This window comes from Rhipicephalus microplus, chromosome 8, assembly GCF_043290135.1.
Source record: "Rhipicephalus microplus isolate Deutch F79 chromosome 8, USDA_Rmic, whole genome shotgun sequence".
NCBI lineage: Eukaryota > Metazoa > Arthropoda > Arachnida > Ixodida > Ixodidae > Rhipicephalus > Rhipicephalus microplus.
The window spans coordinates 60466587-60538675 of record NC_134707.1 but is presented as its reverse complement, the minus strand read 5'-3'; the positions used below and the strand labels follow the sequence as shown (position 1 = coordinate 60538675).

Sequence of the window (72089 nt, the reverse complement as noted above, 5' to 3'; positions counted from 1 at the left end):
CCTGTCGACAGGTTTGGTACCACTAGTATTGGTGGCCGAAGGGGTGAGCTTGGGGCATGAGGAGGCCTTGCTGTGTTGTGCAGATCTGCTTCGAGCTTTGTAATGCGCAAAGTCATATGCTCTTCCAGTGCCGCCACGCTTGATTGTAGCCTACCCATCTGCTCGCTAAGATTGGCTACTACTTTGCTGAGCGTGTCAAACACCTCTTTTATATCTGACATGGTCGTTAGGTTGGCTTCCACGTGTTCTGCCATGACTGCCCTCTTTTTCGCGGTTCTCGAGTCCCCCACGTTTTCAGCCACAGGGACATTAACTGGCTGAGGCATTGGCTGTGAAGATTGCGCGCTGGTTAGCTTAGTGAGAAGAATTTTTATTTCCTTTAACTCAGCTGATAGCCTCTCATTCGATTTTGTAAGTCTCGCGTTTTCTTGCTCTAGCTGTGCAATTCTATCATGCTCTGGCAGCTTACCTGTCATCACCTTTGCCCCGCCGTTGCGCACTCGCTCAGCCCAGCTGCCTTTCGAAGTAACTGCAGGCGTCCTCCCCGGGTGTGAAGCCGTGATCTCGAACTGAACGCCAGGCAGCTGGCCATTCGGGTGCCGCCCAGGCTGATCCCGACCACAGCGTTCGATGCAGACTTCACCTCCTCGCACAAAATGTCCTGAAGTAGGGAATAAAATAAGTCTTTAACGTCTACCGAAAACGGACAAGCACTACGAGGGCACTCATCCCCTAGAAAGTCTAAAACGTCCTGCGGATTTCTCACGAGGAACGTATCTTCAATGGTCAAGGCATTTGCAGATGTCGTCCGACAGGTTTCTGCCTAGAGTCATACTCCGAAACAGACAACTCCTTGTGGGTCTTGGCCATGAAGAAGACAGAGAGGCTGGCACTTTTGCACGTCCTCCCGGATAGGGCCAAACTAATGAGTTCCTCGCTGTTTCATACAGCCTCACGGCTTCTCGTTTGGTTTTGCCAGAGCTACTTTCCGCAGTTCTCTGAAGTTCCCTTATAGAGCCGCTGCAACCTTTTGTTCGTTCAGTGGTTCGGGAACCAGGGCGAATCCTCCTGCCTCGTCAGACTGGAGTAAATTGATGTCCGCTTTTTTAGGAGCAGACACGACATGCCGAATTCCTGAAGTTCGTTCTCTCGCGGGTTCCTGGGGCAGACGCTTGACTCCTTGTTAGATGCAGCTCTCCGTTTCATCAGCCCCAGTTCTCCAAAAGGCTTGTCCGGCAAGACTGACCAACTCAGTTTTATTAAGCCTCGGGTGGACGCAGTTCTTAGGACCGAGTTCCAGAAGGCCATCTTTGGGTATCCTCTTATTTCCAAGGAGGAAAACGTTCTACCCCTAAGCGGGTGCTTTCGGTTTTTCTCCTTGGTAGCCTTATCCCCGCTGAACGCCAATGGAACTCGGCTGTCTGCGAGGAACTGCACAGATCCTATAGAAACACTTTCTTGGCTTTGTCCATTTGTCTCACGCATGCGCACAACGGGACAAGGAAGACTTCGCTCGCTTTAGCAGCAATCGCTTTGAGCGCGAAATCCTTGAATCAAAGAGGTTACCGCAGTCATTGATGTGGCTGGTAGTAGCCTTCGCGTACACTGGTGCGCTGCTTGCGTTGACTGCGCTTCGCACTCAGCTAGGAGGCCACGCAGAAAGGAACGCGTGGTTCAGATCTGCTCCGCCAGATGCCGCAATGGTCCCGACAGATCGCAAACTTTCACTGCGTCTCGTACATTTCATTTTGATTTAACAGGACACTGTTGGTACGAGCCAAAGTCATGGCCACGTGGCGCGCCACATCCCGATCGAAATATTCGCCTCGCTCGAAGCCGTTAGGATCACCGCCAAGAGTGTTGCCGACGACTTCGTGTACTTCTCTGGAGTACCCTTCTCTCAGCAAGAAGCGGTCCAAAAGTACGTCCTGCGCCGCACACTCGGCGTTGGCGACGTGATATTGCAGAATCCAGGAACCGATCGCCCTCTCGGACTTGAATACAGGTATGAATCGCGCAAACGCACTCCAGATGCAACTTTATGTCCCACATTACAGCGATACTCGTGCGAATTGTGTAGATGGCGTCCGGAACGGACATTTCGGTGATATTCAAGATGAAAAGAAAACTGCCACCGTCCAAGCAGCACAGTTAGTTCGCTTGGACGCTGGATATATAGCGTTGAGCAGAGCGTGTCCAAATCTACCACAGCCATCAGAAATAACGGAAAAGTACGTAAGAGAAAGTTCGACTTCTGAGTAGGATTACGATTAGAATTAGGATATTGTAGGTAGCCGGCGGATCTAGCCTTCCAAAAATTGCAGGCAATTGTCTTATCCAATTCTTCGCTAATTGTAACTAATGTCACTGCTTTTTAACTAAGAAAGGGCAGGAATTGAAGCGGTAGCGCGTAGCTCGACGTAAGCCGCACTCTTATAGCCGTTGTTGTAGCCGACGTAAATATTATATACTCAGTAGCAAAATTTGTTATAAGAATAAGATCATAACTCGGGTCACGCTCGGCACCGTAGTTGTCCGCCGCCGCCGTCCTAACGAATTCGCACGAAATAAGAATAATTAATACCAATGACACAGTGGTGCTCGAACCCGGGTCCACTGAGTGCCAGCCCAATATTCTACCTCTGAACCACGCTGTTTTTTTATCCTTTATATCATGACTGTTCACATTTTACATATTTACATATTGGTCCAAATTCAAGTGCGTCACAAAATACACCCGCAGAATTCATTGAGGTACCGTCAGCTCTTGGCTGACTATTAATCAATACTTGGGCATTCGTAACAATCGCTCAAAGCACCCAATCCAGTCTGGCACATCCTCTTGGCTTTTCAGCATTTCAAAATAATGGCACACAGATTTGCAAAAATATTGTCGCACAGCTAGCACTTCTACATCCGCGTTTTCAAAGGCACATCGGGTTTTCCATATACTGTGCAGGTTCAGAAGCATGATAAGATCATAAGGTACACCTGCCTCGTTTTCAACCGAAAGAAAACGGATGCCATGTGGACTTAACGGTAATTCTTTTTTCAAGGTTGTTTGCAGTATGTCCCAGAAAAATACCCCGCTCCAGCAATCTATAAACACGTGTTCAATTGTTTCCGGTTTATTACACAAATGGCAATTTGTGCTCCGTGGCACGAATATTCCCTTACCCTGCAACCACGTTATAACTGGTAAGGTACCAGTATGTAATTTAAAGAAAAAAGTTTTGACCCCTGGCGCTACAAGCATTCTTTTAACACGTTTCAGAATATCCTGTCCTGGGCCTGCATGATATAGCTGACGGTACAATGGTACAAGCAGTAAATCATCGACAAGGTCATTATACAATTTTTGACGTGGTACTTCAGCCAGATACTCTAACGAAAATCGCACTGACAAAAAGCGGAAAGACGAAACAACTTCCATTAAATACCCTTGTATTGGTCCTTGCATATTTGATGATGATACGAGAAATCCCGGCAGCTCTCTAGAGAACCTTAGTTGTATAACAGTTCTCAAAAAGGGGTCATCTACATCACGCAGAAAAAGGAAACGATTGACAAGTTGTCTTATGTACAAATGAACTAATCCGAGCCCGCCATCTCTAACTTTTCTGAACAGGTTTGTGCGGCTTGATCTTTCCTATAGAGAGCTCCATATGAAAATTGCAAATACTCTGTGTATTTCTTGTACACTTATTCTACTGCAGTGCAAAACCTGCATTACGTATTACAGCTTGCTCACCAGAAACAAGTTGCACGTTGTGGCCCGTGCGAATATCGAAATGCCCCAACCTTTCCATTTTTCTACATCATTGCGCAATGCCTGTGTTTCTTTTTTCCAATACGGTTCACTGTCATGATAGAACTCCAGCGGCACTCCTAAATACTTCACTGGTGTTTCCTGCCATTTAATGTTTAGAAATACTCTTGGCGTGAAGTCCCATTCCACATGCCAGAAGCCAAGGCACCTATCCCAGTTCACGGCACTACCACTCGCCTGGCAAAACGTTTTGACGGTATTTACAGCATGCATTATACACTCATAATTTGTACAAAAAACTGCAATGTCGTCTGCGTATGCAAGGAGGCTAACCTCAGCTTCATGCAATTTAATGCCGCTTATTGCAGGGTTATTAATTACACTTAAACAGAAAGGTTCAATAAAAATAGCAAAAAGCAGGGGCGATAGTGGACACCCCTGTCTCACTGACCACAGCACAGGTATACGCTCACCCGCAGTTTTATTTAATACCAATCTCGTCGTGCATCCAGTGTAAGCCATGCGCACTCCGTCGTAAATCAAACTCCCTACGTTAATGTGCTCAATCAAGTAATGAAAGGAGCGAGTCGTGCGGCACGCGATCAAATGCCTTTTCGAGGCCAATTTGAAGCACGGCAACATTGAGATGCATAGCGTCACAACTTTCTAGGATTGATCGTGCTATGTTTATGTTGGTCATTATTTTCCTTCCCTTTATGCCACAAGTTTGGCGGGGCTCAATCAGTTTTGTGATAACTGTCTGGAGTCTTCTGGCCAATATTTTCATCAATATTTTATAGTCAACATTACTTATGCTAATTGGTCTATATGCAGTAACACTTCTTAACTTCGCGGGATCTTCTGTTTCAGGTATTAAGACCGTGTGGGCTGACAAAAACGATGGTGGAAGTTGTTTACACTTCAAAACCTCGTTAAATACCTCCCTCAAAATAGGTGAAACTACGTGTCTGAATTCCTTGTACACTGCAGCACTCAGGCCATCTGGTCCTGGAGACTTACCATTGTTTAACTTATCAATTGCTTTTTCAACTTCTCGCTCTGTTATAGGCAATTCTAAAATTTCCTTTCTTTCATCATCAAGTCTTGGCATTAATGAAATGAAATCGCTATTGAAACGTTCTGCGTGTACACTGGTTGGTGTGAATAACTCTTTGTAATATTCGAAAAAAGCACCGGATATTGCTTCTTTCGTATGGCACCTTGTTCCTTTATATTCTATTTCTCTTATTTCATTTTTACAGGCATGTCTCTTCTCAGCTCCAAGAGCTCGTTTTGTTGGCATTTCTCCCGCTACCAAGTTTTCCGCTCGAGCTCGGATCAATGCTCCACGATAACGTTCTTGGTCTATCAACTCAAGCTTCTGTTTAGTTATGTTTATCTCCTCTGAAAATGTTCCGGCATGAGTACATTCATCCGCTACTAACTGTTGCAAGTTTTCACGCAAGCGCACTTCAAGGTCTTTTTCAGCATGTCTCAGGATACTGGCTCTCTCAAGTGCTTTCAGTTTAATGGTCTGTTTAAATATTTCCCACTTATGTCCCCAGGATTCAAGTGTTCTATTTGCTAAGTCTTCTATACCCTCTAGAAAAATCCGAATAAACTCTTCATCCTTTAGTAGCTTTACATTAAATTTCCAGAGGTCCCAAGAGAAATGCTTGTTATTCCTTTTACGTTTACCCACTGAGAATGAAACCAAACAATGATCACTGAACGTAACAGGTGTAACTCTGTAATCATGGCACGAAGGAATGATTTCGGAGGACACGTATACTCTGTCAAGTCTAGCATGGCTTGAACGCTGAAAGTGGGTAAACGTAACCCCTTTTCCACTGCAAAGACATTCACCCACGTCCTCTAGCTGAGCTTTCGCCACCATATCGAGTAGAACGACAGTGCTTGAATCTCTGTATGGCCTCGAACTTGATTTATCTATACTCGAACAAACGCAGTTGAAATCCCCGGCCAAAATTAGTTTACGTTCACATTTCAAATACACATCAAGTTTTTCAAAAAACTCCTTTTGATCTTGAATCACAGTGGATGCGTACACACAGATTACTCTCCATTTTTCACTTGGTAAGGATAAATCACATATAATGAAACGACCCACCTCGCAGGTAGTTAGAGACTCCACTTTTGCATTGAGGCTCCGCCGAATTTAACAAGAGGCAACCTGCAGATGTACCCACCGCGTGATAAACGCACACATCAAACAGTCTCGTGAAAGGCTGCACCATTCGCTCAGCGTGCTCTTCACTCTCTACTTTAGTTTCCTGTACAGTGACGATGTCTATATCTTGTTCTATAATCAGGCAGTAAAGCTGGTTTTGCCGCCGTTTGGCAGAAAGCCCACGTACATTTAGCGTCGCCAATTTAATCGTCGCCATCGTGATGAGAGAAAGCCGGGCGAAAGACGCTTACCTTACCAACACCTAAACCACTGTCCGGCCGACGCTCAAGGCGTCGTCCCGTCGCCGCCGCGTGAAAGTGACGATGAACGCAGGCGGCCAGCACCCCGAGACTTTTTGGAGCCAGCCACTCGCCACTGCCCTTGATCTTCCTGGGTCAGACGCTGCTGGGACACCGCGTCTCCCTCATTCAGGCGCCGCTTTACTGGCGTAGTTTCAACTGTATCCATGTCCGAAGTAGCGTCGGACCCGATGACTGGTTCAGCCTTGTGCTGGGTTTCCATTTGAGTCGAACGCCGTTGCGTTGGAGTGCCCATAACCGTATTTTCATCTGTGTCTTGCTTAGGTGTCTCCATCTTTCACTCGCTGGTCGCCACTGCATGAGACGCCTCCACTCCTGCCTTCGACGCCGCGGCCCTCTCTGCTTCCTGTTCATCCATGAGCAATTCACTGTGGTCGGCATTTGTTGCTCGACTAGCTGCACTGGCATAGGAACGAGCACAGTCCGGCTGCTCATGCCCGAAAGCGCGACAACCAGCGCACCTGGGCACCCTGCAGTCGCGACGAATGTGTCTCGTGTTCCGGCAACGCAGGCACAGCGGCACTCTTCCTGGCACGACCACCAGTGCCATGCCGCTCCCGAGACGCAGCTGGTGGGGTATGCGATCCGTAGTAACGCCTTCTTTATTAGCCGAACGAATCTTGCGGTTGACTCAACTCCTTCGAAATCTTCGTCTCTCCACTTGTCGCTGAAAACTTCTTTCACTTCACCGCACTCCCGGAATGCACGCCGTACAGTCTCTGCGTTGACGTCAAAAACTACCCAATGCAACTTGAGACGCACCTCTTGCCTTTCTGGGTCGACGACGACGCAGGGCCGGTCTTTCACGGAGAGTAGGCCAGCGTCCAGAAGTGTCTTCTTGGCTTCATCTGTCTTCATGTTAAGAAGCCAGACGTGCGACATCTGATACGCTCCTATGCCGCTTACCTCTTGAATGATGCCTAGTTCCTTGAGCGGCTTACGGAAGTCATTAATCCCGTACGGACGCGCTGCGATGTCGCAGTGCAGAACCAACGCGCGTCTGAGTCCTTCTCCTGTGGGCAGTGGTGGCAGAATTAAACGGTAGTCCTTGGGAAGTGATGTGCACGAAAAACCGCGGCCAGCGTCGGCCGCTGTAACAGCTCTTGACGAGCCTGCCATCCTGCGTCCACACGCGTCGGCGACCAGAAGCAGAATCGAACCACGCTAGTGCTTGGGACTTGTTCGCAAACTTGCCTTAGAGAGGCTTGATGTCGGGAAAGGGATCGCGTTAATACGACTTATAAAACGTTCTAAAACAGCGAAAGAACAAGCAGTCGTCGCACAGTGTGAATAGCGTAACGAGTGGGTCGTCCTATGCTCCAACCCATTACAACAGCTTGTTGTTGTTCGCCTATTAACTGTGGCGCATACCCACTTCAGGCATAATTTTTCATCGTCGTCAGCCACTGCATCAACAATTGGCACAAAATTCCTTGCTAGTGTTTAGCAGATACCACAATTCTCAAAAGAATGACAAACGATAGCATTGCGTGTGCCGGCCTGCTACACTACTACTAAGTGGTTCTTAAGAGAGAAATGAAGAGAAAAGTGAGCCCCGTAACTGTCTGCTTCAGCGAGCGACACCTCAACAGTAGCTCACAAGGGATGGGGGTGACGAGGGATTGAAAGGGTCGAAGTAAAGGTGTAGAAAAGAGGAAGAGGCGTAAGGTGGTAAGTCTAAGAGAGCGACGGCAAATGGAGGGAATAGGAGAGATAGGAAAGATGGAAACGCGGTCACAGAAGTCAGAGGACGGGGCACCACTTGCAAGAGCTCTTGTCGGCGTCAGTAGATGGCGTAGAGCAAGTCCAGTCGGTCAAAGCAACACTGTCGTCGAAGGTCGTCGGCGTCAGGAGATGACGTAGGGCGAGCCCAGTCGGCCAGAGCTATGCTGACGCCGGAGATCGCGAGGGCACAACCGGTCGGCACGGAATCCAGCAAGCGAGTGCCACCCAAACACTATCATTATTATTAATGCCGTAGTGGATACTCAGCAAGCAGTAACGGCTGCAAGTGTGCTTGCAGCCGTTACTTAATGAGTGTTTAGAAAATGCTCTGAAAGGCCGCTCTTCTAGCTTTCGCTGTGAATGTGCTGCGCCTTCCGCGCAAGCCTGGCGTTTTTTGTGTGTGTGTGCTTTTTTTACAAGATTCATGCATAGTCTCCCCACGGGAAGTAAATGCTCGACTGGATATGCTTTGAAGAGCGTCCCTCGTTGCACGTGCCAGTGGAGAAAAAAGAATGAACGTTACGAGAGTGGTTCTGTGGTTAAACTTGAACCTAGCTTCGCAAACAGAATAGGTAGTAGTCTTTTCCTGATTACTACCTAGTTACGACATGATAGAAAATAATCTTCAATAGATACCGATTCTTCGCAGAACAGACAATGGCAGGAAAGCTATCCCGCACTTGGAGTGCTTTTGTCGTCTTCTCCTCCTCGTCTCCTTGTGGCACGTATTAGTGCGTCGCGGCACCGTCAAATAACGGATAATCGAGCGCCATTAAACAAGAGCGGTGTACGTTGTCATATTATACCTACATAAAAAAAGGACGTCATCCATTGTCACTCGATCAAAACAGCTTGACAGCGAAGCTAGAACGATGGTGAGTTTCGCTTCGGTACAAAAAGCATCATCACCACCGCCATTTCATTTCACTAAAATAAAAGCACAATTATCATCATCATCTCGAGAATCGGCACTCTTAGTTCACGCGACCTGCACCACGGACGACAGCGGCACGGCGAAGACACAACTACTGCAAAAAATAATAATAAACAAACAAAATGAAAGAAAGCACACGGACGGAGGGACCCAGTCCAAGTACCACCATTTCGCATCTTTCCATCCCATATTCATCATATACAAGTACCGCCATCCAGCGTGTATTTCAAGGACTAAACGAGAAGTGGTTTCTACGACGACGACGACGACACGGAACATACGACCGACGGCGTAAGGAGTTTCGCCTCTAAAAAAAAATCGTGGTCGGTGATTCGTGGATACACAAAATTAAAAGATAATTGAGCATGCTGAAACCTACCGTGCAATCCTTTGGCAGACACTTGGTTCTGCACTGCGACATCGCAGCGCGTCCGTGCGGGATTAATGACTTCCGAATGCCGCTCAAGGAACTAGGCATCATTCAAAAGGTAAGCGGCATAGGAGCGTATCAGATGTCGCACGTCTGGCTTCTTAACATGAAGACAGATGAAGCCAAGAAGACACTTCTGGACGCTGGCCTACTCTCCGTGAAAGACCGGCCCTGCGTCGTCGTCGACCCAGAAAGGCAAGAGGTTCGTCTCAAGTTGCATTGGGTAGCCTTTGACGTCAACGCAGAGACTGTACGGCGTGTATTCCGGGAGTGCGGTGAAGTGAAAGAAGTTATCAGCGACAAGTGGAGAGACGAAGACTTCGAAGGAGTTGAGTCAACCACAAGATTCGTTCGGCTATTAAAGAAGGCGTTACTACGGATCGCATACCCCACCAGCTGCGTCTCGGGAGCGGCATGGCACTGGTGGTCGTGCCAGGAAGAGTGCCGCTGTGCCTGCGTTGCCGGAACACGGGACACATTCGTCGCGACTGCAGGGTGCCCACCCAGGTGCGCTGGTTGTCGCGCTTTCGGGCATGAGCAGGCGGACTGTACTCGTTCCTATGCCAGTGCAGCAAGTCGAGCAACAAATGCCGACCACAGTGAATTGCTCATGGATGAAGAGGAAGCAGAGAGGGCCGCGGCGTCGAAGGCAGGGGTGGAGGCGTCTCATGCAGTGGCGACCAGCGAGAGAAAGATGGAGACACCTAAGGAAGACACAGATGAAAATACTGTTATGGGCACTCCAACGCAATGGCGTTCGACTCAAATGGAAACCCAGCACAAGGCTGAACCAGTCATCGGGTCTGACGCTACTTCGGACATGGATACAGTTGAAACTACGCCAGTAAAGCGGCGCCTGGATGAGGGAGACGCGGTGTCCCAGCAGCGTCTGACCCAGGAAGATCAAGGGCAGTGGCGAGTGGCTGGCTCCAAAAAGTCTCGGGGTGCTGGCCGCCTGCGTTCGTCGTCGCTTTCACGCGGCGGCGACGGGACGACGCCTTGAGCGTCGGCCGGACAGTGGTTTAGGTGTTGGTAAGGTAAGCGTCTTTCGCTCGGCTTTCTCTCATCACGATGGCGACGATTAAATTGGCGACGCTAAATGTACGTGGGCTTTCTGCCAAACGGCGGCAAAACCAGCTTTACTGCCTGATTATAGAACAAGATATAGACATCGTCGCTGTACAGGAAACTAAAGTAGAGAGTGAAGAGCACGCTGAGCGAATGATGCAGCCTTTCACGAGACTGTTTGATGTGTGCGTTTGTCACGCGGTGGGTACATCTGCAGGTGTCCTCTTGTTAAATTCGGCGGAGCCTCAATGCAAAAGTGGAGTCTGTAACTACCTGCGAGGTGGGTCGTTTCATTATATGTGATTTATCCTTACCAAGAGAAAAATGGAGAGTAATCTGTGTGTACGCGCCCACTGTGATTCAAGATCAAAAGGAGTTTTTTGAAAAACTTGATGTGTATTTGAAATGTGAACGTAAACTAATTTTGGCCGGGGATTTCAACTGCGTTTGTTCGAGTATAGATAAATCAAGTTCGAGGCCATACAGAGATTCAAGCACTGTCGTTCTACTCGATATGGTGGCGAAAGCTCAGCTAGAGGACGTGGGTGAATGTCTTTGCAGTGGAAAAGGGGTTACGTTTACCCACTTTCAGCGTTCAAGCCATGCTGGACTTGACAGAGTATACGTGTCCTCCGAAATCATTCCTTCGTGCCATGATTACAGAGTTACACCTGTTACGTTCAGTGATCATTGTTTGGTTTCATTCTCAGTGGGTAAACATAAAAGGAATAACAAGCATTTCTCTTGGGACCTCTGGAAATTTAATGTAAAGCTACTAAAGGATGAAGAGTTTAATCGGATTTTTCTAGAGGGTATAGAAGACTTAGCAAATAGAACACTTGAATCCTGGGGACATAAGTGGGAAATATTTAAACAGACCATTAAACTGAAAGCACTTGAGAGAGCCAGTATCCTGAGACATGCTGAAAAAGAACTTGAAGTGCGCTTGCGTGAAAACTTGCAACAGTTAGTAGCGGATGAATGTACTCATGCCGGAACATTTTCAGAGGAGATAAACATAACTAAACAGAAGCTTGAGTTGATAGACCAAGAACGTTATCGTGGAGCATTGATTCGAGCTCGAGCGGAAAACTTGGTAGCGGGAGAAATGCCAACAAAACGAGCTCTTGGAGCTGAGAAGAGACATGCCTGTAAAAATGAAATAAGAGAAATAGAATATAAAGGAACAAGGTGCCATACGAAAGAAGCAATATCCGGTGCTTTTTTCGAATATTACAAAGAGTTATTCACACCAACCAGTGTACACGCAGAACGTTTCAATAGCGATTTCATTTCATTAATGCCAAGACTTGATGATGAAAGAAAGGAAATTTTAGAATTGCCTATAACAGAGCGAGAAGTTGAAAAAGCAATTGATAAGTTAAACAATGGTAAGTCTCCAGGACCAGATGGCCTGAGTGCTGCAGTGTACAAGGAATTCAGACACGTAGTTTCACCTATTTTGAGGGAGGTATTTAACGAGGTTTTGAAGTGTAAACAACTTCCACCATCGTTTTTGTCAGCCCACACGGTCTTAATACCTGAAACAGAAGATCCCGCGAAGTTAAGAAGTGTTACTGCATATAGACCAATTAGCCTAAGTAATGTTGACTATAAAATATTGATGAAAATATTGGCCAGAAGACTCCAGACAGTTATCACAAAACTGATTGAGCCCCACCAAACTTGTGGCATAAAGGGAAGGGAAATAATGACCAACATAAACATAGCACGATCAATCCTAGAAAGTTGTGACGCTATGCATCTCAATGTTGCCATGCTTCAAATTGGCCTCGAAAAGGCATTTGATCGCGTGCCGCACGACTCGCTCCTTTCATTACTTGAGCACATTAACGTAGGGAGTTTGATTAGCGACGGAGTGCCCATGGCTTACACTGGATGCACGACGAGATTGGTATTAAATAAAACTGCGGGTGAGCGTATACCTGTGCTGTGGTCAGTGAGACAGGGGTGTCAACTATCGCCCCTGCTTTTTGCTATTTTTATTGAACCTTTCTGTTTAAGTGTAATTAATAACCCTGCAATAAGCGGCATTAAATTGCATGAAGCTGAGGTTAGCCTCCTTGCATACGCAGACGACATTGCAGTTTTTTGTACAAATTATGAGTGTATAATGCATGCTGTAAATACCGTGAAAACGTTTTGCCAGGCGAGTGGTAGTGCCGTGAACTGGGATAAGTGCCTTGGCTTCTGGCATGTGGAATGGGACTTCAAGCCAACAGTATTTCTAAACATTAATTGGCAGGAAACACCAGTGAAGTATTTAGGAGTGCCGCTGGAGTTCTATCATGACAGTGAACCGTATTGGAAAAAAGAAACACAGGCATTGCGCAATGATGTAGAAAAATGGAAAGGTTGGGGCATTTCGATATTCGCACGGGCCGCAACGTGCAACTTGTTTCTGGTGAGCAAGCTGTAATACGTAATGCAGGTTTTGCACTGCAGTAGAATAAGTGTACAAGAAATACACAGAGTATTTGCAATTTTCATATGGAGCTCTCTATGGGAAAGATCAAGCCGCACAAACCTGTTCAGAAAAGTTAGAGATGGCGGGCTCGGATTAGTTCATTTGTACATAAGACAACTTGTCAATCGTTTCCTTTTTCTGCGTGATGTAGATGACCCCTTTTTGAGAACTGTTATACAACTAAGGTTATCTAGAGTGCTGCCGGGATTTCTCGTATCATCATCAAATATGCAAGGACCAATACAAGGGTATTTAATGGAAGTTGTTTCGTCTTTCCGCTTTTTGTCAGTGAGATTTTCGTTAGAGTATCTGGCTGAAGTACCACGTCAAAAATTGTATAAAGACCTTGTCGATGATTTACTGCTTGTACCATTGTACCGTCAGCTATATCATGCAGGCCCAGGACAGGATATTCTGAAACGTGTTAAAAGAATGCTTGTAGCGCCAGGGGTCAAAACGTTTTTCTTTAAATTACATACTGGTACCTTACCAGTTATAACGTGGTTGCAGGGTAAGGGAATATTCGTGCCACGGAGCACAAATGGCCATTTGTGTAATAAACCGGAAACAATTGAACACGTGTTTATAGATTGCTGGAGCGGGGTATTTTTCTGGGACATACTGCAAACAACCTTGAAAAAAGAATTACCGTTAAGTCCAGATGGCATCCGTTTTCTTTCGGTTAAAAACGAGGCAGGTGTACCTCATGATCTTATCATGCTTCTGGGCCTGCACAGTATATGGAAAACCCGATGTGCCTTTGAAAACGCGGATGTAGAAGTGCTAGCTGTGCGACAATATTTTTTGCAAATCTGTGTGCCATTATTTTGAAATGCTGAAAAGCCAAGAGAATGTGCCAGACTGGATTGGGTGCATTGAGCGATTGTTACGAATGCCCAAGTATTGATTAATAGTCAGCCAAGAGCTGATGGTACCTCAATGAATTCTGCGGGTGTATTTTGTGACGCACTTGAATTTGGACCAATATGTAAATATGTAAAATGTGAACAGTCATGATATAAAGGCAATAAAAAAACAGCGTGGTTCAGAGGTAGAATATTGGGCTGGCACTCAGTGGACCCGGGCTCGAGCACCACTGTGTCATTGGTATAATTATTCTTATTTCGTGCGAATTCGTTAGGACGGCGGCGGCGGACAACTACGGTGCCGAGCGTGACCCGAGTTATGATCTTATAACAAATTTTGGTGCTGAGTATATAATATTTAGGTCGGCTACAACAACGGCTATAAGAGTGCGGCTTACGTCGAGCTACGCGCTACCGCTTCAATTCCTGCCCTTGCTTAGTTAAAAAGCAGTGACATTAGTTACAATTAGTGAAGAATCGGATAAGACAATTGCCTGCAAATTTTGGAAGGCTAGATCCGCCGGCTACCTACAACATCCTAATTCTAATCGTAATCCTACTCAGAAGTCGAACTTTCTCTTACGTACTTTTCCGTTATTTCTGATGGCTGTGGTAGATTTGGACACGCTCTGCTGAACGCTATATATCCAGCGTCCAAGCGAACTAACTGTGCTGCTTGGACGGTGGCAGTTTTCTTTTCATCTTGAATATCACCGAAATGTCCGTTCCGGACGCCATCTCCACAATTCGCACGAGTATCGCTGTAATGTGGGACATAAAGTTGCGCCTGGAGTGCGTTTGCGCGATTCATACCTGTATTAAAGTCCGAGAGGGCGATCGGTCCCTGGATTCTGCAATATCACGTCGCCAACGCTGAGTGTGCGGCGCAGGACGTACTTTTGGACCGCTTCTTGCTGAGAGAAGGGTATTCCAGTGAAGCACACGAAGTCGTCGGCAACACTCTTGGCGGTGATCCTAACGGCTTCGAGCGAGGCGAATATTTCGATCGGGATGTGGCGCGCCACGTGGCTATGACTTTGGCTCGTACCAACAGTGTCCTGTTAAATCAAAATGAAATGTACAAGACGAAGTTAAAGTTTGCGATCTGTCGGGACCATTGCGGCATCTGGCGGAGCAGATCTGAACCACGCGTTCCTTTCTGCGTGGCCTCCGAGCTGAGTGGGAAGCGCAGTCAACGCAAGCAGCGCACCAGTGTACGCGAAGGCTACTACCAGCCACATCAATGACTGCGGTAACCTCTTTGATTCAAGGATTTCGCGCTCAAAGCGATTGCTGCTAAAGCGAGCGAAGTCTTCCTTGTCCCGTCAGTGCGCATGCGTGAGACAAATGGACAAAGCCAAGAAAGTGTTTCTATAGGATCTGTGCAGTTCCTCGCAAACAGCCGAGTTCCATTGGCGTTCAGCGGGGATAAGGCCACCAAGGAGAAAAACCGAAAGCACCCGCTTAGGGGTAGAACGTTTTCATCCTTGGAAATAAGAGGATACCCAAAGATGGCCTTCTGGAACTCGGTCCTAAGAACTGCGTCCACCCGAGGCTTAATAAAACTGAGTTGGTCAGTCTTGCCGGACAAGCCTTTTGGAGAACTGGGGCTGATGAAACGGAGAGCTGCATCTAACAAGGAGTCAAGCGTCTGCCCCAGGAACCCGCGAGAGAACGAACTTCAGGAATTCGACATGTCGTGTCTGCTCCTAAAAAAGCGGACATCAATTTACTCCAGTCTGACGAGGCAGGAGGATTCGCCCTGGTTCCCGAACCACTGTACGAACAAAAGGTTGCAGCGGCTCTATGAGGGAACTTCAGAGAACTGCGGAAAGTAGCTCCGGCAAAACCAAACGAGAAGCCGTGAGGCTGTATGAAACAGCGAGGAACTCATTAGTTTGGCCCTATCCGGGAGGACGTGCAAAAGTGCCAGCCTCTCTGTCTTCTTCACGGCCAAGACCCACAAGGTGTTGTCTGTTTCGGAGTATGACTCTAGGCAGAAACTTGTCGGACGACATCTGCAAATGCCTTGACCATTGAAGATACGTTCCTCGTGAGAAATCCGCAGGACGTTTTAGACTTTCTAGGGGATGAGTGCCCTCGAAGTGCTTGTCCGTTTTCGGTAGACGTTAAAGACTTATTTTATTCCCTACTTCAGGACATTTTGTGCGAGGAGGTGAAGTCTGCATCGAACGCTGTGGTGGGAATAATTTTTTGTAGACTTTGTGGAACTAACGTAGATCTATAGCTTTCTTGACCTTCTGAACTTTTATTCGCAGTCGACTTTCATCACGAGAAAACGACAAATGGTACACTCAGACAGGGCATGCGCACTGGGTCATGTTTAGCTCCAGTACTCAGTGCTATTTTATTAGCTTGTTAAGACAAACGCATACAGCGAGGCTTGCCGAGACAAATAACGGTAAGGTATTCCTCTACGCTAAGGATTTCTTAGTCATTTATTGTGCGGAACAGTGTGACACACGGCAGGACGCCGATGAGAGTTGAGCATTATTTCTGATAACATGACTAATCTGCATGCCGACGGCGGAGTTCCCCGAGAATTACAAATTTAGATTTCTAGACCTAGAGCTTATGTTTCTGCCAGAACCAGAAAGCCCTGATGCATTTTAGTTGAGCGCACTACAAGCTCGTTGAGCGAGGAATTGCGAAATCACGCGAGATGGCATCAGTGTCAAGGCCCTGTCATCACCAGGTTGAGAGCAGCTTAGTCATCCATATTAACAGACATAAGCGTGCTTTCCTTATTGATTGCTCTCAGGCACAGAAGAGTCACTTCTGAATGAAATAATGCAGGGAAAGATTGTGAAGCAAACAATTCAGGAACAGCCAAAGCCGAAAGGTTCTGCCATCACTTTATATGCACAAACTTTCACACTCCTTAAAAAGAATTACTCGGGAAAAAAATGGAATGAAGGTTGTTTTCACAGAAAAAACCATCCAGGCGTTCTTTACAAAATTATGAAAAACAGAAGATCTTCAGGTATAGGGTATAATAAGAAGCGCGCAAAAATGTTCGTAGAATGTAATAGATGCGTTGTATATCAATTTGCTTTATCATGTGGTCGATACTACATCGGTCAGACGGAGGAGGAGGAGGAGAAAGGGAATAAATAAAAGGCAGGGAGGTCAACCAGACGCACGCCTGGTTTGCTACCCTGTACTGGGGGAAGGGGTGAGGGGATTAAAGGAGAAGAGAGAGAGAAGTGAAGGGCAACGTGTGTGTAGATGTGACCTTGTCCATCGCACGCTTATAAGTGGTCGCGTAGTCTGGTCGTCTTTAGAAAACTTAGCAATGCCCGCGTCGCTTTGCTGGCCAGTGACGCGTAGAGCCATGAGCCAACGATCTTCTCTTTGGAAGGTCTACTGTCTAGTGTCTCTAACGTTTCGCGTAGCAAGTTGCGTTCGCTCGCAAAACGTTCACATGAACACAGTAGATGTTCTATTGTCTCGTCGGTGTCGCACGATTCACATCGGGAGCTATCCGTCATTCCTATGCGAAAGGAGTACGCCTTTGTAAAAACTACTCCTAACCACAGGCGGCACAGTAAAGTTGCATCCTGGCGGGAGAGGTCCGATAGAACTTGAAGTTTTCTCGATGGGTCCAATTTGTGTAGGCGGCGGTTCCTGACACTGGGGTCACTCAGCCAAGCTTCCGACATAGTGTTAGCGAACGAGTGAAGGCCCCTTGCAGCGTCGATTCTCGACAGTGGAATTAGGGTTGTCCGGCCGTCCGCGTGGGCGGATCGGGCAGAATTATCAGCAAGGTCATTACCGACAATACCACAATGTCCCGGTAACCACTGGAACACCACGTCATGTCCTTTCGATAAAACTTCGTAAATCACTTCTCTTATTTCATTCACTAGTTGTTAATGCTCCCTTTGTCGTAAAGCTGATTGCAAGCTCTGAAGGGATGCCTTGGAGTCGCAGAACACAGCCCATTTTCGAGGTCGGGATTTCGCGATATAAAGTATAGTAGCACGTAAGGCGGCAAGCTCCGCTGCTGTGGATCTTGTCCTATGCGACAGTTTGAGCTTTAAAGTGACCTGGTAAGTCGGGATGACAACAGCACCTGTGGAGCTGTCAGCCGAGACCGATCCATCGGTGTAAATGTGGGTCCTCTGGCCGTATTTTTCGTTGAGTAGCGACAATGTCACCTGTCACAGGACCACAGTTGAATGACGGCTCTTGTTCGTTATTCCCGGAATAGTGAGGCACACCTGTGGTTGTTGTTGGCACCACGGAAGTGATGCTGGTCTTGTTGCTGGAGTGAAGCCAAAAGGAAGGCATTCTTTATGGGCAGAAACAATCTTTGAAAACATCGCTTGTGGTCTTTGAAGTGGCAACACTGCAACATGGTGACCAGGAACTCGGCAGAGGTGTCTTATGTGGGCTATCAAGTTGTCAGTGGTGATGGATGTTTGAATTGGATGCTCTCTTGCGATCATAATTGCCCCGTAGGTTGAGGTACATCGCGGCAGTCCTAAGCACACGCGTAGTGCTTGTCCTTGCAGACTTTCGAGGGTGCAGATGTTCGTCTTGCACGTACTTGCCAGTAACGACAAGCTGTAGCGCGAAAATCCCAGAAACAGTGCCTTGTATAGCTGCATTATTGACCTTATCGATGTGCCCCAAAATTTTCCGCAGAGGAACCGCATTATATGAACGATGGAAGTTAGCCTTCTCTTCAGGTAATTGCAGTGGGCACTCCACGAAAGATCCCTGTTAATAATCACACCCAGGAAGCGAAGGTTCTTCTGGTATAGAACGTCAGACGGGTCGCTGCATGTCTGAACGATCTCCTTAAGGAGCACGCAGATCTCAAGCGCGGATCAGTGGGAAGCCGCCTGGAAAGTGACTGTGCCAATTGTTAGTGCACCCCGAGGCTTGATGAATGCGAAGTAATGGCAAGATTGACAAGAGGGCACAGGAAATAAAGCGTTTTTGGTTCGCAAGGCGGTAACCGAGTGTGTAAGTGCCCCATTCGGACAATGAGTACAAGTATCTTGTAACTTACACGTAATTTAAAGATTCGTGTAATAAGATGTTGTGGCACATGCGCCATCATTTTTTTCGTTTCTGTGGGTCATCTTCTCGAACTCTTGGCTTTATATATACGACCGCCATCTGCGCAATAAAGTGGTTGCAAGTGTGCGCTCTGTCCCATGCGACTTCTTTCTGAAACGTTCTGCGCACTAAGAAAGTACATTCGTTCCAAAAGAAAACTTGTGGCGTTCAACTCCACTGCTTGCAAGGCCCACCGTTTCCGGCATGTGATGTTTCGGCTGTCCTGCTAGAACTGGTGCAACTTCTAGACCTTGCGCTGTCACCCGTGCTAGGAAACTGCGAAGCGTCGTGAAACTTGTTGAGGAAGGACACGCATGCTCGGGGGAGTTGATGGCGTTGTTGAAAAGAAGAAATATCAACAATGCTTGAATTTGATTGGCCACAAGAGACACAGTTGAGAAGCAAATATACCAAGAAAGCATGGGTGCATATAAAAGTTCTTTTATTCGACTAGTCAATGCCATGATGTCTCGGCTTGCATAAGACCCAACATGTTTCATAAAACACGAAGTGCGAAGTCTCTCATCGCCTTCGTCACAGTTATGAAGGAACATGTAGGTGGACAGCATTAAGCCATTCTGTCGTGGCCTCGTCACTCAGCTAAGATTAAGATGATGTTCCACTACGCAGGTGACAACAGATGGTGAACGGATAGGATGATGCTCTCTTTTAGGTGGTGCTCACACACACACAAAAGGGGCGCTCAAAGAGGAACGCGGCAAGAAATTTAATGTATGAAGCTGAAAGGAAAGTGGAAATTTTAGGTTAAAAATGAAACATACGAGTAAAATAATGTTCAACACAGCTGTCACTACAGCTTTAGCAGGTGTGGTACTTATCAAGATTTTCGTGGCTGCAGTCTCCGATGGGGATGCGTGGTTATTTGTAAGTCGTCAAGTGGTTTTGGCAAACTGCACAGTTCATAAAAAATTTTGGTCCATCAAATGACATCGTCTTGATGCTGGAAAGAAAGACAACCAATGAAGAAATATTTAACAAATGAAATAGTTATTCACGGTGGATAACGCAATAAACCGGCTACGGCAGTTATGAATCCAAGCAAATCGCTACTGGTAATCGACGTTACGGAAATTAGCAGTGTTAAATTCAAGGGCGCAGATAAAGACACGTCGGGCTTGCAAGCATCGCTGTGTGTCCCCACGTTTATGGCCGTGGAATCATGTTACCAGTGATGTTACTAGCAACGACTGTTCAATGAGCATTACGTTCAATTAAGCAGAAGCGTATAAATCAAGGAAACCGCATCACATAATTTTTCATGCTTGATAGTTATACAGTAAATTCAGGATTGTCCAAGGAACGCTACATCAATAACGGTATAATTAAAAATTAACGTGTCTAACCACATCTACGCAGTTACTATTCGCGAAAGCAGACCTGTTTGTGACGTTGGCTACAGAGATCACGGGCTTAAATTCTCTTGCAAGAGCAACTACGCCATACATAGAAAGAGAATAGCCCGCAAAAATGACTTACGGTATAAAGTTGGTGGCCGAAAAGGAGGGACAGTTCACCGCGTTGCCCACGTCTGGCATAGGATGGAGTCGGCGGCTGCATCACGGGAACAATTGGAGGACGCCAGCATACAGCGACCTCAGGTCTCGATAAACGCCGCAACGGTAGCTTTGTGGCGGATTTCCCAGCGTCTGTCGGAGGACGATTTCGAGTAACGGCGAATGCATGTCTGGAGTTTCGTGTATGGCTAATGAACAAAAAGATCGAGAGTGTAAGCCTGAAGCAGCGTAATGAGACATGCAGTGTGGGCAGCTGTAGTGAGCACAAGCTTCATTATGTTCAGCAGTGTGGGAAAAGAGCTCAAGAATAAGGAACATTCCCGGTGTATTGAATCTTACGGGAGCTATGGTGGGGCCGGCCGTAAGCGATTTAATGACAAGAAAAACGCAGCACTCGAAAACCTAACCGTGCTGCTTTACGGTGCACAAAGAGAAGGAACCCCACAAGGCATTACCGTATCGATAAAATTCGTTTTATTCGGCTCAGTTTTAAAAACATTTCAGCCGATTCAAAGTAATATTGGTGACAGTTTGTACTGGCGATCCGTCTAATGGTGGACGCAATGGGCCACAATGTAAGTGGAAAGCACACGTTCTGAAATTTCGGTCGGTATCGCAAGTCACGTAACACACTTATGAAGCAAATGAGCACACATAGTATCGCTTTCAGGTGCATCTGAAGGTTACAGGCAGTCAAAACATATTGTACACGCGGTAAAAACAAAAAAAAAGTCATCGTAAGGTTTGCTGGTTAGTTTAAAAGCACCACGAATATTTTTAGGCAGTTGAGTCAAAGTGCTAAGTAAGGCACGCAGAAGGGAATGATTCAGCACAGCCCTTAAGCTACTAACAACGTTTTCTGGCCCGAGAAGAGGGAGTCGTAGCTCTGGTCGATGCAGTTTCCCATTGGTTTCTCAAGAGACAGTCTTCGGGCTGGAAAGCATAACAAAGCAAGGAATGAATTCTAAAATTAGCAATGCTGCCAGTCGCGTGAAACGAACAAAATAAATCGTAAACTTTGAGGGCCTAGTTGGTGCATATTCAGGAGAATTACTTGGCGCAAGAAAAATGTCCTTTGTGTGCTTTTCTCGTATGCTCCGTTTTTTTTCGCCCTAGTCATTCTCGTCAAATTATTTTTTTTTCGCGTGCTATCTGTGTTCAACACAAAGAAAGACAAGGCATTGCGCATTAATCAAAACACCGAAGGCAGCGCCATTCCATTCGGAGACGTACACGCTAAGAAAAAAAGAATCTTTTGACAAGCCACGTGTATTAGTTCCTTAAAGCAGTAACGTGAACTCCTTTTTGGAATCAATATACTCTCGTCCGAGAGTCGTTGGAGCAGCAATTCAGCAAACATCGCTAAAGGGTAACACAATATTTCTTGTTGTGTTGTTCATTGCGGTAACTATGGTGTTCTTCGGGGAAATCAAATATATATATATATATATATATATATATATATATATATATATATATATATATATATATATATATATATATATATATATATATATATATATATATATATATATATATCGCTGTGTAGTTAGCAAGCAACCTGTTAAGGGTAGCACCTGCTGCATTTTCATCGCAACACAGCCTGTTTACTTGAGTGACGCGAATGCAATTATTGACGATTTAGAACGTCAGCTGAGAGATGCGCACATTTCAGACGCACAAATCTGCTTCCGAATTTCCCTTACTGCGATAAAAAAAGTATTGCACATGAAATAGGGCTCCCACAAACTTCAAAATGACTTGCTTATCGAAAAAATAGATTTTTGTTGCGAACACGCTTGTCATCACGCGCTTGTTCAAAGCAGGTGCATTTCCTGATGCTTTAAAGGTAGGAAAGATGACACCTGTTTTCAAAAAGGGCGATCGTTTGTCAACTAATAATTACCGTCCGATTTGTGTACTTCCTTTCTTTAGCAAAGTAATTGAAAAGCTTTTTTACTTGCGTTTGATGTGCTATCTGCTTAAATTTAACCTACTCTCTCCCCACCAATTCGGTTTTCGACCTGACTACTCGACAGAGCTCGCCTTGCTCAGCTTTACTGACCGAATTAAACAAGCCATAGACAATGGATTACTTACTGGGGCAGTTTTTATTGATCTCACGAAGGCTTTCGACACAATTAACCACCGGATCCTTCTGTGTAAACTTGAATCTTTCGGAATTGTGGGTCCCGCTTTGCAGTTCATTCGCAATTACTTAACAAATCGCTCACAGGTAGTTTATGTCAATAACATTGCGTCATCTGCTAAGCCAGTTACCATGGGCGTCCCTCAAGGTTCAATCTTAGGCCCTCTTCTATTCCTACTTTTTATTAACGACCTACCTAGTTCCCTTAATCATACTAACTGTCTTCTTTACGCCGATGACACTACTAATTTTACGTCGCAGAAAACAACTGCTGAACTTGAAAGTAGCTTAAACTCCGATCTCTGTAATATTTATCAATGGTGTGTTAACAATCATCTTTATATGAATCCCTCTAAAACTACATTTGTGGTGTTTTCATCCGCACAGAACACATTTCCCTCACCAGTTTCCGTATCTCTTAACAACCATATTATTTCCGTATCGGATCATGTGAAGTTCTTAGGCGTAATACTAGACAAGCATTTAAAATATAACTATCATGTACTCTCAATATTAAAAAAAGCTTCTTTTGGCATTCATGTTCTCATTAAAGCCCGCCCTTATTTTCAGTCACGCATTATTTTATCATTATACTATACATATATTCATAGCCATCTTTCCTATTGCATTTCATCCTGGGGTAATACATATGCCAGTCACCTGGAGCCCCTTCTACATCTTCAGAAACGGGCACTACGTCTGATCGCCTTCGCTCCATTTCAATCGCCTTCTACGCCACTCTTTATTTATTTTTCCGTGCTTCCAATTAATCTTTTGTTCACTCTAAAGTTAGCTATATTGATGTACCGCTCATTTATCATGGTCTATGTGTTTCAGGGCTATCCACACAACATCTTGTCAATACTAATAACACCAGGTTTTCAGCCTGTCACAATTTCGTTCTCCCTAAAGTGCGTAGCAATTATGGAAAACTAACTCTTAAATTTACAGGTGTATCCGTATGGAACAACATACCACTTGAAATAAAGTTATGTCCCACATTCTATTCGTTTCGCAAAATGTTTAAAGAGTACCTAATCACAAAACGTGTTTTCTAAACTCTGCCGTCGTGCCTTACTCCTAATTTTAGTATTTCTTTTACTAACTATACCACTTGCTGTTGCACAGAACTTTTCTTGCCTTGTTATTACAAAATTTTAACCATTCTTTGTTTAAATCGTACAAAGTGTTTTTCACTGCTTGCTGCATTGTTATCGCAATTTACTTATTCTCTAACGGAGGTCCCCCCGACAGTTTTCTAACTTCGGGACCTCCTCTGTACTGTAAAATTTTATTCACGTAATGTATGCATTCCTGAAATAAAGTTTGATTGATTGATTGATTGATTGATCACCTACACCTTCTGTGGTCTCGAATCAGCGAGTGCCACGCCACACCACGCTCTTGGAGTGAAAGGTCATAGCAGACATGGTCGGTACAAACCAAACAACAAACACACATTTATTTAGCTACTTTTCAAACAACGATATCGTCCACCGAATCTACATATCACTCGTAATTAACACGCTAGAACATCCGCACACAATATTACCATACACTCCATGCCAAACACAATAACACACCCAAGGCGGCGTCGCCAACGCTCGACTTACCACAAGGGTCCCCCGGCGCGCAGCCCGGGGTGCCGAGCACCGGGGAACCACGGTAGAGACAACCGTTCCCGGCAACCGGCACGCGCTAAAGAGACTCAACTCTCGCCCGTGTTATGACCGCCATCGGTAGGCGCCATGCTGTCGCTGAAAAGCGTAGCCGGGCCGCGTTCCCACGCCTGGAACCCAGGTTTTCTTGGAACCAGCGTCGAGAGCTGACGGGGAAGCGGCGCTCTTTTAATCCTCAAACAAGTAGCCGTCTCGCCGAATGCCTATGCCCGCCAGGTATTGTCCTGCTAGCCGGCGGATGAGACGTCATGTCGCCACAAAGCTGTAAGCCGTTCCAGAGGGGACAACAAAGACAGCGTATTCCTTTGAAGAAACGGCGACCGCCGCCACAAAGTGCCCTGCTAATTGAGCGGACAGATTGGCGAACCGTTTGATGTCTGCTGTCCGAAGCTTGGAACCCCTCGACCAGCGACATACACGACGAGCAAGAGCCTCTCTGGCGCCACCTTTAAGTGCAGTGATCTTGACTCGAAATTGGCTGTTCACGTGCGCCGTGCATGCTCGTACCCCTCACCTGTTGTGTGTGTGTGTGATTGGTGTTCCCCTGAAGAAGGAGGAGCCCGACAGGGCTTATAACGGCGCCGCAGAGTGCAGGACGTCGCTCTGAACCAAGTAAAGGTTCAACCACCACGTTCGTAGTTTGTGAAGGCTCTGAACCAAGTAAAGGTTCAACCACCACGTTCGTGGTTTGTGAACTCTTAACCTTATGCTGTAAATATTTGTAAATAGTGCCATAAACCTTGTTTGTTTTTCGTATCCCCATCTTGTAAGCGGTCGTTTCCTCAACCCGAAGCTACACCACGCTACCACAGCACCCCGGGATCACAACAACTGGTGAACAGCGGCGGGATCGCGACAACTGGTTGGCATCGGTGGGATTCGAAGCTACAAGTGACAACAACAGTCGGCCCAGGAGAAGCAGCTGGCTCGAGACATGGATCACGTATGGGTGAGTGCTTGGCTTTTCCTTTGAGTGAACCAGGTTCTAAAAGAGGGTTAAATTTTAGAACTGGTAGTTAACTTTGCCGAAAGACTCAGTTTCGCCGTTTCGGGAAGTTATTTTTGGAAGTAGCGAGCACTCAGTACGATCATGGACTTACGGGAGCTGCAGAAGTCAGACTTGTTGCTGTTGTGTGAGGAATTGGGGATCGATACAAAGGGTTTGGCACGAAAACCCATAATTATTCAAGCGATTAATGATTTGGGGGCTGATGATGAGGAACTAAGTGAAGAATGGAACCTCATCATCGAAAGAAAACTAAGAGCGGCTCAGATGGAAGGAAAGAGTGAACACGAAAGAGAAGGCCTCAAGAGAAAGTTTTTCAAACAAGACTATGAGTTGAGTATGAGGTTGGGACCCCAGCGAGGAGTAATTCTCGAAAAGGAGGCAGAGTTCGATATGTCTAGGTACATGCAGCCATATGAGGTACCATGGGATATGGGCCTGTATCTCAGACTCTTTGAACGAAAGTGTAGTCAACTTAAGTGTGAGCGAGACACCTGGTCTCAGAAGCTACGCACGGTTCTGCCCTGCGAGGCAGCGGACGTTGTTGCGCGACTCAGTGAGCAACACGCGAACAACTATGAAGTTATCAAATCAGAGCTGATCGGAAAATTCGGAGCTTCTGTTAGCAAAAAGAAAGAAAGACTCGCACCGGAGTCTGAAAGCGAGGCGCGTCGCAAAGCGCCGGAAGTTGAGGCGCCTCATAAAGCGCGACAGGAACAGATCGCGCCAGAGAAGGGCCCGCATATTCTCGAATGCATTCATGTAAATGATGTAGAGAACGAGGCCGTGGCCGGTCTGGAGGTGGGGACGGTGTCGAAAGACGCTCCTTGCGTGGATGAAGAGGGTGCCAGCAGCCCTAATGGGCCCAGTAAGAGGCTGTAAACCTTCTTCGTGCCTCAGGGGGACCTTTCGACATTGTCAAATTTAGGCATGGTTAGCGCAGTGGCTGATGAGAGCAAGAGCGCCACGCTTCAGCAGGGCAGCGATAATACCGAGCTGGTTTGCAAACATCGCAGAAAAAGGAAGAAGCGGAAGCGTTCGTCACTGCGCAAGCCTAGGTCGGGCCCTACTCAGTCACAAGAAAGACGAGAGGGTAGGCTGTTAATTCGTTCCAGGAAACGTCAATGGTGGCGTTCCGAGAGGTACAAGCGGCGAGCCAGGTGTAGAGGGGGGAAACGAGGTGCGTCACCCCAACGAAGCGCGCGGTTCAGCTCGACGACTTCGGAAAAGCGGCCTTGCCCGAAGGGTCAAAGTCGAAAGGGCAGAGTGGCTAAATACCGCGCAGGGGTGAATACAAAGAGAAAATGGCACAGGCTCCCCCCCCCCCAGCTTCTGGCGTCACGTTCAAATTCCTACGGGGAATAGGACGAAGTGCAGAATGAGGCGTGACGGCAGGACACAGCCTAACGTTCGTTTGTTTAGTAGCCTCAGACGTGCTCGAAAACCGCCGGGACCGCGACCCCATCGTGTACGGTTAAAGGAACCATGAGAAAAGGGGGCGGTCAATATGAGTAACTTTTGCACAGGCGGATTAATTATGACTACTCAGTATTGCATTGGAGATGCAGATTTCAACTAGTTTAAATTAGGTAAGTTACGTGATGCGGTGGAAAACTTTCAGAAGGAAAACCGCCGAGCCAAAGGCTGAAAGTCAGCATCGAATTAGTTTAACCACGAATGCGAAAATTTGCGTAAGGTAAAAACAGAGAAAATGTGTCATTTTTCTAGTTTTTAAGGTTTAGTGTTATATCGTATGCCTTCACTGTCAAGTGGATTTGGAGTGAACGAGCATTTGAAGGAAGATGTTAACATAGACCAAGTGATTTCGTAAAATGATTAAGTTTGGCGTGACACAGTGGAGTTGTCATTGTGCGCATTAAGAATTGAAAGTCATTTGGGCACAATTTCAGCATAAAACCTGTGCATTATTGTGAGATGATTTTAATGAGTATCGCACCTAGGATTATTTTTGAGTTGTACACAGAGTTACAAGGTAACGTAAGGATAAGTAATTAGATCAACTTTGACGGCTAAAGCGTTTGGTTAGTAGTGCCAAGCATTTTGCAATGCTTAGAATTGAGAGTAATTAAACGCTCAGGAGAGCCCAGTGAGATTTACTCAGAGGCATTAGCAAAGGCAATTTGCTTCAACCAAACAAACATTCTAGAAAGAAGTGTTTGTCTCTGTTTTGTTGGTTTTCTTTGAAGACAATTGATCAAGGATCATATGAGCGAAACGGTAAGCTTTTTCTAATTCTGGGCAAACTAAGAGTATTTTGGCCACAGTGTAGGCCAAAGATTCAGAAAAGCTAGAGAGCTTAAAGTCTCAGTAGTAGACGGTTATTGGTACACATAAACAAAAACGGACGTTAGGACAATCTTAGCGCTCGCTGAGTCCGGAACCGAACCGATGCTCTCAGCGGGACAGAACCGATGAAAGTAATCAGTGATTAAAAGGAGGAGGCAGCCTTGAGTGAAGAGGCAATACTGATCGTCATCCGGTTTTGAAAGCTTCTGTTGACTACCGAGAATTAATGGTTCGGTGTTATGTGAGAGATTGAGGCCTAGGTGCCGTTCTATGTCAGGACGACAGTGGTAACAAGCAAAGCTGCACTTTACTTGAGCCAGAAATTGGGCTACAGGAGATAACGTACTGCGCTTCAGGAAAGGAGTGCGCTTGCCTTGTGTAGGGCATTCATCAGTGGCAGTGTTATCTCAAAGGGGCTAAATTTAAAGTAGGAACAGACCATTTTTCCCCTTACTTGGCTGCAAACCGTGACATCAAAGAACAGTCGCCTTGTGGGGCGGAGCTTGATTCTTCAAAAGTATAATTTTGGCATTGTAAAGAGAAAATTGAATGGAAACGCGGACGCGCTCAGCCGCTCTTTCTAAACCATCCTGGAGTGCTCTTGGTGTAACAAAATTGATATTTTAGTTTTTTCGTGCATCGTATGCAAATTTTTAAGGTAGCACGTTTGATTTCTCAGCACAAGTGAATCCTGAGAGTTCTGAGTGTGAGCTTTTGTTAAAGCTAGTAATTAAAATTGGTTTGTTATCCCTCTTTTGGCTTGGTTTGTTCGAAGGGGGCCGAGTACTTGCTTGTGCATGTGGTCGAGTTTCAGAAACAGTGTCGAAGATTCGGCAATCACCCGGACCATGCCACAAGCGAAGGCCAGGTCCTGGTATTCAACTACGGACCCTTTCGTCGTCCCTGCGAGCAGCAGTGTTGACCGCTGCCCTCCGTGACTCATCTGGCGAGGGGGAAGCTGTTATGACCGCCATCGGTAGGCGCCATGCTGTCGCTGAAAAGCGTAGCCGGGCCGCGTTCCCACGCCTGGAACCCAGGTTTTCTTGGAACCAGCGTCGAGAGCTGACGGGGAAGCGGCGCTCTTTTAATCCTCAAACAAGTAGCCGTCTCGCCGAATGCCTATGCCCGCCAGGTATTGTCCTGCTAGCCGGCGGATGAGACGTCATGTCGCCACAGAGCTGTAAGCCGTTCCAGAGGGGACAACAAAGACAGCGTATTCCTTTGAAGAAACGGCGACCACCGCCACAAAGTGCCCTGCTAATTGAGCGGACAGATTGGCGGACCGTTTGATGTCTGCTGTCCGAAGCTTGGAACCCCTCGACCAGCGACATACACGACGAGCAAGAGCCTCTCTGGCGCCACCTTTAAGTGCACTGATCTTGACTCGAAATTGGCTGTTCACGTGCGCCGTGCATGCTCGTACCCCTCACCTGTTGTGTGTGTGTGTGATTGGTGTTCCCCTGAAGAAGGAGGAGCCCGACAGGGCTTATAACGGCGCCGCAGAGTGCAGGACGTCGCTCTGAACCAAGTAAAGGTTCAACCACCACGTTCGTAGTTTGTGAAGGCTCTGAACCAAGTAAAGGTTCAACCACCACGTTCGTGGTTTGCGAACTCTTAACCTTATGCTGTAAATATTTGTAAATAGTGCCATAAACCTTGTTTGTTTTTCGTATCCCCATCTTGTAAGCGGTCGTTTCCTCAACCCGAAGCTACACCACGCTACCACAGCACCCCGGGATCACAACAACTGGTGAACAGCGGCGGGATCACGACACCCGCCACCAAGGCGTGCTTCCGCCAGGGTAGGGTGGCTAGAATTCTAGACACCCTAGACAGGAGTCACTGCCGGCGATACCCTATGATGATGATGACGATAGTGGTGCTCAACGCGAACACAACGCCATCTATCGCCCGGTTGTTGTAACCCGAAATGCGGTTTTGGGGCGAGACACGTGCGCCACGCGGCGCAAACCACATTGCAGGGGGTGTCAACATCCCCACAACCTGGACGAATAGATCACGCGTTTTACAGATCTCACCAATGTTTTTGTTAAGGCGAAAGGACTACATGCCTCGTCAAATGCGAGAGCTGACTGTTAGCGGCATTGACACGAATGATGTGGAAATGATCGTAAGGCGATGACATCACCGATGGCCAGAACTTGTGACGTCACGGGATGACCTCACCACATGACATCGTCAGTTGGTCAAAAAGTGGTCCCACTACAAGGCCACCTTAGGGACAGAAAGCTTTCGATTCCTGTCAAACCTGAGGCATTGGACACTACGTATGGTGTTGAAAGGTTTCAGGAGAGACCAATGCAACGGAGCGAAAAGAGAATGGCTCACGCCGTTTCCGCCATCTTAGGCAAGTGCTCAAGAGACGGTACGATTTTTTCAAAAGACGGCAGTCTTTGTTAGGATACTTGAACGCAGACATTTTGGTCTGCGTCTGTCTACCACTCAATTCAGCCCCAGTTTTGGCACTTCCGTATGACCCAGTCATCTTTATCTGGTGGCAGTGTTCATACTTGTGAACATTGACGATGAAAAACAAAACAAATGTAACGCAAGTAGTCTCAATACGCAAGTATTAGGTGGTGTGTTTCTTGACTTGGGAATACAAAAATACCTAATTCTGAAAAACCCAAGTAATTCTACACCTTACACGAATTACGTGTTTCTTACGGTGCGATGAAAAAGTGACGCTCTGCACGAAAACGCACCTTGTGGACTACACGGTTCAGCCATTTGCCGAAAGCTCAAGGTTCTGTACGATCTCCTGTTTGTCGGCATTACTCCTACGTGTCCATATAGGGAGCCTACATGAACGGCCGTTTTTAGGGTGGAGACATTTTTTTTAGACATCTTCATAAGTGCTTTCAAGAAACTCAGCCAAAACCAGCGGGCAACGGGGCACGCTGTTGCCAACTTCCACCAAATTCAGCATAGTTTTCTGTGCGCCGCCATTTTGGAGCCAGCCGTCACTCCCTCCAGCTACGCGAAGTACGGCGCAACAAAAAGGAGCCGACCGAGTGACAGCGGCGGTTGATGATGATTCGTGGGGTTTAACGTCCCAAAACCACTATTTAATTATGAGAGACGCCGTAGTGGAGGGCTTCGGAAATTTTGACCACCTGGGGTTCTTTAACGTGATCCCAAATCTGAGTACACGGGCCTACAACATTTCCGCCTTCACCGGAAATGCAGCCGCCGCAGCTGGGAATCGAACCCGCGACCTGCGGGTCAGCAGCCGAGTACCTTAGCCACTAGACCACCGCGGCGGCGGTTCTCGGGGTAGTGTAAGCGACCCAGTTCTCAAAGTGAGCGCACGAAGAAATTCGCAGGCCACACACAAACACTTGCGACATAATACTAAGGTTACGCTGACACGAACGCAAGCGTGGCAACAGCTCAGACTAGCGAGCGCGTCTCCGTACGAACGCGCGGACGCGTCCCGTTTGTGGGCTTCCTAGTGGCAATGCGTGGACGCAGCAACGACAACTTTGGTTATCTACTCATTCGCGAACACCGCGAAACACATATACGTGTGCCGCAGGAAAAAACAGTGAACGAAATACGCAGTACTCACAGAGCAAATACGAGACGCACTGGTGGGCTCCCAACCGTCTCGCTTCACTTGAGCCAGCCATAGTTGTCGTCGGCCAGGGCTCGCTGGGAAGCGGAACATTCGCACCCCCTTTCTGTTGTGGTTAGTGCAGAGCGGTACGCAGCATCCAGGCATTCTAAGGCATCACCGGCAGCGTTTAACACGCTACCGCAACGTTCGACGCCGTATTATTGAGAACTAAACGCAACCAGGCGTAGACGCAGTGAGTGCGGGCACCAAGATGGGGCGACAGCGCGGCGTTGCTGTCTGGCAACATTGTGTTTTGGCGGGCGGCGGTGCGTTGGCGGCATGTAGTGGGTCAAAGGCTGACATCACCCTAAAAACGGCCGTTCATGTAGGCTCCCTACGTCCATATCTCACACAGCGCCTCCACACAGAAGACTATCGTTTTCCGATTACATTTGCATCGAAACGCGCAGATACGCGGCTTTTTTTTTTTCTTACCGTGCAGTAAGTCGGTGTCGGCCAGTAAAAAAGGTGTCTGTGGGAAACCAAGCAAATATCACCGTTCTCCGACGTCCTACGAAGCTCGGCTCGACGGAGCCAAGCTCATGGCCACGTTGTGCGCCACATCCTGGTCGAAGTATTCGCCTCGCTCGAAGTCCTTAGGATCACCGCCGAGAGTGTTTCCGAGAACGTTATGCACTTCGCTGGAATACCCCTCTCGTGGTTTGTAGAGTGCGACGCACGGAGACGAAGTCCAGAATGTGAAGCAGTACAAGTCGTGGCCCGTAGTCGGGTTTTCGCTCTCCGGAACCAACGAGCACGCTTTCGTTCTTCGGTTATGGCCAGCGAGTCGGTGGGGACGTGCTTCGCATCCATCGTCAGCAAGAAGCGGTCCAAAAGTGCCTCCTGGACGTCGGGGGCGTGATAGAGAATCCAGGGACTGATCGCCCTGTTGGACATAAGACAGGTATAAATCGCGCAAATGCACTCCAGACGCTCCTTCACGTCCGACATGAGAGCGATATTCGAGCGGATTGCGGCGATGGCTTCGGGAACGGACATTCCGGTGATCTTCGGGATGGGAAGAGAAATGTCACCGTCCAGGCAATACAGTTTGCCCGCTTGGACACTGGATAGCGTCGAGCACAACCTGTCCAAGTCTATGGTAGCCATCGGGAGTAACAGAAAAGTACGCAGCCGAAGGGTTCCACCTCTGAGGAGTCAGTGGTTGCTTGGGGCAATACTATCCTCGTCGGCCGCGGAGATTCGCCGCCTAGACTTCCGGTTCGAAGAGCTGTGCCGTCCGTACACTGTTAGAGAATACCATTTACATGTCCGGCCGACAAAACAGCAGCCGCAGAGGTACCGTGGCCGGCGTTTTCTGTTGCGCGCCTTAAACGGCTCCCAAGCCGTCTCCAACCAGAGTTTTGTGAAAGGGCCTAATAAATAGTGCCGTTCACAGGATTGGCGCTTGCTCACGGTGGTGACATTCTACAATTTACAACAGTCCGTACCACAGCGATTTCGTTGTGGCAGCATTAAAATTTTAAACGCGCTACATACTCTTTCGGAAGTTGTGCGGCGGCGTTGCTCTACAGCCATGGCGCGCAAGAACACTGGCGGGCGCGCGGTAGTATTGTGCAAGCCGTGGGTAGCCGCGGCCGGCCGCTGTCGCGACGGTGTATTTCTCCTTTCTGGAGTAGCGACGGCTTCCACCACGGATTCGTTCCTCTGCGCGCTTTTTGTTTTCTTTCACAAAGTGCAGCCGTTTAGAGTATACAGCGTCTGCCTAAGGATTGCATGGTAAGTTTCAGCATGTTCAATTATCTTTTAATTTTGTGTATCCACGAATCACCGACCACGATGTTTTTTTTTTTTTTTTTTAGAGGCGAAACTCCTTACGCCGTCGGTTCGTATGTTCCGTGTCGTCGTCGTCGTCGTCGTAGAAACCACCTCTCGTTTAGTCTTTGAAATGCACTCTGGATGGCGGTACTTGTATATGATGAATATAGGATGGAAAGATGCGAAAAGGTGGTACTTGGACTGCGTCCCTGCGTCCGTGTGCTTTCTTTCATTTTGTTTGTTTATTATGATTTTTTGCAGCAGTTGTGTCTTTGCCGTGCCACTGTCATCCGTGGCGCAGGTCGCGTGAACTAGTGCAGTCCAAGTGCCGATTCTCGAGATGATGATGATAATTGTGCTTTTCTTTTAGTGAAATGAAATGGCGGTGATGATGATGCTTTTTGTACTGAAGCGAAACTCACCATCGTTCTAGCTTCGCTGTCAAGCTGTTTTGATCGAGTGACAATGGCTGACGTCCTTTTTTTATGTAATTTTAATACGACAACGTACACCGCTCTTGTTTCAATGGCGCTCGATTATCCGTTATTTGATGGTGGCGTGACGCACTAATACGTGCCACAAGAATACGAGGAAGAGAAGACGACAAAATCACTCCAAGTGCGGGATAGCTTTCCTGCCATTGTCTGTTCTGCGAAGAATCGGTATCGATTGAACAATATTTTCTATCATGTCATAACTAGGTACTAATTAGAAAAAGACTACTAGCTATTCTGTTTGCGAAGCTAGGTTTAAGTTTAACCACAGAAATTCTGCTAAATTTATGTGCCTCCGTTTTGGGACATTGCCATAGAGATGTATTCGATACGACCGGTGTGCAATTTCATTCAAGCCACTAAACGTATTTCAAAATAATGCCCACTTTTACGAATTCTCGAACAAAAAAAGAAAGAAGTCGAGACGTAATTTCTAATATGTGAATAAATGTGAGACGTACATCCCAAACTAATTGTGTTTGGCAAACTCGGCTGCCTGGTCGGCTCCAAAAATCAAGTTATCCTAAATAAAATAGTGATTATTTTCTTGTTTTTTTTATTTGTCAATGTTTGGATTTTTTTGATAATGTCTTCCGCCTTGTACATCTTTTTTTTTTTGTAAGCAATAGTGCAGTTACCGTCCATGTGATACTATAGATTTTCTTGGCCAATCCCCCAGAGTGGGTATATGACTTGGATTCTAGGCTACAGACAAACAAACCAGCAAACAAACAAACAAAGGATTTGCCTGTTCCTGTTCACGTCTCTCGAAATGGCTTCTTATAAAATATGTAAATTTGATTTGGCCGCCTACAAGATCTTGCCACATAGCGGGGACGTTTGTATGCCTGTGTCTTCAACGGTTCGGGACGAGTGCGTGATATACTATTAAAAAGTTGGTTCCAGTTTATTCTATTCTTGCATTCTTATTCGTAAAACATCACGTGGAAACTGTTACAAACGGTGTTTATTACGCGTGATAAATTGTGTTGGCGTTGTTGGCTTAGTGTACAGACAATCTCGGGTACCACGTATATAAGTACGTAGATAACAAAGAATAATTTAACTTGATTGTTTACGGCTTGGGCCAACTCAAACGACTGGGGAACCACTCTCGTAACGATCATCCTTTTTCTCTACTGGCACGTGCAACGAGGGACACTCTTCAAAGCATATCCAGTCGAGCATTTACTTCCCGTGGGGAGACTGTGCAGGAATCTTGTAGAAAAACACACACAAAAAAAAACGCCAGGCTTGCGCGGAAGGCGCAGCACATTCACAGCGAAAGCTAGAAGAGCGGCCTTTCAGAGCATTTCTAAACACTCATTAAGTAACGGCTGCAAGCACACTTGCAGCCGTTACTGCTTGCTGGGTATCCACTACGGCATTAATAATAATGATAGTTTTTGGGTGGCACTCGCTTGCTGGATTCCGTGCCGACCGGTTGTGCCCTCACGATCTCCGGCGTCAGCGTAGCTCTGGCCGACTGGGCTCGCCCTACGTCATCTCCTGACGCCGACGACCTTCGACGACAGTGTTGCTTTGACCGACTGGACTTGCTCTACGCCATCTACTGACGCCGACAAGAGCTCTCGGATGTGGTGCCCCGTCCTCGGACTCCTGTGACCGCGTTTCCATCTTTCCTATCTCTCCTATTCCCTCCATTTGCCGTCGCTCTCTTAGACTTACCACCTTACGCCTCTTCCTCTTTTCTACACCTTTACTTCGACCCTTTTAATCCCTCCTCACCCCCATCCCTTGTGAGCTACTGTTGAGGTGTCGCTCGCTGAAGCAGACAATTACGGGGCTCACTTTTCTCTTCATTTCTCTCTTAAGAACCACTTAGTAGTAGTGTAGCAGGCCGGCACACGTTATGCTATCGTTTGTCGTTTTTTTGAGAATTGTAGTATCTGCTTAACACTAGCAAGGAATTTTGTGCCAATTGTTCATGCAGTGGCTGACGACGATGAAAAATTATGCCTGAAGTGGGTATGCGCCACAGTTAATAGGCGAACAACAACAAGCTGTTGTAATGGGTTGGAGCATTGGACGACCCACTCGTTACGCTATTCGCACTGTGCGACGACTGCTTGTTCTTTCGCTGTTTTAGAACGTTTTATAAGTCGTATTAACGCGATACCTTTCCCGACATCAAGCCTGTCTAAGGCAAGTTTGCGAACAAGTCCCAAGCACCAGCGTGGTTCGATTCTGCTTCTGGTCACCGACGCGTGTGGACGCAGGATGGCAGGCTCGTCAAGAGCTGTTACAGCGGCCGACGCTGGCCGCGGTTTCTCGTGCACATCACTTCCCAAGGACTACCGTTTAATTCTGCCACCACTGCCCACAGGAGAAGGACTCAGACGCGCGTTGGTTCTGCACTGCGACATCGCAGCGCGTCCGTACGGGATTAATGACTTCCGAAAGCCGCTCAAGGAACTAGGCATCAATCAAGAGGTAAGCGGCATAGGAGCGTATCAGATGTCGCACGTCTGGCTTCTTAACATGAAGACAGATGAAGCCAAGAAGACACTTCTGGACGCTGGCCTACTCGCCGTGAAAGACCAGCCCTGCGTCGTCGTCGACCCAGAAAGGCAAGAGGTTCGTCTCAAGTTGCATTGGGTAGTTTTTGACGTCAACGCAGAGACTGTACGGCGTGCATTCCGGGAGTGCGGTGAAGTGAAAGAAGTTATCAGCGACAAGTGGAAAGACGAAGACTTCGAAGGAGTTGAGTCAACCACAAGATTCGTTCGGCTATTAAAGAAGGCGTTACTACAGATCGCATACCCCACCAGCTGCGTCTCGGGAGCGGCATGGCACTGGTGGTCGTGCCAGGAAGAGTGCCGCTGTGCCTGCGTTGCCGGAAAACGGGACACATTCGTCGCGACTGCAGGGTGCCCAGGTGCGCTGGTTGTCGCGCTTTTGGGCATGAGCAGGCGGACTGTACTCGTTCCTATGCCAGTGCAGCAAGTCGAGCAACAAATGCCGACCACAGTGAATTGCTCATGGATGAAGAGGAAGCAGAGAGGGCCGCGGCGTCGAAGGCAGGAGTGGAGGCGTCTCATGCAGTGGCGACCAGCGAGAGAAAGATGGAGACACCTAAGGAAGACACAGATGAAAATACGGTTATGGGCACTCCAACGCAATGGCGTTCGACTCAAATGGAAACCCAGCACAAGGCTGAACCAGTCATCGGGTCCGACGCTACTTCGGACATGGATACAGTTGAAACTACGCCAGTAAAGCGACGCCTGAATGAGGGAGACGCGGCGTCCCAGCAGCGTCTGACCCAGGAAGATCAAGGGCAGTGGCGAGTGGCTGGCTCCAAAAAGTCTCGGGGTGCTGGCCGCCTGCGTTCGTCGTCGCTTTCACGCGGCGGCGACGGGACGACGCCTTGAGCGTCGGCTGGACAGTGGTTTAGGTGTTGGTAAGGTAAGCGTCTTTCGCTCAGCTTTTTCTCATCACGATGGCGACTATTAGATTGGTGACGCTAAATGTACGTGGGCTTTCTGCCAAACGGCGGCAAAACCAGCTTTACCGCCTGATTATAGAACAAGATATAGACATCGTTACAATTAGCGAAGAATTGGATAAGACAATTGCCTGCAAATTTTGGAAGGCTAGATCCGCCGGTTACCTACAACATCCCAATTTTAATCGTAATCCTACTCAGAAGTCGAACTTTCTCTTACGTACTTTTCCGTTATTTCTGATGGCTGCGGTAGATTTGGACACGCTCTGCTCAACGCTATATATCCAGCGTCCAAGCGAACTAACTGTGCTGCTTGGACGGTGGCAGTTTTCTTTTCATCTTGAATATCACCGAAATGTCCGTTCCGGACGCCATCTACACAATTCGCACGAGTATCGCTGTAATGTGGGACATAAAGGTGCGTCTGGAGTGCGTTTGCGCGATTCATACCTGTATTCAAGTCCGAGAGGGCGATCGGTCGCTGGATTCTGCAATATCACGTCGCCAACGCCGAGTGTGCAGCCCAGGACGTACTTTTGAACCGCTTCTTGCTGAGAGAAGGGTATTCCAGTGAAGTACACGAAGTTGACGGCAACACTCTTGGCGGTGATCCTAATGGCTTCGAGCGAGGCGAATACTTCGATCGGGATGTGGCGCGCCACGTGGCCATGACTTTGGCTCGTACCAACACTGTCCTGTTAAATCATAATTAAATGTACAAGAGGCAGTGAAAGTTTGCGATCTGTCAGGACCGTTGCGGCACCTGGCGGAGCAGATCTGAACCACGCGTTCCTTTCTGCGTGGCCTCCGAGCTGAGTGCGAAGCGCATTCAATGCAAGCAGCGCACCAGTGTACGCGAAGGCTACTACCAGACACATCAATGACTGCGGTAACCTCTTTGATTCAAGGATTTTGCGTTGAAAGCGATTGCTGCTAAAGCGAGCGAAGTCTTCCTTGTCCCGTCAGTGCGCATGCGTGAGACAAATGAACAAAGCCAAGAAAGTATTTCTGTAGGATCTGTGCAATTCCTCGCAAACAGCCGAGTTCCATTGGCGTTCCGCGGGAATAAGGCTACCAAGGAGAAAAACCGAAAGCACCCGCTTCGGGGTAGAACGTTTTCCTCCTTGGAAATAAGAGGATACCCAAAGATGGCCTTCTGGAACTCGGTCCTAAGAGCTGCGTCCACCCGAGGCTTGATAAAACTGAGTTGGTCAGTCTCGTCGGACAAGCCTCTGGGGAACTGGGGCTGATGAAATGAAGAGCTGCATCCGACAAGGAGTCAAGCGTCTGCCCAAGGAACCCGCGAGAGAAGAAACTTCAGGAATTCGGCATGTCGTGTCTGCTCCTAAAAAAGCGGACATCAATTTACTCCTGTCTGACGAGGAAGGAGGATTCGCCGTGGTTCCCGAACCACTGTACGAAGAAAAGATTGCAGCGGCTCTATCAGGGTACTTCAGAGAACTGCGGAAAGTAGCTCCGGCAAAAGCAAAACGAGAAGCCGTAAGGCTGTATGAAACAGCGAGAGACTCATTAGGTTGGCCCTATCCGGGAGGACGTGCAAAAGTGCCGGTCTCTCTGTCTCCTTCACGGCCAAAACCCACAAGAAGTTATGTCTGTTTCGGAGTATGACTCTAGGCAGAAACTTGTCGGACGACATCTGCGAATGCCTTGACCATTGAAGATACGTTCCTCGTAAAATCCCCAGGACGTTTTAGACTTTATAGGAGATGAGCGCCCTCAAAGTGCTTGTGCGTTTTCAGTAGACGTTAAAGACTTATTTTATTCCCTACCTCAGGACATTTTCTGCGAGGAGCTGAAGTCTGCATCCAACGCTGTGGTGGGAATAATTTTTGTAGACTTTGTGGAACTAACGTAGATAGCTTTCTTGAACTTCTGAACTTTTATTCGCAGTCGACTTTCATCACGAGAAAATGACAAATGGTACACTCAAAGACAGGGCGTGCGCATTGGGTCATGTTTATAGCTCCAGTACTCAGTGCTATTTTATTAGCTCGTTATGACAAATGCATACAGCGAGGCTTGCTGGGACAAATACCGTTAAGGTATTCCTCTACGCTAATGATTTCTTAGTCATTTATAATGCGGAACAATGTGACACACGGCAGTACGCCGATGAGAGTTGAGCATTATTTCCGATAACATGACTAATTTGCATGCTGACGGCGGAGTTTCCCGAGAATAGCAAACTTTAGACCTAGAGCTTCTGCCAGAACCTGCCAGAACCTGAAAGATGTATCTGCCAGAACCAGAAAGCCCTGATACATTTTAGTTGAGCGCATTCTACGCTTATTGAGTGAGGAACTGTGAAAGCACGCGAGATGGCATCAGTGTCAAGGCTCTGTCTTCACCAGGTTGAGAGCAGCTTCGGCAACCATATTAACAGACATAAGAAAGCAGGCTTTCCTTATCAATTGCTCTGAGGCACAGAAGAGTCACTTCTGAATTAAATAAAGCAGGGAAAGATTATGAAGCACACAATTCAGGAACAGCCAAAGCCGAAAGTTTCTGCCATACTTTATATGCACAAACGTTCACACTGCCTAAAAAGAATTATTTGAAAAAAAAAAACTAGGGTGGAGGTTGTTTTCGCAGCAACAACCATCCAGGGTTTCTATACAAAATTATGAAAAACGAAGGATCTTCAGGTATAGGGTATTATAAGAAGCTTGCAAAAATGTTCGTAGAATGTAATGTAGGTGTTGTATATCGATTTGCTTTATCATGTGGCCGATATTACAACGATCAGACGGGGCGCTGCATGTCTGAACTATCTCCTTAAGGAGTACGTGGATCTCAAGCGCGGATCAGTGGGCAGCCACCTGGAAAATGACTGTGCCCATTGTTAGTGCACCCCGATGCTTGATGAATGCGAAGTAATGGCAAGATTGACAAGAGGGCACAGGAAATGAAGCGTTTTTGGTTCGCAAGACGTAACCGAGTGTGTAAGTGCCCCATTCGGATAATGAGTACAAGTATCTTGTAACTTACACGTAATTTAAAGATTCGTGCAATAAGATGTTGTGGCACATGCGCCATCATTTTTTTCGTTTCTGTGGGTCATCTTCTCGAAATCTTGGCTTTATATATACGGCCGCCATCTGTGCAATAAAGTGGTTGCAAGTGTGCGCTCTGTCCCATGCGAATTCTTTCTGAAACGTTCTGCGCACTAAGAAAGTATATTTCGCTCAAAAGAAAATCATTTGTGGCGTTTCACTGTTTGCAAGGCCCACCATTTCTGGCTTGTGATGTTTCGGCTATCCTGCTTGAACAGATGCAACTTCGTAGACCTTGCGCTGTCACCCGAGCTAGGAAAGTGCGAAGCGTCGTGAATCTTGTTGAGGAATGACACGCATGCTCAAAGGGGGGGGGGGGAGGTTGATGGCGTATGTTGAAGAGTAGAAATATCAACAATGCTTGAATTTGGTTGGCCACAAGAGACACAGTTGGGAAGCAAATATACCAAAAAGCATGGGTGCATATAAAAGTTCTTTTATTCGACTGTTCGATACCAGGATGTGTCGGCTTGCATAAGACCCAACATGTTTCATAAAACACGAAGTGCGAAGTCCCTTTCTCATCGCCTTCGTCACAGTTAAGAAGGAGCATGTACATAGACAGCATTAAGCCATTCTGTCGAGGCCTCGTCAATCAGCTAAGATTAAGATCTTCTACTACGCAGGTGACAACAGATGGTGAACGGATAGGATGATTCTCTCTTCCAGGTGGTGCTCACACACACAGAAGGGGCGCTCGAAGAGGAACGCGGCAAGAAATTTAATGTATGAAGCTAAAAGGAAAGTGGAAATTTTAGGTTAAGAATGAAACATTGAGTAAAATAATGGTCAACACAGCTGTCACTACAGCTTTAACAGGTGTGGTACTTATCAAGATTTTCGTGGCTGCAGTCTCCGATGGGGATGCGTGGTTATTTGTAATTCGTCGAGTGGTTTCGGCAAACTGCACGGTTCATGAAAAATTTTGGTCCGTCAAACGACATCGTCTTGATGCTGGAAAGAAGAAACGAATGAAGAATTGTTTCACAAACGAAATAGTTATTCACGGTGGATAACGCAATAAGCCGACTACGGCAGTTATGAATCCAAGCAAATCGCTACTGGTAATCGACATTACGGAAATTAGCAGTGTTAAATTCAAGGGCGCAGATAAAACCACGTCGGGCTTGCAAGCATCGCTGTGTGTTCCCACGTTAAGGCCGTGGAACCAAGTTACCAGTGATGTTACTAGCAACGACTGTTCAATGAGCATTACTTTCAATTAAGCAGAAGTGTATAAATCAGAGAAACCGCATCACATAATTTTTCAAGCTTGATAGTTAAATTCAGGATTGTCCAAGGAACGCTACATCAATAACGGTAAAATTAAAAATGAACGTGTTTAGCCACATCTAGGCAGTTACTATTCGCGAAAGCAGACCTGTTTGTGACGTTGGCTACAGAGATCACGGGCTTAAATTCTCTTGGCAGAGCAACTACGCCAGACATAGAAAGAGAATAGCCCGCAAAAATGACTTACGGTATAAAGTCGGTGGCCGAAAAAGGAGGGACAGTTCACCGCGTTGCCCGCAGATGGCATGGGAGGGAGTCGGCGGCTGCATCACGGGAACAATTGGAGGACGCCAGCATACAGCGACCTCAGGTCTCGATAAACGCCGCAACGGTAGCTTCGTGGCGGATTTCCCAACGTCTGTCGGAGGACGGTTTCGAGTAACGGCGAATGTATGTCGGGAGTCTCGTGTATGGCTACGCAGGGCTTTGTGTACCAGTCGACGAACAAGTAAGGCCTGAGGTCCCTGCCTCTCTCTTCTTCGGGGACGAGCAGGCAAGTGCAACAGACGTTTTCCGTCGCTTTGGCGAACACGCCGTGGACGCGTCTCTGCCGCATTTTTTTCAGGATGTCGCCGACGATATCAGTGGGGTCCTCCCTACGGTCAGCGCGATAGAGAACCCAGGACCCTATGACGCCCAGGCCGGCCATACAGGTGAATAAGTGGGCTGCGCAGTACAGACGGTCGCGCATAGTGGCTATGGATTCCAGATGGACGCGAACCGCGCTGACTGCTTCTGGTACAGACTTGTCGGCGAGCTTTGGAAGGTCGGTGAAGCCGTCGTTGTCCAGGCATCGCAGTTCGTGTTGCGGCACCCTTGAAAGGTGGGAGCACAGCACTTCCACGTACGCCATGGCTGCCAGTGACCCTGAAGGCGCCTATGGAAGCTGAATGTTTCGTGGAGTGTTGGCCTATGGCTAGAGAGGAACCCTCGGTGTATTTGCTGTTGTGACGGAAGCGTCGGTCGTATCTCCTACGCGCGGCGAAGATGCGACCTGGAAGGGTGAAGTGAAGCAGCTTGCGTTCACCTCCCGTAAGTCGGATGTCGAACCTGAGCTTATAAAGCTTCCCGGCCGATGGGGCGTTTGAACATACTTTTTATTCAGGAGTGCGGCGACAGGCTCCGCTTCCTTCAAGCGTTGGCAGTGGATTGCAATGCAATGCCTCGCCGCAAGGACTTTAATTCACGTGCTTACTCAGCCGTTAGTCACGTGTCTGATAATGGATTTAGCTGTAAGGGGCGTCATTCTGATTTTAAAAAATACAAGAAGCTGTACATCCACGCGCTTAAGGCCTGTGATGTAATGTCCGAGAGGTGTTTATAAACCAGGATCTTTCATATCTTAATGCGAAGCATTTCTTAGCGAACTTCGGCGAGTTTGACCCTATCTGTCTATCTATCTATTCAGCTGCCTACGACTTTTAGCTCTTCTCGCCGTTTGGATAAAGGATATACCACATTTGGTATGGCATAACATGACTGTATGATGGGCATAACTGACTATAGTCATAGCATAAAAATCATGACATGTATGTCATGAATGTTGAGGTTTACATGTCATGGTCTTGTTATTCATGCGGTCGTTTCGTTCACATGTAATATCGTAGAACTAGTATGGTACGACGTGACTGCATGGCGAACATAATTTACAGGCCCTCATATGGAAATCTTCGCATGCGTGTCATGTAAGAACATGACTGCACGCCACGCTCATGATGCGCTCGCGGTCTTTTCACTAGCTTCACATGCACCAAATCTGCTATTACAAGACGTGCATGGACGACGAAGGTAAACGACACGTCCAAACATGATAATCAGGATAGGCATGTTATGTAAAACATGACGACATGTTACGTTCATAGCGCGGTCACAGCCGTTTCGCTAGCTTCACATATGCCAAATTTGGTGTTACGCGACGTTAATAGACGACGAAGGTAAATGGAACGTCCAAACAAGATAATCATGACATGCGTGTCATGTAAAACATCACTAAATGCTACACTCATAGCGTGCTCGCGGCCATTTCGCCAGCTTCAGATATACCAAATTTGACATTGCGTGACGTGAATGGACGACGAACAAAAATGCCAGGCGCGAACATGATAATCATGACGCGGAAGTCATATACGGCATCATTTACCTCAACCTCGTAACGTTGTGCTGATTTTAAAGTGACATATCAACCTTCCTCATTCGTGCTTCGCATATCATCGATTCCCACTGCACGTGGTTGGTTGTTCCTGAGTGTCCTGGCGCAAACCACCGCAGGGCGATCTGCCAATTTTTTATAACTTCGTTTTTCATTTCTACTGTTTCGTATATATGCGGTGCCTACTCCCGCTAGTCGGATGGCGCATATATGAGGCGTAACATGTCCCATATATGAGGCGTAACGTATATGAGGCGTTCGATTATCAATCAAATCGGCAGTTTTTGTTTTTCATTCTAGCAAGTTTGAGCGATTGAATGATTTTTAAAAAGACCCATCATTTGCATAACTACTTCATGTAGCACCGCCACGGTGGTCTAGTGGCTAAGGTACTCGGCTGCTGACCCGCAGTTCGCGGGTTCGCATCCCGGCTGCGGCGGCTGCATTTTCGCTGGAGGCGGAAATGTTGTAGGTCCATGTGCTCAGATTTGGGTGCACGTTAAAGAACCCCAGGTGGTCGAAATTTCCAGAGCCCTTCACTACGGCGTCTCTCATAATCATATGGTGGTTTTGGGACGTTAAATCCCACATATCAATCAAATAACCAATCAATCAATCAATCAGTGATGTCGTCTTCGACTGCGCGCATTCGCAACTCATGTGAATTTTCCAGCGGCATATAAACGTCTGCATATCGCATTGAAGACAGTGCAGCAGACGCTACGCGAATGATACGCGTATTCACAAAAAGCGAGTGCAAGGCACCGCAAACCATGGATAAATCCTTACGAATCAGATCAGTATTAAATAATAGAAATTGGTGGCGTATCTGCGTCACACACTGCAAATGTCTTCCGTTGGCCTTTTTTTTTTTCGTGCATAACGTCGCATTTTCAGCGCAGCCTAAGAAGCGCTAGGGTCTTTAAAATTACGTGTCTGTGTATTGTCGTTAAATGGAACACATCACCTTATACACACGTATTGATATTACGCCTCAGATATGCCTAATATTCTCTAGTCGATCGACTATATTCGCAAGTATGAACGCAGCCACCAGTGCAAGATAGATGGGCGTTCAGCAAGCGCTTTAGCTTTGGCCGTATGGTTGAATCGTTTCGTGAGACAGAAAAGCGGTCCAAAATTTCTGGTTTCACGTATCCCGAAATAACACTATCGTCTTTAATATTATTTGGAGTTTAACGTCCCGAAATCGTGATATGATTATGAGAGATGCTGTTAGAGGAAGGCGCTGGAAATTTCGGCCATAACTTTCTTTAAAATGAGCACTGACATTGTGCAGTAAACGGGCCTCTGCAATTCCGGCCCCACCGAAATGCGACCGCCACGATCGAATCCACGGTGACCTTTGCTTCCGCAGCTGAGCACCCTAACGACGGAGCCACCGTGGTAGGCAGAAGAGTATTCAAGCATTTTCCTATTCAATGAGACATCGTATGTTTATTGTATGGAAAGGACACTGGGCTTGTTATTTCCTTCACATCACGATTAGGGCAACCATGTTGTCCGTTCTCGGCTGAGACATTAGGCCATGTCAAACGGAAGACTCCTGTTTTTTTTTTGCAAGTACACAATGCAAAATATATGAAATCGTCGCTGGCAGTGTCATGTACAAGTACGGTGCAACTTTGCTGAGCATTTCTATTGCAGCTCTTGAAGAATCGGAGGAGGTGCAACCGCAACCAGTTCTTGCCACTGCATCGGTGCATGCAGGGGCGATTCTGGCGGTGTCCTGTTGACACATCTTGTTCCCCGATTGCGGGTTTCTTGTCACCACTTCATCTAACTTCAGTTCTGCCCGATGCTGGAAAAGAGGAAAACAATAAAAAATTGCGTTTTGAACAGCCAATTGTATTAAAGCGTGAAACTTAGAGACTCATTTTTAGGTGCGCATAATGATTGCTGAATAACATTTATAGGATTTCGAGAGCTCTGCAGAAAGTTGGCCGGCATGCATGAAAACACAGTAACTTTCGTTAATGCCACCACTGTTAATAAGAAAAACTGGATAACCAGGACATCTTTTGGGGTTCTGACCAGAATATGCATTCTTTGATGGCATCAAACTCCCATAATTTGTTATCAGTTGACAAAACCTGCTAATTCAGAAATTCATCAGAGCACGTATAGCGTCGCGACTGCGCTGCACAATGGAGCGAAAACGGGGTTCGAGAACGACCGAAACGGCAGCGTTCCTTCAAAAAGTCGTCGTCACCATGCATCTGCAATCTTCCCGAAATCGTGTTGTTGGTGACCAAGGCTTCAGTGGCTGCGGAAAACACCTTTGATTTTATATTTCCCCCGGCGCACGCGGACTGCATGGCCATTATCTGTGATCGAGTAGGCAGTGACCAGTGAAAACTGCGACAAGCAGCAGCTTCGCATCCTTTCGAAAGTTTGTAGCCTCCATCCATCATTGAGCCTCGCTATACATCAGCACCAGTGTTCAGCAGTTTTGTTTCGACTGCGCACGAAGACCACGAGCGTTTCTCCAGACTTGAGCAGCCGCTACGACAGTGTTATGCGCGACCGTGGATGCGGCTTTCAACTATAGCTTCGTTTCTACTTTAGACGATGCGCGTACAATCTCGCAAAACTGAAACATGGGGGAAGATGTTAGCTTCAGCAGCGGTCCACATGTCGACTTGAAGCTCGCTTGCTGCAGTGGGATGGACGAGTGACACGTAGTTGGCCAGTTTTTGCTTGTGACGTAATCATAAAGAGGCGCATGCGCAGAACCTATACCACTCACGGACTTGTCGCGCTCGCGCCATCCTAAGACCCGAAAATCAAAACCTGGCACGGGTAATCAAGACGTCTTATGTCACCAACTACACGTCGCAGACGCAGTGTGGGGCCGCGACCCAGTATTACAGACAAACATTGTTACATCATGGAGTTCTATAGAGGGGTGACTCGGAAAGCCCTCTCACACGTGAAGAGCCACGGCTGGCAGTTCCCACGTTGGGACAGCTGGCCATAGCTGACCACCACGCCGCCGGCATTCTGGACGGCCCGCAGCGAGCGGTGAGCTCGGAACTCTTGAGCGCTTCCTCCCACTCCGCTTCTGTGGTGAGACGATCGTTGTGCTGTAACGAGGGACACCACCAGAGCATGCAGAAGGGGTCTGCGCAATCCGGCAGATCGAGTTCGTAGGAGCCCACGTACCAATACTGAGTCTGGCTTAGCTGGGATAGAAACCGATTTGCAACATGCAAAGGGGGGAACACTGTGAGCCCGGAAGAGCTTGACGTGAGACGGGGGTAGACCCTGCTGTTGACCTCACTGTCCTTAGTCGCCTTGTTCAAAGTCTGTAGTAAGTATACTTGTAGAGCTCCGCGTCCTCACATGCGAGCACCGTTAAACCACTGCAGTGGGCAAGTTTGTGCGTGCGAAATGGGTCGTCGGGACCACGTCTCGCCTAATTTGAATTTTCGCCTCGTGTGGAGTCCCTTGCGTTTTGCCAACACCTCCTGCGTTTGACCCAACCAGATCTCAAACTCTTCTATCCCTCCGAACACAGAAATGGCCTTCCCAATGCACCTATAGGAGACCTCAAGTCATGGGTAAAACTCGCTGTAATCGTCACCTACGCTTGGTGGAGGCGCTGCGTAATAAAGCACGAGTTCAGAGCGCGCTTCGACGTAAGACGCGGGTGTCTTGAGTTGCATTCACATGGCGAATGAAGACTCCGACAATAATTGCAGCTTTTAAACTTCTCTTATTTTAGTTCGTGCTCCTTTGGGCCTGAGCGGCTCACTTCAGTTGTAGAATGACAGTTTGTTTGCACTCGTCTTTGCGTGTCCTAACTGCTTTGCTCTTGAATCCGCTCGCCGTTGTTTGCGTGATATTACAGTTTGTTTCTTTAGCTTTCATTTCTTCGCCAAGAAATGAAACAGAATGCCAAGACGTGGTGTAATGTTAATAACTGTTGGAGCTTAACGTCCCAAAACTACCATGCGGTTATGGCAGACGCCGCAGTGGAGGGCTCCGGAAATTTCGGCCACCTGGGGTTGAGGCGTACCCTGCGCATTCTAGTATGTTAGTTCAGTCAATGATACGATAGGGCGTCATGAAGAATCTGACATGGGCAGAGTGGCTGCACTAGCTACAAGAGGGGAAAAATATCTGGATGCGAACACGCTTTCACAGCACATAGAGAAAGCTGCTTAGATTCGATGCACCTTCTAACCTTTCGTATTGAAATTTAAGCATACAATCACGGCGCCGATTTGATAAGAAGACATATACGTAACCTCCTGGATTACAATGGGATTGCGAGGTGTCGTTTAGAAAAAATAAACAGCGCTGGATGAATCGGGACTCAAGAAGAGGACACAACAGAGGTGCTGATGTATACTGTGATGTTTTTCTTCAAGCAATATGAGTAAACTATTACGGAAAGACTTTGTTGGATGTTGGCGCCTGTGTCGTGTCCTCTTGGGTGTACATGTTCATCGAGAGCTTTTTTTTTGTCGACGCTACATTTCCAACAAACTCAAATTTCAGCAGTGCTAAATTACAAAGAGATTATACAAAGGAAAATATAGGAAGAAAGCGTTTGAGGAGCAACAGGTTTGAGATTTTACGGGCGTTTTTGACTCCATCATGATCAAGCTCTCCACCCTTACTAGTCCCACTGCAGGTCCAAGGCCTCCAACCTTGTCCTGTGCTTGTTGCGGCCGCGCTGTCCTCGCAGTATTGTTTTTAATGACGCGACGTAAGGAGATGTTGGTGCACAAACACGACGCCGGCTACTCCTTATCCCTTAGAGGTGTCTAACATATATACTTCAATTGAATGCGTTGGTTCATAATCTTAAACTTTGGTAGCACAGAATCGATGAGGACAGGAAGGAACAGCGCTCTGCCCTGTATTTCTGGGTTTCTTCCTGTTCTCAGCGATGTTGCGACAGTGCACATAGGGTACAAGTGTCCGTGCGGACGAAGTCCATAGCATATACAATATACACAACTAGCACAACTAGGTAGCACAACTAGGTAGAACACAATAGCACAACTAGGTAGAACATGACATTTAAAAACGTCTTCGACAATCACACATATGCGCATATACGGTGTTGTTAACTATTTGAAGAGCAACTGATGCATACAGTCAACAGTAACATAAATTATATGTTGCCGTATTAAATGAAAGAAAAAGAAAAAAAAACTTAACTGCACTTATATCGGCCAAGAATGATCCTCAAGTGTCTTCTCAATCTCATCTGACTGTCTGACTTTCTGCTTTCCCTGGAACCCTTGCCTCTTCGTAACCTCACGGGAAGTTAAAAATAATATATCTAGTTTCAGCGCAAGATGATGATATCACTCCTGAAATCACAAAAAAAGAGTAGTTTTTTCAGAAACTTGTCAAGTTGATATGGTCATCGTCAGCAGAGCTCTCCCTGTGGTACTTATCTCCTACAATTAAAGAAAAAAAACGATCATTTCAGGTCTGAAATGTGGTCACCACAATATCATCATCATCATCATCATCATCATCATCATCAGCCTGATTACGTCCACTGCAGGACAAAGGCATGTCCCATGTTCCGCCAGTTAACTCGGTCCTGTGCTTGCTGCTCCAATTTATACCCGCTAACTTCTTAATCTCATCTGCCCACCTAACCTTCTGTCTCCCCCTAACTCCCTTTCCTTCTCTGGGAATTCAGTTAGTTACCCTTAATGACCAGCGGTTGTCCTGTCTACGCGCTACATGCCCGGCCCATGTCCATTTCTTCTTCTTGATTTCCACTGTTATATCCTTAACCCTCGTTTGTTCCCTAATCCACTCCGTTCTCTTCTTGTCTCTTAAGGTTACACTTACCATTTTTCTTTCCATTTCTTGCTGCCTCGTCCTCAATTTAAGCAGTAACCCTCTTTGTAAGTCTCCAGGTTTCTGCTCCGTAGCTAAATAGCGGCAAGATACAGCTGTTATATACCTTCCGCTTGAGGAATAGTGGCAATCTACCTGTCATAATTTGAGAGTGCTTGCCAAATCTCCTCCACCACATTCTTATTCTTCTAGTTACTTCAATCTCGTGGTTTGGCTCTGCGGTTATTGCCTGCCCTAAGTAGACAGTCTTTTACAACTCGAAGTGCACTATTACCTATCTCAAAGCGCTGCTCTCTTCCGAGGTTGTTGTACATTACTTTCGTTTTCTGCAGATTAATTTTAAAACCCGCCTTTCTGCTCTCCTTGACTAACTCCGTAATCATGAGTTGCAATTCGTCCCCTGAGTTACTCAGCAATGCAATGCATAGCTCGGCATACTCACTCATGAGTACACTCACTCACACTCATTCATACTCATTTGAACATGGTGAGTATGAGTACGAGTAAGTACTGATGAGTATGAGTAGGAGTGAGTAGAACGTGAGTGAGTACTCATGAGTATAAGTAAGAGTGAGTATGGACGTGAATGAGTACTTTCAGTGTGAGTAGAAGTTAGTATGAACGTGAGTGGATGCTCATGAGTGTGAGTAGGAGTGAGTATGAACGTGAATGAGTATTCTTAGTGTGAATAGGAGTGAGTATGAACGTGAGTGACTACTCTGAGTGTGAGTATAAGTGAGTATGAATGTGAGTGAGTACTTTGAGCATGAGTAGAATTGAGTATGAATGTGAGTGAGTATTGTGAGTATTAGTAAGAGTGAGTATTAACGTGAGTGAGTACTTTGAGTGTGAGTATGAGTGAGTATGAACGTGAGTGAGTACTCATGAGTGTGAGTAGATGTTAATTTGAACGTGAGTGAGTACTCATGAGTGTGAGTATCCGTGAGTATGAACGTGAGTAAGTATTCATCAGTGTGAGTAGGAATGAGTGAGAGCTTGTGAGTGTAAGTAGGAGTGAGTATGAACGTGAGTGAGTACTCTGAGTGTGATAAGGAGAGAGTATGAACGTGAGTGAGTACTCATGAATGTGAGCAAGAGTTTGAACATGAGTGAGTACTGATGAGTGTGATTATTCGTTAGTATGAACGTGAGTGAGTATTCATGAGTGTGATTAGGAGTGAGTGAGAGGTCATGAATGTGAGTAGGAGTAAGTACGAACGTGGGTGAGTACTCATGAGTGTGAGTAGACTGCGAAGGTGAGGGAGTTGCTGTGAGTGTGAGTAGCAACGAGTAGGAACATGAGTGAGTTACTATAAGTGTGATAAATATTTGTAACCATCGCAACGTCATCCTTAATGTGTTGGAAATAACGGGCACTATGGCATGCAAGCTTTCTGTACGTGAAAGCCTTCAGTTAGTTTGGAAATTGGGGAGCCATCCTACATCAGATGGGGGAGGGGGGAGGGGGACGAGGCGACCGCGCAAAACTCGAGTTGAGGGTAGCCGTTCATTTTATTGTAATTTGAATGTTCTAGGCTGAATAACTTTGAACTGCCTGTCCCTATAGCTACCGTTCTTGCTGCTCTTACCTCTTGCGCTTCAGTCTACGCAACGGGCTGATTATACATGTAAAACATCAAGGTCTTGAGAAGCCCTTTAACGAAAATCGCCGCACGAGTCTGTTCAGAAAAAATAAATGCACTGCGCAAGCGACAAAAAGAAAGCGCTGAAATGGCCCGCGAGAGGAAGCACATTGTGTGCGCTACGCACTTTGTGCGGAGCGCACACAATGCAGTTTCTATCTCTGCGTTGTCCCTCAAGTGAAGGTTGCCTTGAACGAAAACCTTAAGTGATCTCATGACCTCCCAAGCGCAAAGCTGTGCACAAACTTCGCCTTCTCAGTGTCCCATTAAGAAGAAAAAAAAGGAAAGCTTGGAGGATGGTTGAGCTTTGCCGTCCATAGTATAGTAAGCGATAGCGTAATCGGACCCTGTTCGCATCGCCGTTTCAATTTCTACCCTCGCTTCACTTTTCGGCGGCTTATTATGCCTTCAACAGTGCAGACACCATGTGCAATAAGCGCCAAATCACCCTTGATAATTTATTCTATCATTCACATAACGCGGGCTAGTACAAAAACACACATAACGCAACTCGCTAATTACCGTTTCATTCGGCTGTCCGCGATAACCCTGCGTACGCACACTGCCAATAAACGTTAACCGCGTCCGCAGATCCATAAATAAGGCCCCCTGCAATCGTCAGTGCGGGCACGAAGCCAACGAAGTCTCCGCGTGAGCGCGACCCACAGAGGAAGGAAAACATCTCCGAAGATGCGGGAGACGCGGGCGCTTCGCGAAGTGATCGGACGCGACGCTCATCGGCTCCGTCGATTTTCGGCTGGAACCGTGCTCTCTTCAATGTGGCTGCTCTAAAACTTGTGTGACTGCATCTGCCAAGTCAGCAAGATTCTGGGGACACCGATCTCACCCAGGTACGCCCAATTTTCGGCCACTTCGAGCAACTTTGCATCACAACGTAGCGAACGAGCTAAGCCTCACGGCGGCGGCTCCGCCGCTGCTGGATGCGGAGACGCCGCTCGGTCAACTCCTAACATGGCGCTGCCTGAACAATGTGGCTACGACCCTACGACTCTGTCGTGGTCGTATATCCCGACAAATCCATCAGACGACGGCCCATCCACCATTTCGGTGGAGCAAGCCGACATTTTTCAACTCGTCGAGGGTCGGCGTCGCCGCCGAAGAAACGCGGAAGGAGCGTCTGCACTGAAAACTCCTCTCAACAATTCAGCCACTGGAGACGCTCGCGCTCCATCTCCTAAAGCTCCACAAAAGACTTCACCAGTCTCCAAGTGGACGCCGAAACCAACGGTCAGGATGAATCCTGGCGACTACGTGATCGTGCTCAAGCCACGCATCACAGTAGCCCTCAAGGCAGCGTTTCAACAAGGTGAGCTCGGCGCTGCCATTTCCCAACTCATCGGAAGGCAGCACATGAATGACATCACCATTTCCCCCAATTGGGAGCAAAACATCATCATCTGTGGCACGCAGAATAACGAGGTGGTTCAGAAACTGCTGTCGGACTTTCAAATCAACACCAGCAAAGGACCGCTGCCGCTTCGCGGTCACCTCAAGCTCACCGGTGATGTGTGTCGCGGCGTGATTTCTGTGCACAACCTCGAAACCAGTGCGTCTCTGAAACATAGTGTGCAGTGGCGTGGCGGTGAACTAGTCTATGCGCGCAAGCTGGGGAACTCCAACGTAGCTTGTTGACTTTCGCGGGAAGGAAGGTTCCGCGTTTCGTCCACTATAACGCAGAACTGACTCCCGTCAGGGAGTACAAGAAGACAGTGCCAGCGTGCTACCGCTGTGGTGCACTGGGGCACCGGGCGGATATCTGTCCCAACCCGGTCACCGAAAGATGCAGCCTTTGTGGCCAAAACGTGGGCGCTGGTCCTGAGGGGATGGCCCCCCACGAATGCAACCCAACGTGCATAGTTTGCGGGGGTCCGCACCTCACCAGCTCCCGCGAATGCACTGATAAATTCATCAGGCTTCAGCAACCAGGGTCCAGGACATCGGGGACCCCAACAAAACCAAAGCACCGGTCAACTGGCAAAGTGCCAATTCCTGGCAAAGCAGCAACGGCAACGCTACCACCTGGCGCGGCGGAATCTCCAGCTCTCGGCGCTCCATCTGGCAACGCTGCACGCAACCAACCCAAGGTGGGCAGTTGGGTGGAGGTCGCCTCCTCTCCCTCCTCTCTCTCCTCTCCACCTTCTTCTGCCACAAGCACTACCGAAACACAAAAACTCAGGCATGAGCTCGCCCTTTTGCGATCTCAGAATGAAAAACTAGCCAGCGAACTTGACTCGCTCAAAACCAATCTCACTACTAAGCCCTCGTTGAGCGACGAAGAGGAAAATATAACAGACAGGGAGATTCCTACTACTGTAGAGAGTCGCGTCGCGGCCCTGGAGACCCAGGTGAATGCAATAGAAACACAATTGGCCGACCTCCCCAAAATTATCCACGACACCATCGCGCGTCATATGGAGACTGTCATCGCACAGGTGACACAAACAGTAACTCACATTATCCAAAAGTGGATACAAGACAATCCACGCGTCCTCAAGCGCGTAGGGCCAATTAGGGACGTTAATCGCCCCTCAAAATTTAACAGAGTGACTCCAGATGAGTCGGACTTTTCTGAAGACTCCAGTACGTCAGCACAGGGTGCTGGTGAACTGAGTAATCTTAACAACACAACCCCACCCTCTATCTCCGAACATGGCCTCCAACCCTAGGTCGCGAGCCAGAGCAACTCAGCCGTTGTTACTAACACAGTGGAACTGCAGAGGTCTCAAGAACCACAAGAAGCGGGCTCATTTCAGCCTCTATCTTGAGACCTTTGAGTTCCTTGTTGCCGTGGTTGCCCTTCAGGAACCCGGCTCGGACGTCAAACTCACAAATTACACTACATTTCAACACAACCCGGAGACATGTATACTTGTTCACAAGCAATATACCGCCCAGGAAGTCACACTCCCCACAACACCGCCTTTCCCATACACAATGGTGTCGGTGCTGCCTATAAGGCGATCTGACCCACCTGTTCATATTTTAAACATTTACTGTCCCCCAAAGCTTAAGAACGTCACGTTCAGCGAAACTTTCACACAAGCTATGCAGGTGGCAGGCCGGGACCCCCTCCTGATCGTCGGCGACTTCAATGCCCCAAGCAGGTTATGGGGTTACCCACGAGAGGACACGCGTGGAAGGAAGCTTGCGGAACTTCTTTCTACACTTGGACTCACCCTCCACACTGATCCTGCCAGCCCAACACGTGTAGGCAACTCTGTTCAACGAGATACTTGCCCGGACCTCACAATTACACGCAACATACGCCATGCCGACTGGCTGAACACACAGGACACTCTCGGTAGTGATCATTGTGTATTAAACACAACTGTGTACATGCGTCCCTTAAAACGCCCACTTACACAAGCTCGTATCCCAGACTGGACAACTTTCCGCACCACTCTACCTATTGTAGACCCTCTCCAGTCGGGATACGACACCTGGTCTAAATCACTGACGTCTACACTGAAACAACACGAACAGCTGATACAGCTCACGGAAACTCAAACGGACGTGGACAACCACCTCCTCCATCTTTGGCAGGCCCGCCGCAGCCTCACCAAACGATGGAAAAAACAGAAACATAACAGACGCCTCAAGAAACGCATCCTAGAACTCACGGAGCAAGCTGCGGAATATGCTGCTCAGCTAGCCGACACTAACTGGGTGGACAGGTGCAACACGGCTGCACGCCAGATGTCTGGTCGCAACACGTGGCGCCTGTTTCGCGCTCTCATCGATCCAACACAAACACGCACGGAAACTCAACGTCACTTACATAAGGTCATGCACAACTTTACAGAAACGACAACACAGCTGGCAAACACGCTCAGGGACCGATACCTGTGCACCACCAAGGACCCCCGGACGGCCGCATACTCCTACGCAGGCAAAAAGAACACGCAGTTGGACACCCCGTTCCAGCTCCACGACCTCCAGGCGGCCTTACGCAAGATGAAGCGTGGCACTGCACCAGGGCGTGACCAGGTTACGGTCAAACTGTTGGCCAATCTTCCCGACGCAGCCTACGCCACGCTCCTCAAATACATCAATAGCATTTGGGACGGAGAAACTCCTCTCCCTCTTGAATGGAAATCAGCTCTCGTGACCTTCATCCCGAAGGCAGGTAAACCTATTGACGTGGAGAACCTTCGACCCATCTCCCTCACGTCTTGTGTCGGCAAGCTGATGGAAACGATGGTGCGCGACAGACTCTCCGAGTTTCTAGAAACACAGCACACTTTTGCGGACACCATGTTTGGATTCCGCCCTCAGAAGTCAGCCCAGGATATACTTCTACAGCTCCACCATGACATATTAGATCCTGTTGAATGCCCCCACAATGACAAGGTAGTCCTGGCCTTGGATCTTAAAGGAGCATTCGACAACGTGAAGCATGAGGTAATCCTTGACCACCTCAGTCAGACCAACTGTGGTTATAAAACATTCAATTATGTTAGACAGTTTCTTACAGACCGTCGAGCCTACATACGCATACAAGATGAGGAACATGGGCATTACGTCATCGGCTCGAGGGGAACTCCTCAAGGCGCGGTCCTCTCTCCCCTCCTATTTAATATAGCCATTCTTCATCTTCCCCCCAAATTGGCTTCTTTACCAGGGATACATCACGCTCTTTACGCGGATGATATCACGATCTGGGCCACGCAAGGTAACCTGGGTCACATGGAGTCATGCCTGCAAGCAGCAGCGACTGTAGTCGACGACTACGCAACCTACTGCGGACTCCAGTGTGCCCCGGCTAAGTCAGAATTTGTGCACGTACGTCCTTCCCCTCAGGACACAACTCAGCTCCATATCAGTCTTCCCTCGGGACCGATCCGTGAGGCCAAGGAGATCCGCGTCCTTGGCCTCTTCATACACCACCAACGCAAGGCCGACACCACAATAGCCAAACTTCGCACGGTGGGAGACCAGGTGGGCCGTATGGTCCGCCGGGTCTCCAACAAGCGGGGCGGATTACGAAGCAGGGATGCAATGCGGCTTGCCCATGCTTTCGTAACGAGTAGAATACTCTACTCGACTCCCTACTTGCACCTACGCAAACACGAGGATGATCAACTCGAGGTCATCCACCGTAAAGTTATCAAGCGGGCTCTCGACCTCCCTATCACCACGTCCAACCAGAGACTTCTGGCCCTAGGCGTGGTGAATACCTACCGGGAACTTCGAGAAGCCCACCTCGTTAACCAATACACGCGCCTTGCACAGACCCATTCCGGTCGCCGCCTCTTGGACCGAATACACATCAAACACGATTACTATATTGAGGAAAGGGTGAGAGTGCCAGAACCTTGGAGACGCGCCCTCCGGGTCCGACCCCTTCCCCGCAACATGTCCAAAGAAAACCACAGTGGTCGCCGCCAGGCGCGCGCGGAAGCGTTGCAGCGACACTTTGGTCAAGAGGAACACGTGTGCTACGTGGACGTTGCCGGCCCGCACCATGGGGGGTGGTATACTGCCGCAGTCATACACAACGCAAACACCGTAAACGGGCTCACTTTCAAAGCCTACAGCGCAACACACGCGGAGGAGGTTGCCATCGCTCTGGCTCTCACCTATCCCTCTTCTAAACATATCATCACCGACTCACGAGGGGCCTGTCGGAACTATCAGCTAGGGTGGGCTTCACCGCTTGCTCAGCGCATACTGGAACCTAGCTGCCGATACGTTGATCCAACTCCGCGAAATCTGGTTTGGGCACCCGGTCACCAAGGACTCAGGGGTAACGAACAGGCCGATCAGGCCGCCCGCGCACTCTCTTCCCGGGCTATCTCCCTGTCTTTGGAAGCCTACTCGCAATCAGACAATTCGGCCCTTTCATTCAAAGATATTACCAATTACTACAAGGAGGAGCACCGGCGCTATCCAGACCCTTGTAAGGGACTGCATCGCGCTGACGAGCGCCTCCTTTTAAAACTGTTTACAAATACTGTACTGTGCCCGGCGGTGCTAAAACATTTCAATTCATCCTTTGATGGCACGTGCCAGTTCTGTGGTGAGGTGGCTGGCATTTTTCACATCGTCTGGGCGTGCCAGTCTAATCCATCTATCCCCCCCAACCCCAATCCCACGAGAGAGGACTGGGAGGCGGCCCTGCTCGGCTGTCAAGACCTGAAGGCCCAAGAGGCTCTGGTTCAACGTGCGCGGGCGGCGTTGCTTGCCAATGGAGCCCCGGAATAGGGGTTCCACCTAGTGCTGTGAGGGTAGGAGGCCAATAAGGCCCCAACCCAATCACCTCTCTGTAACCATTTAATGGTTATTAAATGTTTTCACCACCACCCCCGAAGATGCGCACGATTTCTCGAATGCAAAACTGCCGTACGCAACGCATTCCATCTGAAGGCGAGGCAGAGGGGAGGCGCCGTCTCGACGGCCGCGCCGGGCCACAGAACACCTACTAGTGGCTAGGTGGCCGGGCTGGCCCCGGCGCCCGCCTGTCCCGCTAGTGCAGTCAGAAGGGGCTAGGGGCACAGGAACGAACGAAGCGGCCGAACCGGATGGCATGGCAACGTCTTGGGTTCTGGCAGGTAATCATGGCGGCGGCCGTGTAGTATACTGAAGCTGTTAAGAGCGTCTCTATTTCGCGCGCGTGCGTCATTGCCTACAAAAGTGCGTTTTGAGTGCTTGTAACACATTACTGAGATTTAAACGATGTCTCAGCGTCTCCTACGCGTCATGATACACAAATGAACGTGCAGGTGCGTCGTAATTGCGCTGAGTCATTGCCTTTTTGTGGAGCCTACCGACCCTAAAAGAAAGCGACAATTGTTAAGCTCGATTGTTTCTTGAGTAACCTGAGTACACGTAACGCAACCTCAATGTTAATATTCATCATCGGCCTGACAACGTCCACTGCAGGACAAAGGCCTCTCCCATGATCCGCCACTCAACTCGGTCCTGTGCTTGCTGCTGCCATTATGTACCCGCGAACTTCCTTATCTCATCTGCCCACCTAACTTACTGTTTCCCCCTAACCCGTTTGCTTTCTCTGGAAATCCGGTCAGTTATGCTTAATGACCAGCTGTTGTCCTGCCTACGCGCTACTTGCCCGGCCCATGTCTATTTCTTCTTCTTGATTTCAAGTATGATATCCTTAACCCCGGTTTGTTCCCTGATCCACTCTGCTCTCTTTTTGACTCTTAAGGGGACAACCACTATTTTCCTCTCCATCGGTCTCTGCGTCGCCCTCAATTTAAGCTGAACCGTTTTTGTAAGCCTCGAGGTTTCTGCTCAGTAGGTAAGTACCGGCAAGATGCAGCTGTTATATACCTTCGTCTTGAGGTGATAGTGACAATCTACCAACCTTGAGCTGAGAACGATTGCCGAATCTTCTCCACCCCACTCTTATTCTTCTAGTTACTTCAGTCTCGTAGCTCGGCTCTGCAGGTACTACCTGTCCTAAGTAGAGGTATATACCTTTTGCAACTTTAAGTGCACTGCCACATATTTCGAGGCGCTGTTTTCTTTCGAGGTTGTTGTTCATTACTTTCGTTTTCTGCCGGTTATTTTGTAGATTCCAAGAGAAGGAAAGCGGGAAAAGGGGAGACAAAGTTTGGTGGGCAGATGAGATTAGGAAGTTTGCGTGTATGAAGTGGCAACAGCAAACAAAGGACCGAGTTGACTGGCAGAACAGGGGAGAGGCCTTTGTCGTGCTGTGATGATGATGAGTATGTGAATGTAAAAGTACGTGGGTGAGTGCGCCTGAGTATGGGTAGGCGTAAGTATGAAGGTGAATCCTTATGTGAGTGTGGAGGTGAGTGAGGGCGTATGATCTTGAGCAGGTGTGAGTATGAAGGTGAGTAACTATGAGTCTTAATTGAGGGGCACGAAAAATTAAAGTACAAAAAGAAGACACCTGGACACGGCGCGCGAGGTGTCGTCCTTTTGTACTTCAATTTTTCGCGCACCTCAGTTAATATGAATTACCAACTCAGCCGGCAGTCCGTGTTTCTTTAAGAGTGTGAGTAGTCATGAGTATGAACGTGAGCCATGAACAATGAGTGTGAGTAGGCGTGAGTATGAACGTGAGTGACTGTGAGTAGGCGTGTGTATGAACGTGAATGACTGTGAGTAGGCGTGAGTATGAACGTGAGTGACTGTGAGTAGGCGTGAGTATGAAAGTGAGTGACTGTGAGTAGGCGTGAGTACTCATCAGTGTGAGTAGTCGTGAGCATGAATGTGAGTGAGGGCCTATGAGTGCTAGCTCGCGTGAGTGTGAACGTGAGTGAAGACTCACAAGTGTGAGCAGTCGTGAGTATGAAATGATTGAGTACTCATCAGTGTGAGTAGTCGTGAGTATGAACGTGAGTGACGGCCTATGAGTGCTAGCTGGCGTGAGTGTGAACGTGAGTGAGGACTCACAAGTGTGAGCAGTCGTGAGTATGAAATGATTGAGTACTCATCAGTGTGAGTAGTCGTGAGTATGAACGTGAGTGAGAGCCTAGAGTGCGAGTTGGCGTAAGTTTGAAGGTGAGTACTCAGGAGTATGAGTAAGAGTCAGTATGAACGTGAATGAATACTTTCAGTGTGAGTAGAAGTGAGTTTGAACGTGAGTAAGTACTCATGAGTGTGAGTAGGAGTGAGTATGAACATGAGTGAGTACTTTGAGTGTGAGAAGGAGTGAGTATGAACGTGAGTGAGTAGGAGTGAGTGTGAGTAGGCGTGAGTATGAACGTGAGTAAGTAGGAGTGAGTGCGAGTAGGCGTCAGTATGAACGTGAGTGAAGGTGAAGGCTGAAAAAATTGTGGTGAGTGAGTAGTCTCTCAAAGTGCCGACCTATGAGGCAATGTCACCACAATAACAGCGCTACCAAAATAGCCGCAATAACAGTCTGTCTTTGGATAACCAAACTGGCATATATTGTTTTGTGGAGCTATATGGTAACTTGTGGTCACAGAACGACAAGACGTGGTGTAATGTTAATTACTGTTGGAGTTTAACGTCCCAAAACTACCATGCGGTTATAGCAGACGCCGCAGTGGAGGGCTCCGGAAATTTCGGCCACCTGGGGTTCTTTAACGTGTACCTTAATCTATGCACACGGACCTCAAGCATTTTCGCCTCTATCGAAAATGTGGCCGCCACGGCTGGGATACGATCCCGCGACCTGCGGGTCAGCAGCAAAATGCCTTAGCTATTGGACCATCCCAGTGGGTGGGGTATAATGTTGATACATGTGTCGTAATGTAAGGTTTTTCCTTGCGTAGCCGTTACTGGACATACAGGCTTACGTGCAATGAGGCTATACAACAAAGAACTGAAATAAAATCAAGAAAATAATTATAATAATGGTTTATTTTCTATCAATACAAAGTTGATGGAGGGGGTGAGAATAAAAGAGACTATCCGCTTGACTAAGTTCTCACCCCCCTATTCACATAGGGCAGTGGCGGTGGTGGCAACAAACACCACAGCTGACAAAAGTACACAACGTGTACATAGCATAAACAAAATTAGGAATTATAAAACATTGAAGGTCAGTGCAAGCGGTCGCTAAAAAAAAACAGCGCAATAAACATATATTTAAATGTGAATAAATTGTCGCAATTTGTAAACCACAAATACAGAAAACATATGATTCACGTGCACCGGTAACTGCATTTTCATTCCTTGTGTTTTGTTTATAATTTATTGCTTCGAACTTTGAAGAAAAATCTTAATTATCAGGAGCGTTAGTAATATATTGGCGAAATTGGGAAAGTGTGACATGTAATCATCCGAATGGTATCCCAAAATTAGATGTGTGCGTACTTTTGTATGCGTGAACCGTTCTTGCATGCGTGAACCGTTAACGTTCCGAAACTGCTATACGATTACGAGAGACGCCGTACAAGAGGACTCCGAAAAACTGGACCACATGGGGTGTTGTAAAGTTCACCTCACCATAAGCTCACGGGTCTCGGCTGTTCCGCCTCTATCGATTGCGGCTGCCGAGGTCGAGATTCCATACCGCAACCATTGGGCTATCTATTAGGCACCATAACAAATTGACCAATGGTATATTGACGTAAAGAAGCAAGTGTGTATACCTTTACATATGGCCACATTCCGCGTTGATTTAGTCTCGCCGTTCAAATACCGTCAGTGAGTATGGACTTGTACATGACGTCAAAATGTCTGTAGCTAGTCTACAGTTTCAATATCGATTTCAGCACTTTCTCTGTCGCTTTCAGGTCGCATGCGATGAATGTTGGCTTGAGCTAATGTCCGGTCGATGCCAGTGTAGCAGCCGAGAAATATTTCGTCGCACTTGCACTCGAGGATGCCGTCGACAATACGCTGTACCCGCGTCGCACAACTCGTGCCGGGGAAAGACATCGCCAGGTACGGCAAGTCCTGCCACGCGCACATGCCCACGACGATTTGCGCGCCCTCGGGGTCGGACTGTTTTTGGGCGGTGATTGCACACGCGTAGCGCTCTCTCCCTCTGGTCAGGGTCACGTACCCGATGTCCACTCCCGGGAACGTTAGCGCGGTCGCTATCAGCGTCTGCAGCGTGAAGTCGTGGATGGGTGGCATGCTCTGATTCAGCGCGAAGAGCGCCCACGTGAGCCTCTGATTGCGTGTAAAGAGCCAGCAGTAGGCCGCAGCGAGCTTGGCAAGTCGAACGGTGCGTGACTCGCCCGATTTCAGGGCGGCACGGACTTTGTCGCAGGCCTCTTCGTGATCCTGGACGTCTCCGAGGCGCAGGCCCGGTATCACCTTGTCGTCTTCGAGGCTGCGCACTTGGTCCAGGAACAAGGGCCTCATGAGAAGACACAGTGTGTTGATGTCCTCTTCTGCCATGACCGCCTGAGAATGGGGGCCTCGCTCGAAAAGTCGCTCGATGTGGGCAGCCGGTCGCTGTGCAATGTGACAGCACGAGTCTCGAAAGTTCTGTTTAGTGGCGCAGCAGATGTCTACGCGTTCCCTTTCGCCCACTGTTTATGATCGAGCCTCCGCGCTGTTCTTGGCACGGATAGCTGTAGGAGTTTGCCGAAGAAGTATAGCCTGCCAACGAAGACCCTATCCTGGATCTGAATCGGCGTGAGCGACTAAGAACTGACCTTGTACTTCAGTCTGCCGTAACAGACCCGAATGTGTACTTAAGATGCGACATCTGGGGGGCTGCGCGTTTCTTCACATAGCAATCGACACGGAAAAAGATTGCGTTCGCGCTTGCTCTCGATAACGCAGCGGGAAAATATTACAGAGCGATACCAACTTCACGTGCGTCCTTAGATGGCTTCAAAAAGGCTATCTGGCCAGAAAAAGAAATGCTACTACGCAGGCATTTTGTGAAATCTATAGTGCGTGCCACTTTCACCCGCATTGTGCCGTTTCACGGTAACGTACACATAAGAATGTGGGGCATGGAATAACCGTACCCGGTGATTCATATTGGAGCTTAAGCGCACATGCAGGAGGACAAATACGATAGAGACACAGGAACCAGCGCAGTCCCTATCGTATTTGTCCTCGTGTGTGTGCGCTAAAGCTTCAGTATGTAACAAAACCGACTAGCCCATCTTTCCGAATCACTCCAGTGAATCGCTGCTTACACATTCGTCTCGTTTGGCATCTCTGGGAGCTTCGCACGCTAACCACATTTTGGGGTATCCTTACAGCGCGAACTTTTTATGCAGCGTTTTTTGTGTTGATAAAGTAAGCGATTATGGTATACAAGATTATCTTATGTTTGGAATTTCATCAAGTCTTTCAGCTCGGTTGGCACTGGTGGAATACCGCCCACCGCTTTACACTACCACTCACTCCGAAGGACCCCTCTGAAGTGTGTTCATGGGGAACAAAGCAGAAACTGTGCTCATGCAACTCCTGCGATTCGCGCACACCACTTCGTGTTTGTGTCAAAAGGAGTCTAAGCACGCGGTCTTGCGGTGTCATGGATGACCAATGCCACTGTGGGCGCCAGAACGCAGACGCCATTGCTTCTGTTTTCAGCGTGCCTCACAGATTCTCTAAATGCGCTACTATGTGAAAGTGTTATGAAACAGGGGGAAATTCAAACCTAGCGCTGTGAAAATGTGTGCACTTGAAAAGTTCCACTGAACGCTGCCGGAGCCCGACGTGATTGCCTCGTTGGTCGGTTCACTTTTGACCTATACCGACGGCGCCTTGTGATGACGACGTCTTCGTGTCATGCTCCGAGCGACGTTTCAAATTTGAATATCTGACATCATCTCATATTGGATGATTTCTGCGTCCGTCGAGTTCACACAGCCGAATATCCCGTTTCATGTTTGATGATGCATTTGATGCTTTCACCTTAATGAGGTATGCGTAGGCAGAAGAAAGAAAGTGTGATAGAAAAGTACTTTGCGTCACTTTCATCGACTAGAACTTTTGTTTTCAAGCGTGTTAGCGTTATATATCGATGATGAACCAGTTTTGAACCTAGTGAGGCAAAATGAGTAGGCCGAGTTGTATGTTGAAGATGTGTGCTTCGGCCACAGTAATTCAGGTAAAAGGATTTATTGAGAAGTAAGCGGGACAAGCGTTGCCCGTACGTGAAGCTGCTTGAGCGTTTAGTGACTTGCGTTTAATCAATTTGCCAATTGAAACCACATTACAAGAAAGAGTATGTTTTACTCTTATAGGTGAGTCTTTCCTGTTCGCAATGACTCCTTTAAAGGGACGGGCTAACTTTCATTGAGCTTGCAGTCCTCTCCGACGGGAGTAAAATTTCGGCACTCTCCTTAAAGAGTCATTTACATGGCAAGTGAACACTTGAGAAAAATAGTCGACACCGTGTCTAAGCGTGTATGACACCCAAAGAAATGACGAAATCGTCGGTGTTTTGATTCGGGTACCCTGCCTTTTCTTGTACTCGGCACAAAGACGAGGTGGCCAAAAAAATTGCCCGCAGCTTCCCTCGGGGGAACACTGAGGAGGATGCGGACCATATAATTGGTTAACGGGATGTTAAAGTGCGACTTACTTGGGTCGATGGCTAAATTGGTTAACGTGGTTGTGAAATGGGGTGTTAAATTGCGACTTACTTGGGTCGATGGCTAAATTGGTTAACGTGGTTGTAGGAGGGGGTGTTAAATGAGTGAACACGTACACACGTATGCGAAAGGGCGGCGCTGGTCGAAGGGACGTCGATCATTGTGTTTGTGGATTCGTTGGAATTCATTTCACCGCGACCTTGGACGTCGACGCGCCGTACAAACCAACCGACGAGCGGCAACTGAGCGAGCGAGCGCCGACCTTGAGTATATATACAGCACGACGGCGCATGCACTGTCAGCTGTTGAATGTTCTCGAAGCGCGACGCCACATGCGCGTCCACTGGAGAATCAGGAGAATTGTAGATGTCGAACGCGGTGTGTAGAGGAGGAAGGGTGCACAGATGGTGGAGGAGTGAAGCGCGCGCGGTGTGTAGAGGAGGAAGGGATGCACAGATGGTGGAAGAGTGGGCGACGGCGCATGCGCGCGCGTCAGCTGTCGAATGTTCGAGAAGCGGTGCGGACGGCGCGGACGGCGCGGACGGCGCACTACAAGGCGCGAGTATAAGATGCTCCGCATCTAAAAACTAAAACATTAGCTTTCTTTTACTTTTCCAGCTGGAAGACGATGTCACTTGACGATATACGTCGATTTAGGCGACTAGAAGTATGGCACAACACTGCCAAAGCCACGCTGCTACGACCCCAAATGTGGCTCCAAAGTGTTCTTTTCTACACCAGACAAAGTGGTGATTCAACTGGTTATAAAACTTTTAGTTTCTCTGCTAAATTAGCTCGGAAATCTTGCAGTGCGACTTGATTTTAAAGCGTGTGTGAGAAGCCCTCACTTCAGTAGCCTTTGAGAACGCCAGCAAACTGTGCCGCGGGGAGGAAACTCCCTATACCTCCCATGTATTCGCTCTCGGCAGCGCCTCTTTTTACCACTGACGGTAGCCGGGTGTCCTACTAGAAATAAGTCATTAACAGAAAATTTTGTTCATTACGTCACCAAAGATCTGGCATCCGAAGATCTTGTTGACTGGGTGAGGTGGATGTGAATGTTTGCTTTTGTTGGCTTCCACAAGTTTTTACAAATAAACAAATTTGATACCAGTGTGAAAAACTTTTCTTTTGCCTATATGTCTTTTTCATTTCTTGTTTTGTGAATTTTAAATAAGGCGAAGCTTGAGCAAGGTGGTTGACTTGAGTTCGTAGCTGTCGCCTCTGCTCCTTCTCGCCACTCACTCATCCATATTGCTAGTCAGATCGGGCTCGGTCATCTCGCTCGGTTGGCATTCCAACTACGGGAGAGATGAAGACACGTCGTGGCGGGCATAGAACGGACGCCGCAGTGAGGTGCGCCGAGCAAGTCAACCATGCATTCGACAAAGACGGTTAAATCGGGTAACGCTGCTCTGCCAAGGGGCGCAAACTCCTCATACCTCTCGTGTAACGCGTTCTCGCATTCTTATACGCAGCGGCATGCAGCGCCACTTTTACCACTGGCGGCTGCCCGGCATCAAATGACGTCACTGCTGAGGTCACCAAAAAGTGGGAGAGGAAGAATTACCGAGAGGAAGGGGGATCGCGTGGAAACTCTCCTTTGGCACTTCGCGTGCCAGCTGAAGGTGTTCGTGCATTCGTTGAGGTTCGCTGGCAGCTTCGGTAATGCGGCGATTCGTAAAATATTGTTAACATTTTTTTATTATTTCGTTCGTGTGTTTTGAAGTGGCGAAAGTTGAGGTGGCCGACTTTTCGGTGAGGTGAATCTCGATTAACATAAATAAAATCTACTTTTTATTGCACGTTTTGTACAACTACAGAGACATGCACGTAGTGTCGAAATGTCAATCTCTACAAGCAGCTCTCATTTGCAATTGATATAAGGACATAATGAGCAAGGGATGAACGCAGAGTATCCGAACCAATGCGAAAGTCATCAACAACACGAGTAGGACACGTCGTATTTGACTCAACCACGTTTCTTATGACAACTTTTATAACTTTCTTACAGAAGTTCAGTACCAAACAGGGCTAAAGTGCACATGCACGGGGATTCCTGAAGCGATCAGAATTTTGTTAAGAGAGAACATCGCTGGAAACAGTGTTTCGGCAAAGTGACTAGCCGATCGTCAGGGTAACAGCGCTGCCTTGACAAAGATAAGTTCATGAAGTTGATCGAACATTGGCTGCAGCGACATTCCTGTAATAATTTCGGAAAGCATTTAGTCCATCAAATATGCTTGAGTGACAGTGTGAAAAAGTAAAGACCCACAATGCTACAAACGGCGGCAACGCGTATTTCATGAAGAGGAAGTGGCCTATAAGTACTTGGGATCACACTATCCACATGCCACAAGTTAAGGAATCAAAAACTATGTAGCCCAGTCAACACGAATTCAAGCCTTTCACTAAACGCATTTTGCCGACAGCAACTTGGCTGCCGTCTTGACCATTTTGTCTATTGCCACTGCACCTCTGTCAGTCCTGTCAGGCTTGCAGAGATCCGGGTTTACTCATGTACTCATTCAAAATAAATACTTGCTGGAATAATGGATGCAAGTACACGTGATCTGTCGTTGCCGCTGGCAAACCCGAAAAACAATAACTTGAAACCAAATAACCTAAAAAAGACATATTTTGACAAAGAAGCGGTATTTTATTCGTCAGATGCTGCTGTTGCGTAGCCCACAAATAAAGAGGTGGTATTGCATAGCCACCTACGAGCACAGTAGCCCAAAAGGTCAAAACTCGTGTTTCCAGCTCGTGTGGAAACGAAAGGGGCGATCGTAGACAGCAGCCATGTATGGTCTTGTTGCTTTCGTAGCCGTTCACAGCAGTGTGCTCCGTCGGGCAGCGTGAAGAATTCATTTTCAAGAAAAGCTACAGCACGTCGGTTACGCTTCAGAAAATGCAGGGACGACAACGGTTCCTTACAGCTTCTGTGAACGAGGTTTGTTTGATTGAAACGCCAGGTCAGGTGAGCATTATGTGTGCAGAGATTTAATTAACCGATCATACGCGCGATACCGTCCCGCTAAAATGAACGATAGCGTGTTGACGCAGCAGTGCGCCAAATTAAACGCAAGCGTGAAATAATAGAGTGCCTGCTTATGATTCGTGGCATGAAAAAATAATTCAGGCAGTCAACCACTCAGCAACACGTGAGGCACACCGCAAAGTTAATAGCTAAACTATTTTGTCACGCATACAAATAAAATTCTTAGCCAAATATTTCCAATGAAATTTCAACTTTCATTAATCTCCTCTCCCCTCCCATAACCGCGCTTCGCAAGTACACTGTACTTTAGTGCACGCAGTACAACGTCATCCAATGGTTCTCATACACCTCGACTTCATAACGACCGATACACCTCCATTCGCACAGTTCTGCTAGTACCACTACTGCCCCAATTAAACTAGACGGTGATGTGCCGTTCAACCACTGACGTCATGACGTCAGTGGTGGACGTTTCTGTTCAAGTCACGTGACTTTCCAGCCTCTTATCGACCACCGGAAGTTCCAATGCGTTCCGTTTCTGTAGCGTAAAACGCGTGACGGCAGAAGTACCATTGCCAATAGCTTGACAAGGCGTTTACCTGGATAGCGCAAGATACTTCGATGCTTTAACACCAGGTACACCAGCAATTCTTGCATTGGGGTGGCAGCTTCAGCGCGATCACGGACGGCACGGTGGTCCAGGTGGTCCACTTCGGCAGACTCAGCGGTGAACATCAGCGCTCGGCAAGTGTATCATTGCCACGATCTACTAGAGCGCACGAGTGCGTAGTTCCGTTTTTCGTAATGGCAGCTGTAGACTTGGACAGGCTGGACTTCCGACTCTCCCGCCTGCAAGCCGATCAGCTGTATTGCCTGGACGGCGACAGTTTTCTTGGCATCCCGAAGGTCACGGGAAGGTCCGTTCCAGGCGCCATCGCCGATATCCGCGCCTGCATCTCTGCTATGAAAGACACGAATGAGCGGCTTCAGCGTCTATGCGGCATCTACACGTGCCTCATGGTTAAGAAGGCGATCGGTCCCTGGGTTCTCTATCGCGTCGAGAACGCGGAAGGTGACCAGCTGGACTCCCTTTTCCACCGCTTCTCGTGGGAGGTGCATTCGAAGCGCGTCCCCGCTGAATCGTTGTCTATAAGCAAAGAACTCACCCAAGGATGTGTGCTGGTTCCGCAAAGCGGAGGCACGGGCCACGACGTCTACTGCTTCGCTTTCTTTACATCATCGCTGTGGGTGGCAGTCTACAGACCGCCAGAGGGCAATTCCGATGGAGTGCGTCAGGTTCTCAGCCGTACTTTCGGCGTTGATCCTAAGGAGCTCGAGCGAGGCGAGTACTTCAACCAGGACATGGCGTACGAGGCGGCCATGTTGATGGATATTGTCGGAGAACGCTGACCCTTGGTTGATTTGCCCACACTTCACGCTACTCGAAGCCGACATATTATTGCATGGTAAGTTCTTCTGCACTGATTGCATTGACCCTGGCCCAGAGCTTTCTGCAGACAACGTGCCATTGCGTTGCCTCCGGTATTGGAAGATATCGGCCCAGAGCTTTCTGCAGACAACGCGTCATTGCGTTGCCTCCTCTATAGGAGAATAGCAGTGCTGACGGAAACCGACGTCGTTTTTGTAGGGCCTCCGTGATTCATGCGCTTTGACGTACCGACAGTGCCATGTGATGACGATGTCATGTGATGCCAGGGTGACGTCACATGTTTTGGATATGTGAAATCATCGCTTGGTGATGATTTATAGATCACTCGTGCTCACGCTCCCGTCTATCCCTTTTCGTGTTTGATTGCGCATCTTGCACATTTGCCTTTATGAGATATGTGCACAGATGAAAAAAAAATGTGACGGCAACGAATTTTAAGTCTGTTTTATCGAATAGGATTATCGTTTTCAAGCATGCTAGCGTAACACGGGACATGGAGCACTTTTGGGTGCTGTAACGCGAAATAACACTTCGATATGTAGGTTGAAAATGTGCGGTACGCCCCAAGTTGTTCGAAAACGTTTTTTTTTTCATTGCGCTGGCATCATTCGTGTAAAAAGAATGTAATGGGAAGTAAACGAAACAGTCGCTGCCCATGAAGCTGCTGGAGCATTTATATTTGGGTGCTGAAATAATTTTGTCAACTAATGCTACAGTTCAAGAGATCGTATGGCTTACTCTTTTAGCTGAGTTGTCATTTTCACCGCCGTGATTCTCTTTATAAATTCGCATTAACTTACCTTGAGGTCTCAACCTACGAGGGGAGTATAATGATATCGAAATAGTGTTTACGTGACTCTTTAACGAGAGTCATTCTCGTGGCAAGCGAGGGCTCACGAAAAAGTCAAATGACTGTGAGTGGGCATACCATCGAAGGCATTTTGATTCGTGTGTGCTACCTCTTCTCGTGCCCAGCACGGGGAAAGAGCCAGCCTTAACGCATTTACGTGATTAAAGCATTTAACATTGCTATGCCTAAATTTATTTCTTGCTTTATTTTACTATTCCAGCTGGAAGACAATGTCAATTGACGAATTACGGAGACTGGGGTGTCTAGAACAATCACACAGCATGGCCAAAGCTACGTAGTTACGACCCTAAACGCGACGCCAAATTGTCCTCTTACAAATGAGAGCGCGGCGATTCATCTTCCTATAAATACTTTCGTTCTGCTAAAGTGGGTAGGAAACTGCAGCGCGTTTTAATTTTGACGCGTGGATGGAAAGCCCTCCCACAAGTATCCTGTGACAACGCCAGAAAGTGTGCTTTGCTGCCTTGCATATTTCGGTTGAAATGGATTGGGAAGATGGCCAGGCAGTGTGTGATGGCCTGGAATACGCGGCTAAATAAAATCAGCTTTATCTATGCTTTGGTACAATGTAGGTTTCTTTTATAAATACTTTCGATCGTTGTCCTCAAGGGCAGAATAATGAATGCGACAGCAAGAACGGCAAGCAGCTATAAACGCGCTGTGACAAACACAAATAAGGACGCGACAGGTGTACACAAAACGAGTGCGAACTGTCACATTACAACTAGACTCTACTTCGCTTCTTTCTGCTAGCAACTCGTTCCTTTTGCAACCACGGATGCTGCGACGAACAAAGCGAACTTGGTGGGGTCTATTAACCTCGAGGACAGCGTGGCTTTACCTACGTTGTGACGTCACTCACGTGGGGCTGGCGTATGCTGTCTCTGCTGGAAAACCACCATTCCTGCGCTTTTGGCATCACTCGTGCACCGCGCGAGTGCACGTTATTGTGCACTTATGCGTTATTGTGCACTTGTGCGTTTATTGTGCACCGTGCGTGCTCGTTACGAATCTCACTTCTTAAAGTGGTATGGTCAGCGGCTGTGTCTACGGTGGCACCCAAGAGATCACAACTGAGTGCCCAAGGGTGAGGCAAAGTTCACTAGGCACGTGAGGTAAAGAAGTTTGGGGGGGGGGATAACGTGGCTGTTGCAAGCGTATGATCACTTTGATATTTGGAACACGGGAGAGGTCTTTGTCCTGAAGTGGGCGTAGTCAGGTAGGGCACGAGACTGATGGCGATTGCCTAAGAATATCTGTTCGACATGAAAATGTCGGAACCGGATGACTCAAAAGTGACGATAAGATGTTGTAGCTCGTATGGCTCGGCATATCAATAATGGAAAACTAAACGAAACCGAAGCAGTGCCTCGTGTTTGGCTGTTGATTACTGGAGCTGTTTTTTTAAGGATAGCAGGAGCACTTTTGTAAGTTGTCGTCGAATGATATAACTCTCGCTTATTGATCGCTTCACAAGTCGATTGCCCGGAAAGTGTTCCAAATTCGTAAATTACCAGCGTAGTTGCGAGGATTCGTCATGCGCGTACACTGTCTCCTCTCCCCTTTCGTCCCTGGAAAATCGCTAGAAAGCCGAACAAAGGGATGACACCGGGAAAAGTAGCCACCTCAGCGCGTGTCAAAGCTTTGATCACTATTTTTTTTATTTTTCTCAGTTCAAAGGCAGTGGATAACTCCCAGTGCCACCACGAGCGCGCTAGTGTAATACTGCACAGCTTAATTCCAGCGCTGTAAAGCTTGGAGCAGGTACGTGGAGGAACCTCCTGGTGGCCGCGGTAAGCGTGTGGAACACGGCGTGGCCTCCGCGATGAGAGCCGCAGCGCGTCGTCGCTTGTTGCCGGAGCCACTCTCGAAGGCCACGCGCGCGGAAGCTCAAATATGACAGTTTTTTCTGCTTAGACGTAACCCATGGCTTGCGAATCGCCGAATTTGCCGCGTCGGCAATGTCTAGCGTCTTCGAAACGAATTTAAGAATTCCATAGCCTGTGTACCGTCATAACATTAGATTCATGCTTACAGCTTGTCGAAAGGCAAAGTTTAGAGCCGGAAACACGACATAACGCAACTATATCTATATACCGGCCATACGACCGACCATAGGAGCTCTGCTGCTTAAGCTGGAGTTAAGGCCGTTGATGTCGGCAGACAGAGGACTCAGCCCGTGTGCGCCACAAAATGAAGATATGTACCAAGAAGCTCCTAGCGTAGAATATTCATGCATGGAAAAGCATACCAAGAGCTTAGCAGAGGAAAGTGAGGCTGATGAGGAAGAAAAAAGGCGGGCAAGGGTAAACCATAGCATTACATAGTACAGTATAGCATAAAAAGGGGTGGGAAAGAGGAGCGATTGAGAAGAGGTGTGGCGAGGGGGTCAGGAGGTGGTAAAGGAAGATAGATATGCTAGTACAAAACGATATAACTCAATCTGAGTTCTTCGGTTGCTAGCGCTTGCACACCATTTGCGCTGAAGATTGCACAGACGTGGAACTGTCTTTAAGTTTTCAAGTGCACACATTTTTGCATCGCTAGGTTTGAATTTTCCTGTTTTTAATAACAACATCATATACCGTTCATAGTAGAGCGTTTCCCGCATCTGTGACGCACGCAGAAAACAAGCAATGGCGTCTGCGTTCTGGCGCCCACAGTGGCGTAGGTCACCCCTTCACCGCAAGGCCGCCTGCTCAGACTCCTTTTTACATAAACACGTGGTGGTTGGTACGAATCCCGGGAGTTGCGTTCGCACAGTTTCTTCTATTTGTTCCTCATGAACGCACTTCAGGGGAGTCATTCAGAGCTATGGGT

General features: G+C 47.8%; 2 long non-coding RNA genes across 2 annotated transcripts; one reads left to right on the top strand and one right to left on the bottom strand.

The window, feature by feature from the left end:
• Positions 1 to 24297: 24297 nt before the first annotated feature.
• Positions 24298 to 25001, top strand: LOC142768556 (uncharacterized). The gene is made up of 2 exons (XR_012885334.1): positions 24298 to 24863; positions 24912 to 25001. It is a non-coding gene; the product is annotated as an uncharacterized LOC142768556 (long non-coding RNA).
• A 15865-nt stretch (positions 25002 to 40866) lies between these two features.
• On the bottom strand, positions 40867 to 42365 carry LOC142768555 (uncharacterized). Its single transcript, XR_012885333.1, has 2 exons — positions 41495 to 42365; positions 40867 to 40968 (listed from the first exon to the last, which is right to left on the bottom strand). It is a non-coding gene; the product is annotated as an uncharacterized LOC142768555 (long non-coding RNA).
• Between the last annotated feature and the right edge of the window lie 29724 nt (positions 42366 to 72089).